The 65678-nt window shown below is 43.1% G+C and overlaps 1 long non-coding RNA gene, 6 other non-coding genes and 1 pseudogene across 7 annotated transcripts; 1 reads left to right on the top strand and 7 right to left on the bottom strand.

Moving 5' to 3' along the window:
* The first annotated feature begins 3745 nt into the window (after positions 1-3745).
* Positions 3746-4638, top strand: LOC142677691 (uncharacterized). Its single transcript, XR_012852624.1, has 3 exons — positions 3746-3831; positions 4276-4370; positions 4483-4638. It is a non-coding gene; the product is annotated as an uncharacterized LOC142677691 (long non-coding RNA).
* Positions 4639-30101: 25463 nt separating this feature from the next.
* On the bottom strand, positions 30102-30292 carry LOC142679586 (U2 spliceosomal RNA). Its single transcript, XR_012852812.1, has one exon. It is a non-coding gene; the product is annotated as a U2 spliceosomal RNA (small nuclear RNA).
* Positions 30293-31410: 1118 nt separating this feature from the next.
* LOC142679591 (U2 spliceosomal RNA) lies at positions 31411-31596 on the bottom strand. Its single transcript, XR_012852816.1, has one exon. It is a non-coding gene; the product is annotated as a U2 spliceosomal RNA (small nuclear RNA).
* A 6569-nt stretch (positions 31597-38165) lies between these two features.
* LOC142679629 (U2 spliceosomal RNA) lies at positions 38166-38351 on the bottom strand. Its single transcript, XR_012852839.1, has one exon. It is a non-coding gene; the product is annotated as a U2 spliceosomal RNA (small nuclear RNA).
* A 6839-nt stretch (positions 38352-45190) lies between these two features.
* On the bottom strand, positions 45191-45381 carry LOC142679703 (U2 spliceosomal RNA). The gene has a single exon (XR_012852876.1). It is a non-coding gene; the product is annotated as a U2 spliceosomal RNA (small nuclear RNA).
* A 6584-nt stretch (positions 45382-51965) lies between these two features.
* Positions 51966-52149, bottom strand: LOC142679686 (U2 spliceosomal RNA). The gene has a single exon (XR_012852867.1). It is a non-coding gene; the product is annotated as a U2 spliceosomal RNA (small nuclear RNA).
* Positions 52150-58360: 6211 nt separating this feature from the next.
* Positions 58361-58555, bottom strand: LOC142679684 (U2 spliceosomal RNA). The gene has a single exon (XR_012852866.1). It is a non-coding gene; the product is annotated as a U2 spliceosomal RNA (small nuclear RNA).
* A 6623-nt stretch (positions 58556-65178) lies between these two features.
* Positions 65179-65382, bottom strand: LOC142679701 (U2 spliceosomal RNA; annotated as a pseudogene).
* Between the last annotated feature and the right edge of the window lie 296 nt (positions 65383-65678).

Genomic DNA, 65678 nt, shown 5'->3' with positions numbered 1-65678 from the left:
AGTGATTGATAGAGACAAGTGGCTGCCGATTTGTATAATATTTTTGACCGGGTTCGGTCAAAACGGGTTCGGCCGAACCCGGTGAAGTTCGGATTCGCTGCGAACCGAACTTTTCCGGGAGTTCGGACCGAAACCGGGTTCGGTTGTCTCGGTTCGCTCATCTCTAGTCTCTAGAACAGTCTCATCTATCAGTCTCTTTATGAATATTGGATTCTTACATGTAATTCTAGTGTTTGTCGTGTTATTTTTGTTTTTTATTTGGAATACTTATACACTAGGAAATTGCTTAAATAGCAATATTGTGGCCTGTCACATCTGCTCCATAGACAGAATGCAGATTGCAGACAGAAATTGGTGTCTGTATTCTGCTGGTAGATTCATAAAGCAACCACAAAGCAAAGAATGTGAATCTCTGGGAACTTATTATCACACCCTCCAGTTTATAACACCAGTAATTCTCATAAAAAATGTTTATAAGGGAATTCATATTTATGAATTTTAGGTTTTCTGTCTGTAGACTATACTATTTACATATCAGGTCAATCCTGAATATTAGCTGGTATGGCTATGCAACCAACCTACATCAGGTGCCGCTATTGTGATGTCTTGAGATGAGTCTAGATAGCCGTGTTTCTTACTGCGTCTATGGTAGTATTAGTTTTATTACAATATTTAAACTATTTGATGTTTGAATCATGTACATAAATAAATGATTATAAGGAGTATTGCTTTTTTTTTATTTTTTTTAGTCATAAAATATTAGTAAAGTCCAGGAATAAACAGCCTAATAGCATTCGTCAGACTAAATTGTAGAAGGATAGTGCTAATCCCCTGGAAACGTGTCCTTATTAACAATTAAAATTAATAATTATGTATATAATCATAATAATAATAATAATAATAATAATAATAATAATAATAACAATAAAAAAGATAACAATAAAAAGTATTTATTACTAACTCCAATTACTTAGGTTCTAAATTCTGGTTATCAATTAATATAAAAAAAAATTCAACCCTTTAAAATGCCATATGGTCAATTTAACAACCAATACATTGTTTCAGCTTCCAAACCTAATACAATGTTATCAACAGGGGCTCCCAGGTCATGTGATCCTCTGACACTTATGATTGACAATATTCTGTTATAGGAATACCCTATTTAATAACTAATTTTTCCAGCTAGTTTCATCACAAGTAACGACTCCCTTATAGTTTTCTGGTCTTTCTAGGTCTTGCTGTTGGATTGACACTGTGTTACTTACTGTGTTGCTTATACGGTTAGCGATTTGTCCTATTTTCGGAGAACTAGAGGCGATTAGTCAAATTCTATCTTGACTGTCTCCTGGTTTTCTACCAAGAACATTGGTGCAGTTTTGCACCCGGGCATTAAATAACCATGCCCTTTTGGAAAAAATCTAAGAAATATCATGTCTCCCAAATTCCTGATAAAGGAAATCTGATGGGAGACATACCAACTATGGAGGAGCCTAAGGGTATGTTCACACGGCCTATTTACGGACGTAAATCGGGCGTTTTTGCCCCGAATTACGCCCGAAAATAGCGCCTCAATAGCGCTGACAAACATCTGCCCATTGAAAGCAATGGGCAGACGTTTGTCTGTTCACACGAGGCGTGTATTTACGCGCCGCTGTCAAATGACGGCGCGTAAATAGACGCCCGCGTCAAAGAAGTGACCTGTCACTTCTTTGGCCGTAATTGGAGCCGTTCTTCATTCACTACAATGAATAGCAGCGCCAATTACGGCCGTAATTGACGCGGCGTTCAAGCGCCTGCACATGCCGGTACGGCTGAAATTACGGGGATGTTTTCAGGCTGAAACATGACCGTAATTTCAGCCGTAACGGACGCCCTCGTGTGAACATACCCTAACATCTCGCTCCAGAAGTTTTCTGTCATCAAAGATATGGCAGATGAAAAATCCAGCGATCTTAGTCACAGCAAATATTGTGACATTACGTCAAAGAACACCAAGAAGAGCGCATTCAGCCTGCTGACCCGCCTGCGCTCCAAAAATATCCGTAAAAGGTATGTAACTAATAATTCTCATACATTGCTCAGATGTCCAGAACTGTGGTATAACAGTCACTAGATCTTTAATTCTCCCCATATCTTCACGGAAACTTTGGCAGCAGCGCTGTGATCGGCGCTAGAGAACTGGATCGCTATTTCCCAGATAGACGGTTGAGACTATATGTTGCCACCTGGAATATGGAGGGAAAGGTGAGAAGTAATGTACAATATTTATTGTGACCCATCAGTGTGCCCGAGCTCAAGTTGGATGAAATGGGCCAGTAACCATGTCTCTTTAGTTTGTAGTTGAATATCACATAGACAGTGTAACCACGGGGGTAGGGAAATGAACAAGTGAGCCCTAATCTACCCGCCACTCTGTCCCTGCCTACTTGCAACGACCCGCCCTAGGCGACGGGGTGCAACTGGGCGGCAGTCCCTACGCTCAGTAAGTGCACGAGACAAACATACAAGGGAATACAAAGCAAAGGGAAAGGGGCAGTTGCCCACGGAAACACCGTGAGCAACCAGAGTGGTGAACGAGCCAAGTCAAACCAGGAGAGCACGAGGTACCAAACGCAGAGCAGGAGAGTAGTCAGTAAGCCAGGGTCCGTATGGAGCAGGATCAAATAGTAGGAGCTGTAGCTGGGCCAGGAAACCACATGGAAAGAATCACAAGCAAGGAGGAACAGGAAAGGCAGGTATAAATAGACAGAGGGCGGGAGCTAGCTGAGTCTGGCCAGGCTGCGATAGGCTCTCCCACTCCTAAGCCTGCCAGCCTGAGTGGTGGAAGCTAGAGTCAGTCTCAGAGACATAGAATCAGGTGAAGACTGATTACCTATGGGCGTTAACCCCAAAGCTGTGCCTGGCAGATCCTTTACAGACAGGTTATATTCTACCCTATGTCAGTTGAGTTGGCGCTCTTTGTATACAATATTAATGCTTGTATATTTTGAACAGGATTACCCGCAAAATGTGGAGAATCTGCTGTTACCATCAGATGATACGAAAGACATTTATGTTATTGGCGTTCAGGAAGGATGTCCAAACAGGTAAGTCTTCTCAGGTTGTCTTACACCAGCCTATGACTGCAGATGGACAGCAGGGCGGCTGATACAAATTCTCTCTCAATGCTCTACTTATTATATTATCACTCCTTAATTTTCAAAATTTATCCCCAGAGGTTATTATATGGAGTGTTGATACAGATGAGTTGAGTATCTTAATCTTGTGTCATTTATTAATATGTAAATCTGAAATTGTGTCTTCTTGTAGACGGGAATGGGAGATAAAGTTACAGGAGACCCTTGGACCACACTATGTATTATACCACTCCTCCGGGCTCGGAGTCCTGTATCTCACCATCTTTGTTCGACGGGAACTAATCTGGTTCTGCTCAGGTAAGATTCACATTCCTACGTCTACATAAGAAGTCTTGAATGTAGTCATTAGCTGGAACATCTTATTTAGTTATTAGAATTAGATGCCTAAGAGCTTGGCTCTCAGATTCTTGACTTCTGAGTATTGGAGATCTAAAAGTTCACACCATAGTTACAAAGTATGAAATTATGTTCTAGTAATATTTCCATAGTTTAATTGGAAATCATTTCTATTCCATTGTTGCATGTAGTACTCTTAACCCCTGACCCGTCTTTTTGTGTTTAATTTCTTATACAGAGGTAGAGCACACCCATGTAACAACCAGGCTATTCCACCATGTGAAAACTAAAGGAGCCTTGGGTGTTGCCTTCACCGTCTTTGGAACATCTTTCCTTTTTATTAATTCACATCTGAGATGTAAGTATTTACAATATTAATATATGACCATGTACAGTTTTACTTTGTATAAAATTGCTGCTATTTGATAATTAACTGAAATATATGGGATGATATGAAGAGATCTGTACTAATAATGTTTTGGTAAAAATAAAAGGTTTGATCCTGTTTGATCAAACTTTTTCTAATCTATCAATCTCATTCTATGTTGTGAGTGGCCAGTAATACAGATACACGCAGGTACAATTAGTGCAGGAGGGGGTGGAGGCGGCTGGATTCAGTTGCACCGCCTCCCACTCAGAGAGGCAGCAGGGCGGACGGTGCGGCTGTATAATCCCTCACACCCACCCCTCCTCTCCATTAGCGGCGGTGGCACGCTGCAATGTGTTTTTTTGAAAATAATATGCGATTCGGGCCGCCCATATGATCATCCGCCACTGCTAATATGTATTTTTTTGTTGGCAGTTGGGCAGTCAAGAAGAGGATCCAGGACTATAAAACCATCACTGAGGGTCTCCGTCTGCCTCAAATTATTCCGGAAAGAATCAACTCCAATGCCTGTGAGTATTACTTATGTGGTTAAACCTATGGATCCTTTTATCTCTCTATTTGTCTCCGTTGAGTCTAATGCAGTCATGTGCTATAATTTTTTTATTTTTTTTTATTCTACAGAGGACGTCACCAGCCGCTTTGATCGGGTGTTTTGGTTTGGAGACCTCCATTTTCAACTTAAAGAGGACAGAAAAAATGTGGAATCTCTTCTGCAGAAGATCGAAGGAAAAGATATGTCCAGTCTCCTCAAACACGACCATCTGAATGAAGCCAAGAACAATGGTATATTTACTAGTAGACAGATCTCTATCACTCCTCAACCTTCATTAACCCCTTCCCGCTCCTTGACGTACTATTACGTCATGGCAGCTGTATCGTTCGCGCTCCATGACGTAATAGTACGTCACGGGAGTAACGGCCGTTTCGGCCGTCCTCCCGACACATACAGGAGCTGTGACGCTGCTGTCTTGTTCAGCAGCTGTCACAGCTCCTACAGCGGGGACCGATCGCTGTGTCCCCGCTGATTAACCCCTTAAAAGCCGCGTTCTATAGAGATCGCGGCTTTTTAGGGGTTAAGCTGCCATCGCCGGCCTGCTACGCGATAGCGGCCGGCGATGGTGACTATGGCAACCGGACACCAAACAATGGCGTCCGGCTATGCCATAGACGGAAGCCTAGTGGGTCCTGACAACGTCAGGACCCACTATGCTTGCTGTCAGTGAGTAGCTGACAGTTCTAATACACTGCACTACGCATGTAGTGCAGTGTATTAGAATAGCGATCAGGGCCTCCTGCCCTCAAGTCCCCTAGTGGGACAAAGTAATAAAGTAAAAAAAAAGTTAAAAAAAGATGTGTAAAAATAAGAAAATAAAAGTTTTAAAAGTAATAAAAGTAAAAGTCCCACTTTTTCCCTTATCAGTCCTTTATTATTAATAAAAATATATAAACAAACAAATAAACTATACATAATTAGTATCGCCGCGTCCGTAACGGCCTGAACTACAAAATTATTTTGTTATTTATCCCGCACGGTGAACGCCGTAAAAAAAAATATTAATAAACCGTACCACAATCACAATTGTTTGGTCACTTCACCTCCCAAAAAATGGAATAAAAAGAGATCAAAAAGTCGCATGTACCTAAAAATGGTCCTGATGGAAAAAACAGTTCGTTACGCAAAAAATAAGTCCTCGCACGGCTTTATTGATTGAAAAATAAAAACGTTCTGGCTCTTAGAATAAGGTAACACAAAAAGTGAATGATTGTTTACAAAACGTATTTTATTGTGCAAACGCCATAAGACATAAAAAAAACTATAAACATCTGGTATCGCCGTGATCGTATTGCCCCGCAGAATAAAGTTAATATATCATTTATAGCGCACGGTGAACGCTGTAAAAAAAAAAGTATACAAAAACAATAGTAGAATTGCTGTTTATTAGTCACCACGCCACCTAAAAATGGAATAAAAACTGATCAAAAAGCCGCATGCACCCCATGAAAACTACAATGGATTCCTCAAGGGGTCTAGTTTCCAAATTGGGGTCACTTTTGGGGGGTTTCCAAAGTTTTGGCACCACAAGACCTCTTCAAACCGGACATGGTGCCTAATAAAAAAGAGGGCTCAAAATCCGCTAGGTGCTCCTTTGCTTCGGAGGCCGGTGCTTCAGTCCATTACCGCACTAGGGCCACATGTGGGATATTTCTCAAAACTGCAGAATCTGGGTAATAAGTATTGAGTTGCGTTTCTCTGATAAATCCTTTTGTGTTATAAAAAAAATGGTATAAAAAGAGTAAATTTCACCTCTACTTTGCTCTAAATTTCTGTGAAACACCTAAAGGGTTCATAAACTTTCTAAATGCTGTTGTGAATACTTTGAGGGGTCTAGTTTCTAAAATGGGGTGTTTGATAGGGGTTTCTAATATATGGGCCCCTCAAAGCAACTTCAGAAATGAACTGGAACCTAAAAAAATAAATAAATGAGGCAATACTTCGCTTCTTACATTATACTGATAATGAGCCGTGCCCACTCCGAGATGACCCCAGTTTTGACCGTTTGTATAAACGGAGACCCCTATTAGACCGTTCCAGTGCCCGGTTTTCCCAAGCATACACCCCCGAGAAGTGTTTTTCTATTGATGAGTCCCTGGTACATTTTAAAGGGAGGGTTCAATTCCGCCAGTACCTGCCAGGTAAGAGGGCAAGGTATGGCGTGAAGATGTATAAGCTGTGCGAGAGTGCATCAGGGTATACCTACAGGTTTAGGATATATGAAGGAAAGGCCACCCCCAAACCAGACTGCATCCTGGACTACAATAGGTACATGGGAGGGATGGACTTGTCAAATCAAGTCCTGAAGCCCTACAGCGCCATGCGGTGTGGTATAAGAAGCTGGCCGGGCACATCATACAGATGGCTTTGTACAATGCGTATGTGCTACGTCGATGTGCAGGCCAGAGGGGAACTTTCCTGGAATTTCAAGATCTAATCTTTAGGGACCAGGAAGGGGGGGCACCCAGTACTTCTGGAAGCGAGGCCACACGCATCGTACCAGGGCAACACTTTCCAGGAGAAGGTCCCCAAACCGGTGGAAAGGGAAAGAGTCAAAAGAGGTGCAGAGTCTGCTATAAGAGGGGGATAAGGAAGAACACAATATACCAATGTGACACGTGTCCCGAAAAACCAGGGCTCTGTATAAAAGATTGTTTTAAAATGTATCATACATCCCTTGATTTTTAATTTACCCTGATGCACTCCGCACAGCTTACCCCCCTCATCTTTCCCTTCTGAGCCCTGCCGTATGCCCAGGCAGCTGATAACAGCCACATGTAGGGTATTGTCGTACCCAGGAGAACCCACATTACAATTTAAGGGGTGTATATCTCCGGTGGCGCATGCTGGGCACACTATATTGGACACTGAAATGGCATATACATATATAAAATTGCAAATCTCACACTGCACCATCTGCTGCGCATTATCTTTTACACAGTACCTGTGGGGTCAAAATGCTCACTACACCTCTAGATGAATGTCTTAAGGGGTGTAGTTTTTAAAATGGGGTCACTTCTCGGGGGTTTCAACTGTACTGGTACCTCAGGGGCTTCTGCACACATGACTTAGCACCAGAAAAGCTCCAGTAGGCCAAATGGTCCTTTCCTTCTGAGCCCTCCCATGGGCCCAAAGGGCAGTTTATCACCACAAATGGGGTATTGCCGCACTAAGGACAAATTGGGCAACAAAATGGGGTATGTTGTTCCTTGTGAAAATAAGAAATTTTGATCAAAAATGACATCTTATTGGAAAAAATATCATTTTTTTCATTTCACAGCCCAATTCAAATAGGTGCTGTGAAAAAACTGTGCGGTCAAAATGATAACAAAAACCATAAATGAATTCCTTGAGGGGTGTAGTTTCCAAAATGGGGTCACTTCTGGTGGGTTTCCATTGCTTTGATACCTCTGGGGCTCTGCAAATGCAACATGGCACCCGAAAACCAATCCAGCAAAATCTGGACTCCAACAAACACATAGCGCTCCTTTCCGTCTGAGCCCTCCCATGGGCCCAAACGGCAGTTTATCACCACAAATGGGGTATTGCCGCACTAAGGACAAATTGGGCAACAAAATGGGGTATGTTGTTCCCTGTGAAAATAAGAAATTTTGATCAAAAATGACATCTTATTGGAAAAAATATAATTTTTTTCATTTCACAGCCCAATTCAAATAGGTGCTGTGAAAAACCTGTGCGGTCAAAATGATAACAAAAACCATAAATGAATTCCTTGAGGGGTGTAGTTTCCAAAATGGGGTCACTTCTGGTGGGTTTCCATTGCTTTGATACCTCGGGGGCTCTGCAAATGCGACATGGCACCCAAAAACCAATCCAGCAAAATCTGGACTCCAACAAACACATAGCGCTCCTTTCCTTCTGAGCCCTCCCATGGGCCCAAACGGCAGTTTATCACCACAAATGGGGTATTGCCGCACTAAGGACAAATTGGGCAACAAAATGGGGTATGTTGTTCCCTGTGAAAATAAGAAAATTTGATCAAAAATGACATTTTATTGGAAAAAATATCATTTTTTTCATTTCACAGCCCAATTCAAATAGGTGCTGTGAAAAAACTGTGCGGTCAAAATGATAACAAAAACCATAAATGAATTCCTTGAGGGGTGTAATTTCCAAAATGGGGTCACTTCTGGTGGGTTTCCATTGTTTTGATACCTCAACGCCTCTTCAAACCTGGCATGCTGCCTAAAATATATTCTAAAAAAAAAGAGGCCTCAAAATGCACTAGGTGCTTCTTTGCTTCTAGGGCTTGTGTTTTAGTCCACGAGCGCAGTAGGGCCACATGTGGGACATTTCTAAAAACTGCAGAATCTGGACAATACATATTTAGTAGTGTTTCTCTGGTAAAACCTTCTCTGTTACTAAAAAAAAATTGAATAAAATTGAAATTCAGCAGAAAAAATGAAATTTGCAAATTTCATTTCCACTTTGCTTTAATTCCTGTGAAATGCCTGAAGGGTTAAAAAACTTTCTATATGCTGTTTTGAATACTTTGAGGAGTCTAGTTTTTAAAATGGGGTGTTTTATGGGGGTTTCTAATACATAGGCCCCTCAAATCCACTTCAGAACTGAACTGGCACCTTCAAAAAAAGGCTTTTGCAATTTTCTTAAGAATATGAGAAATTGCTGTTTATGTTCTAAGCCTTGTAACGTCCAAGAAAAATAAAATAATGTTCAAAAAACGATGCCAATCTAAAGTAGACATATGGGAAATGTGAACTAGTAACTATTTTGGGTGGTATAACCGTCTGTTTTACAAGCAGATGCATTTAAATTCTGAAAAATGCTATTTTTTGTAAATTTTCTCTAAATTTTGCAATTTTTCACAAATAAAGACTGAATATATCGACCAAATTTTACCACGAACATGAAGCCCAAAGTGTCACGAGAAAACAATCTCAGAATCGCTTGGATAGGTTTAAGCATTCCGACGTTATTACCACATAAAGTGAAATATGTCAGATTTGAAAAATGGGCTCTGAGCCTTAAGGCCCAAACTAGGCTGCGTCCTTAACCCCTTCCCGCTCCTTGACGTACTATTACGTCATGGCAGCTGTATCGTTCGCGCTCCATGCCGTAATAGTACGTCTCGGGAGTAACGGCCGTTTCGGCCGTCCTCCCGACACATACAGGAGCTGTGACGCTGCTGTCTTGTTCAGCAGCTGTCACAGCTCCTACAGCGGGGACCGATCGCTGTGTCCCCGCTGATTAACCCCTTAAAAGCCGCGTTCTATAGAGATCGCGGCTTTTTAGGGGTTAAGCTGCCATCGCCGGCCTGCTACGCGATAGCGGCCGGCGATGGTGACTATGGCAACCGGACACCAAACAATGGCGTCCGGCTATGCCATAGACGGAAGCCTAGTGGGTCCTGACAACGTCAGGACCCACTATGCTTGCTGTCAGTGAGTAGCTGACAGTTCTAATACACTGCACTACGCATGTAGTGCAGTGTATTAGAATAGCGATCAGGGCCTCCAGCCCTCAAGTCCCCTAGTGGGACAAAGTAATAAAGTAAAAAAAAAGTTAAAAAAAGATGTGTAAAAATAAGAAAATAAAAGTTTTAAAAGTAATAAAAGTAAAAGTCCCACTTTTTCCCTTATCAGTCCTTTATTATTAATAAAAATATATAAACAAACAAATAAACTATACATAATTGGTATCGCCGCGTCCGTAACGGCCTGAACTACAAAATTATTTTGTTATTTATCCCGCACGGTGAACGCCGTAAAAAAAAATATTAATAAACCGTACCACAATCACAATTCTTTGGTCACTTCACCTCCCAAAAAATGGAATAAAAAGAGATCAAAAAGTCGCATGTACCTAAAAATGGTACTGATGGAAAATACAGTTCGTTACGCAAAAAATAAGTCCTCGCACGGCTTTATTGATTGAAAAATAAAAACGTTCTGGCTCTTAGAATAAGGTAACACAAAAAGTGAATGATTGTTTACAAAACGTATTTTATTGTGCAAACGCCATAAGACATAAAAAAAAACTATAAACATCTGGTATCGCCGTAATCGTATCGCCCCGCAGAATAAAGTGAATATGTCATTTATAGCGCACGGTGAACGCTGTAAAAAAAAAAAGTATACAAAAACAATAGTAGAATTGCTGTTTATTAGTCACCACGCCACCTAAAAATGGAATAAAAACTGATCAAAAAGCCGCATGCACCCCAAGAAAACTACAATGGATTCCTCAAGGGGTCTAGTTTCCAAATTGGGGTCACTTTTGGGGGGTTTCCAATGTTTTGGCACCACAAGACCTCTTCAAACCGGACATGGTGCCTAATAAAAAAGAGGGCTCAAAATCCGCTAGGTGCTCCTTTGCTTCGGAGGCCGGTGCTTCAGTCCATTACCGCCCGAGGGCAACATGTGGGATATTTCTCAAAAATGCAGAATCTGGGCAATAAGTATTGAGTTGCGTTTCTCTGTTAAATCCTTTTGTGTTATAAAAAAAATGGTATAAAAAGAGTAAATTTCACCTCTACTTTGCTCTAAATTTCTGTGAAACACCTAAAGGGTTCATAAACTTTCTAAATGCTGTTGTGAATACTTTGAGGGGTCTAGTTTCTAAAATGGGGTGTTTGATAGGGGTTTCTAATATATGGGCCCCTCAAAGCAACTTCAGAAATGAACTGGAACCTAAAAAAATAAATAAATGAGGCAATACTTCGCTTCTTACATTATACTGATAATGAGCCGTGCCCACTCCGAGATGACCCCAGTTTTGACCGTTTGTATAAACGGAGACCCCTATTAGACCGTTCCAGTGCCCGGTTTTCACAAGCATACACCCCCGAGAAGTGTTTTTCTATTGATGAGTCCCTGGTACATTTTAAAGGGAGGGTTCAATTCCGCCAGTACCTGCCAGGTAAGAGGGCAAGGTATGGCGTGAAGATGTATAAGCTGTGCGAGAGTGCATCAGGGTATACCTACAGGTTTAGGATATATGAAGGAAAGGCCACCCCCAAACCAGACTGCATCCTGGACTACAATAGGTACATGGGAGGGATGGACTTGTCAAATCAAGTCCTGAAGCCCTACAGCGCCATGCGGTGTGGTAGAAGAAGCTGGCCGGGCACATCATACAGATGGCTTTGTACAATGCGTATGTGCTACGTCGATGTGCAGGCCAGAGGGGAACTTTCCTGGAATTTCAAGATCTAATCTTTAGGGACCAGGAAGGGGGGGCACCCAGTACTTCTGGAAGCGAGGCCACACTCATCGTACCAGGGCAACACTTTCCAGGAGAAGGTCCCCAAACCGGTGGAAAGGGAAAGAGTCAAAAGTGGTGCAGAGTCTGCTATAAGAGGGGGATAAGGAAGAACACAATATACCAATGTGACACGTGTCCCGAAAAACCAGGGCTCTGTATAAAAGATTGTTTTAAAATGTATCATACATCCCTTGATTTTTAATTTACCCTGATGCACTCCGCACAGCTTACCCCCCTCATCTTTCCCTTCTGAGCCCTGCCGTATGCCCAGGCAGCTGATAACAGCCACATGTAGGGTATTGTCGTACCCAGGAGAACCCACATTACAATTTAAGGGGTGTATATCTCCGGTGGCGCATGCTGGGCACAATATATTGGACACTGAAATGGCATATACATATATAAAATTGCAAATCTCACACTGCACCATCTGCTGCGCATTATCTTTTACACAGTACCTGTGGGGTCAAAATGCTCACTACACCTCTAGATGAATGTCTTAAGGGGTGTAGTTTTTAAAATGGGGTCACTTCTCGGGGGTTTCAACTGTACTGGTACCTCAGGGGCTTCTGCACACATGACTTAGCACCAGAAAAGCTCCAGTAGGCCAAATGGTGGTCCTTTCCTTCTGAGCCCTCCCATGGGCCCAAAGGGCAGTTTATCACCACAAATGGGGTATTGCCGCACTAAGGACAAATTGGGCAACAAAATGGGGTATGTTGTTCCTTGTGAAAATAAGAAATTTTGATCAAAAATGACATCTTATTGGAAAAAATATCATTTTTTTCATTTCACAGCCCAATTCAAATAGGTGCTGTGAAAAAACTGTGCGGTCAAAATGATAACAAAAACCATAAATGAATTCCTTGAGGGGTGTAGTTTCCAAAATGGGGTCACTTCTGGTGGGTTTCCATTGTTTTGATACCTCAACGCCTCTTCAAACCTGGCATGCTGCCTAAAATATATTCTAATAAAAAAGAGGCCTCAAAATGCACTAGGTGCTTCTTTGCTTCTAGGGCTTGTGTTTTAGTCCACGAGCGCAGTAGGGCCACATGTGGGACATTTCTAAAAACTGCAGAATCTGGACAATACATATTTAGTAGTGTTTCTCTGGTAAAACCTTCTCTGTTACTTAAAAAAAATTGAATAAAATTGAAATTCAGCAGAAAAAATGAAATTTGCAAATTTCATTTCCACTTTGCTTTAATTCCTGTGAAATGCCTGAAGGGTTAAAAAACTTTCTATATGCTGTTTTGAATACTTTGAGGGGTCTAGTTTTTAAAATGGGGTGTTTTATGGGGGTTTCTAATACATAGGCCCCTCAAATCCACTTCAGAACTGAACTGGCACCTTCAAAAAAAGGCTTTTGAAATTTTCTTAAGAATATGAGAAATTGCTGTTTATGTTCTAAACGTTGTAACGTCCAAGAAAAATAAAATAATGTTCAAAAAACGATGCCAATCTAAAGTAGACATATGGGAAATGTGAACTAGTGACTATTTTGGGTGGTATAACCGTCTGTTTTTCAAGCAGATGCATTTAAATTCTGAAAAATGCTATTTTTTGTAAATTTTCTCTAAATTTTGCAATTTTTCACAAATAAAGACTGAATATATCGACCAAATTTTACCACGAACATGAAGCCCAAAGTGTCACGAGAAAACAATCTCAGAATCGCTTGGATAGGTTTAAGCATTCCGACGTTATTACCACATAAAGTGAAATATGTCAGATTTGAAAAATGGGCTCTGAGCCTTAAGGCCCAAACTAGGCTGCGTCCTTAAGGGGTTAAGGGGTTAAAGGGGTTCTCCACCTTCTGACAACTGATGACCTATCCACCGGATAGGTCATCAGTATATCATCGGTGCGGGTCCGACACCTGGACGCTGCACCGTTAAGCTGTTCCAGTGGCCTGCGAAAACCGGATGTTATGGCACACAATGCTATGTACGGAGGCGGAAGCAGTTGGTTCCTTACATAGCATAGCTGCCATGATGCATAACTGCAGGTCTGCCTCCTATTCACTTGAATAGGAGCAGAGTTGCAGTACTGCAGCTCGGCTGCAATTCAGTGGCCGGCGCCAACTGCATCTGGCATGTACGTCCAGTACTCAAAGGCACCGGACCAGCTGATTAGTGCAGGGTCCGGGTGTTGGACCACCACAGATCATGTACTGATGACCTATCTGGTGAGTATGTCATCAGTTGTTAGAAATTGGAAAACCCCTTTAATACCACAACCACTTCCACAGATTAATACAAATCACTGACATGATGGTTGATATGTTCCCCAAATTCTTATATAGTGCTAAATTATCAATTGCTCCTTTTTTTTTTTAATACTGAAAACTTTTTTTTCTTTCAACTTTAGGGTCCATATTTCTAGGGTTCAAGGAGCACACCATTGATTTCCTTCCTACATATAAGTTTGACATTGGCACAGACACCTATGATACATCAGCAAAGCAGAGAATTCCATCATATACGGTAAGATATCTTATTTCCAGGTCTACAGAGCTTGAGAGACAATAGAATCCATGGGCCAGAGCACCCATTATATAATGAATCCCCTCCCCCAATGTAATGAATTGTTATTATTATAGCTGGAAGAGTAATTTCTTATGAACAAAGCTTTCAGTTAATTTTACTTTTATGTAGTGAGTTTGTCATCACAGTTTCCCAGTGTAATATGTCGTTGCCCAGCATGGGTCAAGGATACTTATTTAATGAAATCTGTGTGACCAAGTCAAACCTAAAATGCAATAAAGTCTCAATATTCTGCAATATAAATAAAGTAGGCCCAACGTTTAGGTCTGTGTTGTTTTGCAGTTTAATAATCTATTATAATATGATTTCACTAATGATATTTGTTATTTTCATGACCTCTACAGGACAGGGTGTTGTTTAAAAGCCAATGTGAGGGAGATGTGCGAGTCCTGAGATACGACTCTTGCCCTGTTTTGAAGACCTCAGACCACCGACCTGTTTTTGGCATCTTTGAAGTAAAGATCAGGTTCAGATGAGTAAGTCATGTTTTCCTCCATATTGTTGGTATGATACTTTCAGTAGCCGTCATTACTACATGGTCCTTATAGCCAGAGCTCACACTTTGGGGCAGGTGGCTGTACACCTTGGTAACAGTACTGAAGGATTATAGGATGTGAAACTAAGCAAAGTGTGGTTACCTGCTAACATTATCATATGTCTTACATAAATATATTTCTCATTCCAGCATCCCCTTGGCTGGTGGACGCTTTGATCGTAAAATCTATGTAACGGGCATTAGGAGGAAAGGACAAAAAAAGTAGCTGCATCTGTTCATGTCCTTACAGGTAAGAGCTTTGTAGTTGTCTATTATGTTTGCGGTGAAAATGTTCTTCCATCTCTTAGGTTTTCCTCTGTATCTGTAATTTATTTTATCAACTAATTTAACTAAAGTGTAAATAAATATTTTCAATCTTAAAATTCCAACTCCTTGTATTCAGACACGTTTTCATTTCTGAATGAAGGTTGTGGGCTTTGGGGAACAACTTCCCCAACTGTAAGCATGTATGTAGTATAGTACAATGAGTTTCCTAAAGGAACCTGTCATCTGAATGGATGGAACAACTGGATTTCATGATGCATTAGCTTCTAAGCAAAAATGATGGATACAAGGAACATTGCTATTGATGGAAGACATTACTTGGCATCTTGCAGGACTCCTAAGGAACAGTTACAATCTCCGGGGCATAAAACATCGGAACATTAGAAAGTTCCCGTAACATGCTGAAGAGCGCAGCTCTAGGTCAGACCCACTGCTTGCATCAACCATCTTCAAGGTTTGTAGTGTGACGCCAAGGATCAATTAAGAAATTTATTTACCTCAAATCACCTTAAAAAGTCTTCTAGATTTTGTGTCTGCTAAGAAACACACATTATAGAACATTAATAGCAAATATTTGTCTTGCAGCATAAACATCAATTCCGCAGTACATCTGGCGAGAATAGCGCTCCCTGTCACCGGAGGAGCCACCATCAATGCTGATAGAAAGGTAAGTTCCTCTGGATGTGTCCCCTCTCTATATTTATCAAGCAGCCTGAATGATCAATATTTAATAGGGTTGTGTGCTTCTCCCCCCAGAACAAGTCAGCAGATATCAACAGAACATCAACACCAATAACAACCAAGGGCAGAATCCGCCATCTTACAAGAATTCCAATGGTGAGACTTAACATTTCTACAACATCTGTCACAGAAGAGACATCAATGTGGTCACCAGGGCATCAATATCACCCAGAAGACCAGGTTCAGAACAGGACAATATGTCATCTCTACTTGTGTCTGTGGAATCCAGATTTTCCACCCCTTACTGATACTACGGTATATACTGTGACATATTCCATAGTTTTTGCTGAATCTTGTATTTCCATCATCTTTACCATTATATATTTTGATCCACAAAAACCTTAAATAAATCTTTAAAATCAATCCATAAGTGTGACTGGTAATTGTTATGTGCGTGGCTGCAACTTACCACAGTGTATACATTTCACCTAACCGACCTTTCACAGCGCTATTTGTGTGACATCGCGTTTAATCCAGTGGTAGGTGACAGGACATTGTATCATATGTACACAATACAGAGTGTATGGAACGTGCCGCCATATGTACTGGATTATATACTGTAGGACAAAGAGTGACAGGAGATGTAAAACATTGATATATTTGATAGTTGCTTAACCCCTTAAGGACGCAGCCTAGTTTGGGCCTTAGGGCTCAGAGCCCATTTTTCAAATCTCATTGGTGTGCAAGAGCACTAATGATCCCAATTTCCCAGCTGCTATTGAGTTGTTGAATTTATTAAAACGTAACTTTTATTATTTTAAATTAGAAATGAAGCGCAGCAGAGAGAAGAAAGACGTACAACATTGAGGTGAGTTAAAATGGTTCCAAGTCGGTTAGTGTAACGTTTGAGATCCAATGTGTATTAGGGTCTCATAAGAATAAAGTGGCAGGCGCAGTCAGCAGCTGCAGACTGCTAGAGAGCCTCTTTGTCACACAGGGTAAGATGTAGTAGCTTGTGCCGACTAGGATTATTAAAAGAACGCTAGCCCCCCCGACATGTTTCGCTGCTTCAGCAGCGTCCTCAGGGGATAAATTCGGGGCTAATGGTCTGAAGCAGCGAAACATGTCGGGGGGGCTAGCGCTCTTTTAATAATCCTAGTCGGCACAAGCTACTGCATCTTACCCTGTGTGACAAAGAGGCTCTCTAGCAGTCTGCAGCTGCTGACTGCGCCTGCCACTTTATTCTTATGAGACCCATTTAATACACATTGGATATCAAACGTTACGCTAACTGACTTGGAACCATTTTAACTCACCTCAATGTTGTACGTCTTTCTTCTCTCTGCTGCGCTTCATTTCTAAATTAAAATAATAAAAGTTATTAAATTCAACAACTCAATAGCAGCTGGGAAATTGGGATCATTAGTGGTCTTGCACACCAATTTGCTTTTGTATATAATCCATCCCTGCCAGCTACTAGGGTCTGCGCTATTTCTTTTGACATTTTTCAAATCTGACATATTTAACTTTATGTGGTAATAACGTCGGAATGCTTAAACCTATCCAAGCGATTCTGAGATTGTTTTGTTGTGAGACATTGGGCTTTATGTTAGCTGTAAAATTTTGTTGATATGTTCAGTGTTTATTAGTGAAAAATTGCAAAATTTAGAGAAAATTTAGAAAAAATAGAATTTTTCTAAAGTAAAAAAATGCATCTGCTTGTAAAACAGATGGTTATACCACCCAAAATAGTTACTAGTTCACATTTCCAATAATTCTACTTTAGATTGGCATAATTTTTTGAACATTCATTGATTTTTCTTGGACGTTACAAGGCTTAGAACATAAACAGCAATTTCTCATATTTTTAAGAAAATTTCAAAAGCCTTTTTTTTAAGGTACCTGTTCAGTTCTGAAGTGGGTTTGAGGCACCTATGTATTAGAAACACCCACAAAACTCCCCGTTTTAAAAACTAGACCCCTCAAAGTATTCAAAACAGCATTTAGAAAGTTTTTTTTTAACCCTTTAGGCATTTCACAGGAATTAAAGCAAAGTGGAGGTGAAATTTGCGCATTTCATTTTTCTTGCTGAATTTAATTTTATTCTATTTTTTTCTGTAACACAGAAGGTTTTACCAGAGAAACACTACTAAATATGTATTTTACGGATTCTGCCGTTTTTAGAAATGTCCCACATGTGGCTCTAGTGTGCTCTTGGACTAAAACACAAGCCCCAGAAGCAAAGAAGCACCTAGTGCATTTTGGGGCCTAATTTTTATTAGAATATATTTTAGGCAGCATGCCAGGTTTGAAGAGGTGCTGAGGTGCCAAAAAAGTAGGAATCCCTCAAACGTGACCCTATTTTGGAAACTGCACCCCTCAAGGAATTCATTTATGGTTGTTGTTACCATTTTGACTCCACAGTTTTTTCACAGAGCGTCTTTGAATTGGGCTGTGAAATTAAAAAGATGACATTTTTTCCAATAAGATGTCATTTTTGATCAAAATGTCTTATTTTCGCATGGAACAAAATGCCCCATTTTGTTGCCCAATTTGTCCTGAGTGCGGTAATATCCCATTTGTGGTGATAAACTGCCGCTTGGGCCCATGGGAGGTCTCAAAAGGAAAGAAGCGCTATGTGTTCTTTGGAGTCCAGATTTTGCTGGATTGGTTTTCGGGTGCCATGTCGACTTTGCAGAGCCCCAGAGGTATCAAAGCAATGGAAACCCACCAGAAGTGACCCCATTTTGGAAACTAAACCCCTCAAGGAATTCATTTATGGGTGTTGTGACCATTTAGACCCCACAGTTTATTCTCAGAATTTATTTGAAATGGGCTGTGAATTAAAAAAAATGTGTGATAAACTGGGCCAATGGGAGGGCTAAGAAGGAAAGGACCACCATTTGGCCTACTGGGGATTTTCTGGTACTAAGTCATGTATGCAGAAGCCCCTGAGGTACCAGTACAGTTGAAACCCCCGAGAAGTGACCCCGTTTTAAAAACTACACCCCTTAAGGCATTCATCTAGAGGTGTAGTGAGCATTTTGACCCCACAGGTATTGTGTAAAAGATAATGCGCAGCAGATAGTGCAGAGTGAGATTTGCAATTTTCTATACATATATGCCATTTCAGTGTCCGATATATTGTGCCCAGCATGCGCCACCGGAGACATACATCCCATAAACTGTAATGTGGGTTCTCACGGGTACAGCAATACCCTACATGTGGATGTTAACAGCTGCCTGGGCACACAGCATGGCCCAAAGTGTAAATATGAGCGGGTTTTGCTGTGCGGAGTGCATCATGGTAAGTAAAACTGGGGTAGATTGAAAATCAAGGGATGTATGATAAATTTTAATACACTTTCATACAGAGCCCTGGTTTTTTGGGACACGTGTCATATTGATATATTGTGTCTTACCTTATCCCCCTCTTATAGCAGACTTTGCACTTCTTTTGACTTTTTCCCTTCTTGCCAGTTTGGGGAACTCCTCCTGGAAAGTATTGCCCTGGTACGATGCGTGTTGCCTTGCTTCCAGAAGTACTTGGTGCCCCCCCTTCATGGTCCCTAAAGATTAGGTTCTTGATAACCACCTCTTGAAATTCCAGGAAAGTTCCCGCCTGGCCTTTACATTGATGTAGTACGTACGCATTGTACAATGCAATCTGAATGATGTGCACGGCCAGCTTCTTATACCACACCGCACGGCGCTGTAGGGCTTCAGGACTTGATCTGACAAATCCACCCCTCCTATGTACCTATTGTAGTCCAGGATGCAGTCTGGTTTGGGGTTCTCTGTACTGGTACCTCGTACAGGTACATGGGCACTGGTGTGGCCATGTATTGTTGTCAATACAACGACATCCCTCTTGTCCTTTTACTTAACACACAATATGTTGCTGCTAGAATGTGCCCTACATCCACCCCTTCTTGTTTGCCCAGGCAGTGTCTTAGGGAGTTTTAATGTCAGGATAGGGAGACAGACAGGTGAGCCATAATATACCCACCACTCAGACCCTGCCTACTTTCACAGCCCGTCCTAGGCGACGGCATACAAATGGGCGACGGTCCATATGCTCAATATGTGCACGACAGACAAACAAGACAAGGGTACACAAAAGCAAAGGGAAATGGGGAAGTTGCCCACGGCAAAACCGTGAGCAACAGAGTAGTGGATGAGCCGAGTCAAACCAGGAGTGTACATGGTAACAAATGCAGAGCAGGAGAATAGTCAGTCAAGCCAGGGTCAATGTGAAGCAGAGGTCAATGGTAACAGCAGGAACAGCAGAGCCAGGAAACAAGAGTATCACAGGCAAAGGACAAGCATCAAATGAAGTTATAAGTAGACCAAGGGCGGGAGCTAGAACCGTCTGGCCAGGCTGCGATAGGCTCTCCCACTCCTCAGCCTACCAGCCAGAGTTGTAGCAGATCGAGTCACTCTAGCAGACCTAGACACAGATGCAGGCTTATTAACCATGGGCGTCGACACAGAAGCTGTGTCAGGCAAATCCTTCACAGGAGGCCTCTCCGATTTCTTCTAGCAGTGCCGCATGCCGCAGTACTTCTGGAAGCGAGGCACTTGAAGAGTAGGATGCTGGTATAAAAATTATCCAGTTAGAGGTGGTAAACCTGGTCCAGCAGTGGGTGCACCAAATCCCACCCAATTTTTGCATTAACTCCCAGTAAGGGGGGGCATTCTAAGGGCTGAATACTGCTGTCCTTGTAAGTATACCCTGATGCACTCTCGCACAACTTATACATTTTCATGCCATACCTTGCCCTCTTACACGGCAGGTACTGGTGGAATTGAAGCCTCCCTTTAAAATGGACCAGGGACTCATCAATAGAAATACAATTCTCGGGGGTGTATGCTTTGGAAAACCGGGCACTAAAATGGTCTAATAGGGGTCCCCGTTTATACAAACGGTCAAATCTGGGGTCATCTCGGGGTGGGCGCTGCTAATTATCAGTATAATGTAAGAAGTGAAGTATTGCCTCATAACGCATCCTGGACACGGCCATACGGTACATCGGGGTGTGGTATAAGAAAAAGCCTCTTTTTTTAGTTACCAGTTTAGTTCTGAAGTGGCTTTGGGGGGCCTATATATTAGAAACCCCTATAAAACACCCCATTTTAGAAACTAGGCCCCTCAAAATATTCAAAACAGCATTCAGAAAGTTTATTAACCTTTTAGGTGTTTCACAGGAATTTAAAGCAAAGTAGAGGTGAAATGTACATATTTCAGTTTTTTTGTAAGAAAATTGTTTTTATTCCTTTTTTTTTCTGTAAAACAGAAGGTTTTACCCCGAGAAACACTACTCAATACTTATTGCCCAGATTCTCCAGTTTTGAGAAATATCCCAGATGTGGTCCTAGTGTGGTAATGGACTGAAGCACCGGCCTCCAAAGCAAAGAACCACCTAGGGTATTATGAGGCCTCCTTTTTATTAGGCACCATGTCGGGTTTGAAGAGGTCTTGTGGTGCCAAAACAGTGGAAACCCCCCAAAAGTGACACTATTTTGGAAACTAAACCCCTTGAGGAATTCATTGTAGTTTTCATGGGGAGCATGTGACTTTTTGATCAGTTTTTGTTCTATTTTTAAGAGGCGTGGTGACTAAAAAACAGCAATTCTTCTATTGTTTTTTATTCTATTTTTTTTACAGCGTTCACCGTGCGCTATAAACAACATATTCACTTTATTCAGCATGGCAATATGATTACGGCGATACCAAATGTTTATAGGTTTTTTTTATGTCTTATGGTGTTTGCACAATAAAATAATTTTTATTAAAAATCATTTACTTTTTGTGTTGCCTTATTCTAGGAGCCATACAGTTTTTGTCTTTATTTCCATCAGGAAAGCCATGTGAGAACTTGTTTTTGCGTAACGAACTGTAGTTTCGATCAGTACCATTTTTAGGTACATGCGACTTTTTGATCTCTTTTTATTAAGTGAAGTGACCAAAAAACTGTGATTCTGGTATGGTTTATTATTATTTTCTTTTACGGCGTTCACCGCGCGGGATAAATAACGAAATACTTTTGTAGTACAGGCCATTACGGATGCGGCGATTTTTACTTTTGTTACTTTTAAAACTTTTATTTTTTTATTTTTACACAACTTTTTTTTTACTTTTTTTAACTTTATTACTTTGTCCCACTAGTGTACTTGAGGGCAGGAGGCCCTGATCCCTATTGTAATACACTGCACTATATGCGTAGTTCAGTGTATTACAGCTGTCAGCTACTCACTGACAGCAAGGCTTCCATAAATGGCATAGCTGGATGCCATTGTTAGGCGTCCGGTTGCTATAGCCACCATCGCCGGCCGCTATTGTGTAGCGGGCCGATGATGGCAGCTTAACCCCTAAGAAGCCGCTATCGCTATTGAAAGCGGCTTTCAAGGGGTTAATCAGCGGGGACACAGCGATCAGTCTCCGCAGAAGGAGCTGCGGCGACTGCTGTACGAGAAAGCAGCTGTTACAGCTCCTGTATGTGTCGGGAAGACGGCCGAAATGGCCGTTCCTCCCGCGACATACTATTCCAGCGCTGAGCGCGAACGATGCACTTAGCACGAAGGAATAGTACGTCGCTGAGCGCGAAGGGGTTAAGCATCAGTTTCCTAAAATGTAATATTAGACTCCCTTTACAAGCGGAGACAATACAATTAAGCAAATATTTTCTTTACGTTTCCCAGTATATAATATGGTACAATAAATGGTGCCGTGAAAAAGTACAACTTGTCCTTCAAAAAACAATCCCTCATACGTTTTTTTTGGAACAAAAAATAAAAACTTATGGCTTCTGGAAGTTGGGGAGGAAAGAGCGAAAATGAAAAACCAAAAATAACTGTAAAAGTCAGGGGTTAAATATGAGGTTATAGGTAACATAAGTAATAATTCATGGCGTGATATATTTAGTAAAGTCCAGTTCATCTCATTCCACTATTGGACAGGAATAGTTGGTACACTGAAACTTGTAGAATTTCTAATTCTCTTGATGTAGGGATATGAATCTTGGACAATATGGGTGTAAGTATTAAAGGGGTTCTCTGCAAATAAACCTTGATCACTGTAAAATAAAAAATGTTATACAACTTTATAATATCCTTTGTGCTAAAATTTCTGTTTTAACCTTTGCTGTAATGGGATGAAAACACGGAGTGAAAACCCAAAGAAGCCAAATACTTCTCATGGATAGTAATATGCTACAATTGTATCCAGCCTAAGCAATAATCTGTAAACTAAACAGCATGGACTCTAAGGCCTCATGCACACGACTGTAATGGCTTTTATTCTACTCAAATACGGATCCCTAGTCATCCAAAGTCATCTGCGACTCATTCGCATATAGGCACGCTGTCCACAAATACGTACCGTCATGCATCCTTAGTTCAGGTCTAATACACTGCACTATGTATGTAGTGTAGTGCAGTGTATTAGAATAGCGATCAGGCTTTCAAGTCCCCTAGTAGAAAAAAATATTTGAAAAAGTTATTAAAAATGTTGAATAAAAAAAAATTGTTTCAAGTTACATAAACAAAAAAACGCCTTTTTCCCATAATAAAAGTTTTATTATAGGAAAAAATTGAAAACATTAAAAAAGTACACGTATTTGGTATCGCCGCTTCCTTAACGTTCCCAACTATAAAACGTTAACATTAATTTTCCTGCATGGTGAACGCCATAAGTTTTTTTTATAGAAAACAATGCCAGAATCACAGATCACCTTGCCACCCAATTCACTGATTGTGACTAAAGAGTAAAATTTGTAAACTTTATTAATATCTCGTTAAAATCAGGGGTACAATCACCACCGTGACAAAAGCCCAATGTGCTCAAAAATTTCTTTGAAAATTATTTTATATTTTATTCACTGATTCTATTGTAAACCCTGCAAAATGAATATTTTCGTATGATATATGGTGTTAGAACGTTTAAACATTGGTGTAACTGTAAAGGATCTGCCAGGCACAACTTCTGTGTATACGCCCATGGGTAATCAGTCTGCACCTCGTTCTATGTCTCTGAGACTGACTCCATCTTCCACCACTCAGGATGGCAGGCTTAGGAGTGGGAGAGCCTATCACAGCCTGGCCAGACGGAGCTAGCTCCCGTCCTCTGTCTATTTATACCTGCCTTTCCTGTTCCTCCTTTGCTTGTGATTCTTCTCGTGTGGTTTCCTGGCCTTGCTGCAGCTCCTAGCTATTTGACCTTGCTTCATACTGACCCCGGCTTACTGACTACTCTCCTGCTCTGCGTTTGGTACCTCGTACATTCCTGGTTTGACTCGGCTCGTTCACCTCTCTTGTTGCTCACGGTGTTGCTGTGGGCAACTGCCCCATTTCCCTTTGCTTGTGTCCCCTTGTCTGTTTGTCTGTCGTGCACCTACTGAGCGTAGGGACCGTCGCCCAGTTGTACCCCGTCGCCTGGGGCGGGTCGTTGCAAGTAGGCAGGGACTGAGTGGTGGGTAGATTAGGGCTCACTGTCTGTTTCCCTACCCCCCTGCCATTACATAATCACAAGCCCATATACCTAGGCTACCCTGGTCCCTCACTCTATTATGGACCCCCTTGAGACCCTGGCTCAGCAAATGCAGGGTCTCTCCCTACAGGTCCAGGCCCTGGCTCAGAGGGTCAACCAGCGTGACGCTACCATGGTAAAACCCTGTATTATAACGTAAATAAAACGACCAATAGTGCTCTTTAAAAAGGGAATTAAAACAGAAGCTAAAAAATTTTAGTAAAAGAAACCTATTAAAATCTGGAAAGTCTTTGCCACCCTTTGGTTTGGACTTCATCACGATTCCTCTCATTAATTTCTCCATTCTGGAACTCCAAAAGAAAGTAAAACAAGCTTTGGTTATTTTTCTCAGTAAAACCGTGGGAGGAGGGAAAACCATACTCAGATATAAAAGCAGGGGTAAAATGACCATTTTAATAATTAAAATTTTTCCCTCCATAGTAAGCTTCCTCATATTCCACATACATATCTTCTTGTTTACTTTCTGCGCCACCATGTCCCAACTGATAAAACCATTGTCGTACTCACTGAAGGAGACCCCTAAAATTTTAATATTATCCGACACAGGAACTGGTATGTCACTAAAAACCATGCTTCCTATGCTTAAAATACTACTCTTGCTAAAGTTTATCTTAAAACTGGAAGCACAGCAATAAAACTCTATCTGCTTGAGGGCTCTCTGAAGCGACCGGGTGTCCCTGCATAATACCGCTACATCATCCATGTACCCCACTGCTTTAGCCTCTATGCCGCCTCCCCCTGGTAGGGGGACTCCACGTATCAACTTGTCTCGGCGAATTGCGCATAATAGAGGCTCTAACGCACATATAAAAAGCAGTGGGGACAAGGGACACCCCTGCTTCACCCCAGAGTTTAAAAATACGTCCTGTGTCTTAAAACCATTTACTAAAATCTTACTTGTACAATTTTTATAAAAGGCTTTGATGGATAATAAAAATCCTTCAGGTATACCCATACGCTCTAAAACCTTAAACAAATAAAAGTGAGAGACACGGTCAAAAGCTTTTTCAAAGTCTATTGATAAAATTGCTAAATTATTCTTCTTAGACCTCGTGTCCTCAATCACATCTTTAATAAGGTTAAGATTGTCCCAGATGCTGCGGCCTGGCACCCCACATACTTGGTTGGAATGTATTATGTGGGGTATTATGGCTTTCATCCGGTTCGCACATAATTTAGCCATGATCTTGTAGTCGCTATTTAGAAGGGTTATTGGTCTCCAGTTCTTTAAAACTGCGATGTCACCCGTCTTGTATAATAGGGAGACCTCACCCTTCTGCCAGGACTTAGGCAGCATCTTGGATTTAAAAACTTCTGCGTATAGTAAAAACAAATCTTCTTTTAAAAGATCATAAAATTTTACATAAAACTCACTGGGTATACCGTCCGGACCAGGAACTTTACCTGCTTTAAAACTTTTAACTGTTTCTAAAATCTCCTGCTCCGTCAGGTCCTGCAATAAAAAATTCTGGGAGACAGGGTCTAAAACAGTGGTAATCTCCTTCAGTGAGTCACGCATAAAATCACGATCCACAGTCTTAACATTAAAAAGGTCAGTATAAAACTCATGAACTTTACTTAAAAGACCCTGTACATCCGACACACCTTCAATATTTTTGATGACAGCCCTTTTATTGTTGATTTTTTTTAAAAAGTACCTGGAGCAGGTCTCGTTCTCCTCTATGTTTTGAATTTTTGAACGAAAGATTATTTCTTTACCTTTCTGCTCCAGGCACTGGGCTATCTCCTTTTTAAGGTCGGTGATGTCGGCTTCCACTTCTATTTCATTGTCTCGCATTTTGTACAGGGTCTGCAGACGGGTGTTTAGTGTATTAAAAACAGCATATTTTATGTTGGCTTTTACCACACTCTTTTTAATAAAAAAATCTTTTATTTTACTTTTCATCTTCTCCCACCATGCACTGATGGGAGCTCTGGTATCTCTCACCCGCCTGCTTTTCTTGTAAAATTCAATAAAATCGGTTAAAACCTGTGGATCATCTAAAAGGGAAACATTCATCTTCCAGGACTTCTTACAAATAAGATTATTAAGATCACGCTTCACATAAAAAGATAAAAGCCTATGATCTGAAAACACGTTGGTTAAAACTTCACATTTAAAAGGCAGTAAGTTCTCATTACAAAATATAAAATCTATCCTGGAGCTACAGGTGGCGTTGCTCCAGGTAACGCCGGCTTCCTCTGGACTGCTCCTGTTACATTCTTTGTAAACATCTTTTAAATTAAAATCGCTCACCATATTTTTGAGCAGTCCAGAGGTCTTATCGTAATTTCTGCTTGTAGCACTTGTAAGCCGGCGTTCCCCTCTCAGGATACAGTTAAAATCACCTGCGAGGATAAAAGGCTCAGTTGTGTTAATAAAAAGAGATAAAACTTCTAGCATTTCTGCCCTCTCATTTTTATCAGGTGAGCCATAAAAATTTAAAAACTGCCATTTCACACCGTCAATAAAAGCCTTAACCAATAAAATACGTCCTGGTAAGATTTCTTGAATAAAATCAATTAAAACGTTTCCCTTAAAAAGAATGGCGACCCCTGCTGATCTGGACTCGTTTGATCCAGACCAGACGGATGGACCATATTTCCAATCTTCTTTATATTTGGTGTACTTCATCGTATGGGGAATACCGCACTCCTGCAGGAAAAAAACAGAGGCTGCCAGGCAAGATAAAAAATTGAAGAGAGCAACCCTTCTTACTTTAGACTTGGCGCCCCTCACGTTGAGGGATATTCCCTTTAGTTCAGACATTGTGGAGTTTTGAATGCGTATTTGATTTTAAAATAATAAATAGTAGCGGTATTTTAAAATCACACATTTTCTCCACCAGCAATACCAAATATCTCACTTGGGCTCAGATACCCGCCCCCGTCCGAATCATTTGTCAGGAGGGAGAACGAAGGAGAGGAACTACCTTCGCTGAGGGTAACGCCAGCAACCAAACTTCTGCGTACGGGGAGCCCAAACTCATTCGGATCTCCCTGGGTCTCAAACGGTTGACCGTCTAGGTCGGGTGGGTCCCCTAGGGGGCTCGCACCTCCCCCCTGGGACCGTGCAGGCCCTTCTGGAGGGGGAGGTTGCGCACAAGGTGGGGTGTCAGTTTCCACGGGGGGGGAACAGTGCCCGCCCTCCTCACCAGTCGCGGCGAGGAGGGGGTTCTAGGAGGAGCCGCATCGTTTTTCACCGTTGTGTCCATCTGCTCCTCCCCTGTCTCCCCCCTACTGACTCTGGCTTGCCTCCCTTTTTTACGGGGACCCACCGGCACCTCGTCCTCTTCATCCGACGAGGATGCCAGAGACCCAGGGCTTGGAGCAGGCCCGGCACCCCCTGAGCAACCAGCCTTCTGGGATGCCTCAGTTTTTCCGGCCTGCTCCTTTTCCGCCTTCCGCTTAGTCTGCCGCTTTTCCTTCGCACTGGGCTCCCCTTTATCCTCCAAGGTTGCTGGCTGCGAGGTACCTGTTTTGGCTCCAGTCCCTCGCACCTTTGAAGCCCAGGTACCTCTCTCCTCTTTCGTGTGGCTGGTCTGTTCCTCTCCCTGGGGACGGGTTTGGTCCGCTGGTGGAGCACGTGGGGGCGCTCCGGGTTGCTCATCTTCTTCGCCTCGGTACCTATAGGGGCAAGAAAAATACAGATGACCAGTTTTCTGACAAAAGTTACATTTTTTTTCTCCTATGCATTCTCTTATTGTGTGCTCTTTGCTTCCGCAGTTTCTGCAGGTGACATCGCAGTTGTAACTGGTATGCCCATAGGTACCGCAGGCCCTGCAGAAGTTTGGCATCCCCGAGAAGTAGAGGTCGCCATTCACTGTTCCAATTTTAAAACGAGCCGGTGGGAGTCTCGTATTTTGGGTGGAGGGGTCCTTTATCAAAGTCACTAAGTACTTCCACTTGACGGTCCACACACCGCACTCGTTCATAACTCTCCCCATAAGCTTGATGTTCTTGAAGTAGGCAGCTAAGAATGCTGCCACTTCCTGGTCCTTCACATATGGGGAATACATCTTAATCACCACGAGTTTGGTTACCTCAAAAGCATGCTCTATTACCTGGACTCCCAAAGACGTGAGTTGAACTTTTTCCCTCTCAGCTTTGTCCATAGCATCACGGAGGATACCTTCTCCAACAAAAGTTATGTCAAAAACTCCACGCCTTGGGTAATCCTGGATCGCCAAAATTTCATGCTTGCGGACCGCCAGCAACTTCTCGAGGATTTCGTATACGAGGAACTTGACACCTCGTGGACCGCCTCCACCCTCTGCCAAGATGACTCTAGCAGAGTTTCGCAGCCGGGCGTACACCGGCACCGCATCGGGTTCGCCTGCCATTAGCGTGGCCAGGTCGAACCGCGCAGCTTTCGCTGCGCCCCTTGACGTACAGAGACCAAGGGGCTGGGGGGATCGCAACTCGTTGCTCAGGACTAAGCCTCTCTCCCAAATAGCAGCACGGGGGTGAAGTCCAGGCGAACCTGGACGATCCCCCGAGGCCGAGAGAGAGGGTACCTGAGCACCTTCTGACTAAAAACCTCCTGTATAAATACACTTGGTCCTAGCCAAAAGGCCGAGAAGCGATAACCCAAACGGGCCGCGCGTTGACCGAGCCTGCCCAATACTGCTGTTCACCCCTTGCAGCGATTCAGCCTACTCCTAGGCAATTCCATGGGGCCCTGCAGGCTCACACACACTCACAGCTACTAAGCGGGAGGTGAATAAAGGCCGGAGAGGAAGCAAGACAGGATTTGCTTCTTTTGCTTGCACCACAATGCAGTGCTGAAAGAGGAGGAATCGACATAAAAACGCCTTCCTGGCAACGCCCAAATGCCCTCCTGCCGTGCAAACACTGGCAGCAGCAGCAGCAGTAAGTGCATGTCCACTGCCACCCCTTCTCCTTTCACACCTTGTATCAGCTTTAATCCAGTCCAGTGCTGCCTGCTGAGCAGCACTGACCAACACTGCCTGGGCCCAGGCTTTTATCTCTGAGGCCCCATTATGATGTCAGAAAGCTGGCTCTGGCTCCTGAGGTCTCCACTATGACACGTGCAAAGTTCCGTCTGAACTTTATATAAGACGGTGCGGCTCAGTCAGTCACTCAGTGTTGCCTGAGAGGGCAACACTGCAACAGCCGGCCCCCAGGCTGTCTTTTTTTTGCACAGCTAGTTGCCTCCAGGAGGCCACAAGAGGGAGACAAGGGACTGCAAAATGGAAAATAGGCATCCACCAACTTTACAGACAACTTGTTCTCCTTGCTCCTACAACCTCCATCCTTGCACAGTTTGTTATTCTTCCAGGTAACATAGTAACAAATCCAAATTGCTGCTCTCTTTGTAGGCAAGCAAGGGTTTGTTGCAACTGCAATTCTTACTTCTTCTTGAAATGTAGGGACCACAGTACATTCCATCACATCCATCTAGTGTACACAGGTAGGTCCATTGTGACGGGCGGGCGGGCGGGCTGGCTGCTTTAATGGCTGTTTGCTGTTCCCCTACTCCACTCCACTATTTGACTATGGTGCTGCATCAATCAGTGGCTGGCTCAGGTGCAGCTCTTTAACCTACCTAGGAGGGAGGGCGGAGAGAAGACAAGGAAGGTGAATGAGCTGTTCCAATGTGAAATGCCGGAAACACAGAAACACAGACGACACAAAACAAGAGGTGGCAATGTATTAATTAATTGCATTTAATAAATTAGCTCATTATCACACATGACTGTACAAATGCATTGTCCAACAGGTGTTGAAATAATGGGATTAAAAGGGGAGATCCCATCCGAAAGACAAAAACAATGGCAAACACAAAAAGCACTTTTGGAATCTGATTTTAGTAAAGACATAAGGAAAGGGTGCATCGGTCCTGTAAATACTGCAATACCAGGTCAATGCGTGGAGTGGACAGAGCAAGCTCTATTTCCATCTCCCTGTTCTAAAAATCCATTTAATATATGGTCCCCAGATAGGGGACGTATCAGATATTAAACTGCTAAGAACAGATACTACACTTGATCTTAGCCAAAAGGCCGAGAAGCGATAACCCGAACGTGCCGCGCGTTTTGCTTCTTTTGCTTGCACCACAATGCAGTGCTAAAAGAGGAGGAATCGACATAAAAACGCCTTCCTGGCAACGCCCAAATGCCCTCCTGCCGTGCAAACACTGGCAGCAGCAGCAGCAGCAGTAAGTGCATGCCCACTGCCACCCCTTCTCCTTTCACACCTTGTATCAGCTTTAATCCAGTCCAGTGCTGCCTGCTGAGCAGCACTGACCAACACTGCCTGGGCCCAGGCTTTTATCTCTGAGGCCCCATTATGATGTCAGAAAGCTGGCTCTGGCTCCTGAGGTCTCCACTATGACACGTGCAAAGTTCCGTCTGAACTTTATATAACACGGTGTGGCTCAGTCAGTCACTCAGTGTTGCCTGAGAGGGCAACACTGCAACATCCGGCCCCCAGGCTGTCTTTTTTTTGCACAGCTAGTTGCCTCCAGGAGGCCACAAGAGGGAGACAAGGGACTGCAAAATGGAAAATAGGCATCCACCAACTTTACAGACAACTTGTTCTCCTTGCTCCTACAACCTCCATCCTTGCACAGTTTGTTATTCTTCCAGGTAACATAGTAACAAATCCAAATTGCTGCTCTCTTTGTAGGCAAGCAAGGGTTTGTTGCAACTGCAATTCTTACTTCTTCTTGAAATGTAGGGACCACAGTACATTCCATCACATCCATCTAGTGTACACAGGTAGGTCCATTGTGACGGGCGGGCGGGCGGGCTGGCTGCTTTAATGTCTGTTTGCTGTTCCCCTACTCCACTCCACTATTTGACTATGGTGCTGCATCAATCAGTGGCTGGCTCAGGTGCAGCTCTTTAACCTACCTAGGAGGGAGGGCGGAGAGAAGACAAGGAAGGTGAATGAGCTGTTCCAATGTGAAATGCCGGAAACACAGAAACACAGACGACACAAAACAAGAGGTGGCAATGTATTAATTAATTGCATTTAATAAATTAGCTCATTATCACACATGACTGTACAAATGCATTGTCCAACAGGTGTTGAAATAATGGGATTAAAAGGGGAGATCCCATCCGAAAGACAAAAACAATGGCAAACACAAAAAGCACTTTTGGAATCTGATTTTAGTAAACACATAAGGAAAGGGTGCACCGGTCCTGGAAATACTGCAATACCAGGTCAATGCGTGGAGTGGACAGAGCAAGCTCTATTTCCATCTCCCTGTTCTAAAAATCCATTTAATATATGGTCCCCAGATAGGGGACGTATCAGATATTAAACTGATAAGAACAGATTTTTGAGTTGACTACCCCAACAAAGGAGGTAACCGTTTATTTAAAATTTTGAACAAATTTACAATAAATCAATACATTTCAACAAAAATTTACATAAATTTACAATCATGGTTTTTTTAATACAGATAAATACAAATTGTCAAATAAAAACAATTTATAAAAGGGCACTTGGTGGCATCATATTATGGAACTCCATTCACTTAAAAACCATTTTCTACATAAAACAGGAGAGAGTTTTTTATCTAAAAGAAAATATTTGTACATTTCATTAAGACAAATGGCTAAAACATCTTCCACAGCTAAAACTTCATGCTTAAATAATAAAATGTTTCTGGCCGCCCACAGAGCTGCTTTTACGCAGTTGGTGATCTTCCATGCCATCATTTTTCGAGTCTGTGTTGGGCATTCCAGGCATCCATATAAAACGCCATCACTTGTGTATCTCCGAAGTCCTGTAATCTTCTGTACCAAGGGGAGGATTCTTGTCCATATCAATTGCGCGTAAAAACATTCCCAGAATAGGTGGTAGACTGTCTCGTCATCTCTACATCCTCCCCTTGGACACGCAGCCGAGTTGGTCAGTCCCCTTCGATGCTGGAATGCCCGGCATGGAAGACACTCGTGGGCACAGCTCCAGGCCAGATCTTTCTGTGGGTTAAAAAGATATTTAGCGCTCACCATCTTCCATATTTCTTTACATTTTTGTTCATTAAAATTACTGATGGGAGCTACTAAAACATTTTCTTTTATCTTTTTTAAAATTCCTTTACTATTTTTTACTTCGTTAATATTTTTGTCTTTTAAGTTAAAAAGGTTTACAATTTTTTCTAAAATCTTATACTGGCCAGAAAGGTTAAAAGCATACGGGGAGCTTAAAACCGTGGAGAACCAACCGTTCCTCCTCATAAAATAACCTGTGTTAAAACGTATAAAATATGACCAGTAATGTTCCTTAAAAACTGCATTAAGACATAAAGTAAAAAATTTTATTAAAAGGAATGCTTTTATATCGGGGAAATCTTTCCCCCCCATTGGTTTGGGTAATATTACCTTCTCTCTCCTGAGCTTTTCCATCCTGGAGTTCCATAAAAATGTGAAACATGCTTTAATTATTTTTTTCAATAAAATCTCAGGGGGAGGGAATACCATACTTAAATATAATAAAATAGGTAAAATCACCATTTTTGTAATTAAAACCTTTCCCTCCATTGTTAACTTTCTCATGTTCCACATGCAAATTTTCTGATTAACTTTTTGTGCCACCAAGTCCCAACTGGTAAAACCATTATTTGACTCATTGAAGGAGACTCCTAAAATTTGTACAGACTCTGACACAGGGACTGGAATGTCCATTAAAACCATTTTGCCGATATTTAAGATGTTACTTTTATTAAAATTGACTAAAAAACCGGAGGAGCAACAGAATTGGTAAATCTGTTTAAAAGATTTCTGTAACGACAGGGTGTCCCTGCAAAGGACCGCGACATCGTCCATGTACCCCACCACTTTAGCCTCTAGTCCCCCCCCGCCCGGCAGGGGGACTCCGCTTATCTGCTTATCCTTTCTTAACCTGCAGAGTAGAGGCTCGATCGCACAAATAAAAAGTAGTGGGGACAAGGGACACCCCTGCTTCACTCCGGAATTTAAAAGGACATCCTGTGTCTTAAAACCCTTTACTAAAATTTTGCTAGTACAATTTTCATAAAAGGCCTTCAGAGACTGTAAAAAACCTTCCGGTATACCCATTTTTTCTAAAACCTTAAAAAGATAAAAATGTGACACTCTATCGAAGGCTTTCTCAAAATCTATAGATAAAATTGCCATTTTACCTCCTCTCTCTTTCGTGTCACTGATCACATCTTTTAAAAGGTTTAAATTATCCCATATACTCCTCCCGGGTATCCCACAGACCTGATTGGAGTGTATGATCTGGCCTATCACTGCTTTTAATCTGTTCGCACATATCTTCGCCATTACTTTGTAGTCAGAGTTTAGCAAAGTGATAGGCCTCCAATTTTTAATGTCTGTTTTGTCCCCCTTTTTGTAAAGCAGGGACACCTCGCCTTTCTTCCAGGACCCCGGGAGGGCTTTTGTTCTAAAAACTTGGGTAAAAAGAGGGTGGAGATCCTCTTTTAAAATACCATAAAATAAAACATAGAATTCTATAGGTATACCGTCAGGGCCAGGGACTTTACCTGTTTTAAAACTCTTTGTAGTTTCTAAAATCTCCTGTTCCGTAATATCCTGTAATAAAAACACTTGGGAAGCAGGATCTAAAACAGCATCCACCTCCTTCAATGAGTCGTTCATAAAATCAACATCAACATGTTTTGTATTAAAAAGATCCACATAAAAACCGTGCACCTTTTTTAAAATGTTTTGGGTATTTGTTTCCCCATCTATCTCATTTAACAGGGTATGCTTATCATTTATTTTCTTGAAGAAGTACCTGGAGCAGGTCTCATTTTCTTCAAGATGTTTTACCTTAGAGCGAAAGATTATCTCCTTTCCCCTCTGCTCCAGGCACTGGGAGATTTCTTTTTTAATTTCGGTGATCTCTTTCTCCACATGCATACCCTGTTCTCTGAACTTGTATTGGGTCTGCAGACGGGTATTTAAATTAACATAAAATTCAAATTTTTCTTTTGCTTTCTTCATCCCAGCTTTAATAAAAAAATCTCTTATCTTTATTTTCATTTTTTCCCACCAGGAAACAATTAGCATATTGGGATGTCTTACCCGTCTGCAGCCCTTATAAAAGGTGATAAAATCGGATAAAATTTGCGGATCCTCTAAAAGGGATACGTTTAATTTCCAGGCTTTCTTCGGAGTTCTCCTTTGATCGTTCAAATTAACTTTAAAATATAAAAGTTTATGGTCAGAAAACACGTTAGAATTAAGATCACATTTAAAAGGCAGTATTTGATAAGAGCAAAAAATAAAATCAATCCTGGAGCTGCAGTTTACATTGCTCCAGGTGACGCCGTCCTCTTCAGGTAGATCCCTATTGCATTTTTTAAAAACATCAGTAAGTTTAAAATCCACTGTAATATCTTTTAAAATAGACGGGGTTTTATCATAGTTTCGACTTACTGAATTCGAGAACCGGCGTTCCCCCTTTAAAATACAATTCAAATCACCAGCTAAAATAAGTGGTTCTGAATCATTGATAAAAAGGGGTAAAATTTCTAGCATTTTTGCTCTTTCCTTCTTGTCTGTAGAACCATAAAAGTTTAAAAACTGCCATCTAACACCGTTTATAAAAGCTTTGACCATTAAAATTCTGCCTGGTAAAATTTCATAAAAACGATCAATTAAAACGTTCCCTTTGAATAAAATGGCGACACCTGCGGCTTTTGATTCATTAGACCCGGACCACACTGAAGGTCCGAGTCTCCAGTCTTCCTCATATTTTTTATAATTCATGCGGTGAGGTATGCAGCATTCCTGTAGGAAAAACACTGAGGCGGTAAAAACAGAAAGGTAGTTAAAAAGGGCAGCTCTTCTTGTCTGTGAGTGCACGCTTCTTACATTAAAGGAAAGACCACATAACTCAGCCATGAGGAAAAGGGAGAGAGACAGTCTATTTTTATCTTACCCGAGGAGGCCTCAGCAGTCCTCCGCGTCGCCAGACACCCCACTCGAGCTCTCATCATCATCTTTCCTCGAGTCAAATGTGCGCATCGATGAGGTTTGAGAGGAAGTCCCGTCACTCAGCTGACCCCCCTCACCTAAGGCACTTCTTGAAAATGGGTCCCAGACGGACTCAACAGGTAAGATTTGGCAATCTTTGGCAGCGCCCTCCCCTTCTATAGGGGCAGGAATCGCGCTTCCGGACGTCTCAGGGACCACGCTTACCTCGGAGGCAGCTGTCCCTATATCCCCCAACTGTCTAGAAGGGGGGGGACCTTTAGCTGTCGCTTCCGGGGGCACGTCAACTGGTTTCCCTGCCTTCAACCTGGCAGGTACTCCCATCGGCACCCCCGCTGCCACCTCCGAGTACGCCCTACGTCTCTTAGTGAGCGCTGCCGCTCCGCCCGGGACCTCTGCCTCAGGTACAGGCTGACCCAGCATCTCTTGCAGGCCAGTAGGATCAGCTTCATCTGAACTACCCTGTGCCCCAGTCTCCTGGGGGGGCTCTTTCGTCCGCTGATCACTGGCTCTGCGTTTTTGTCGCCTCTGCTCTTTAGGGTCACCTGTTTGGGGGGGTCTGCTGGAGGTATCCATATCGTCTTGCTCGCCTCCTTGGGGTTCCTCTCCTTGTACAGGGGTGATCTGGCCTGCGGGCCGCTCGGGACGCCTTGGCCGGTCCTCGGGTTGTTCCAACTCTTTAGATCTGTGGGGACAAGTAGCATAGAGGTGACCAACTCGGCTGCAAAAACGGCACCTTTTCCCCAGAGGGCAAGTTTTGGTCTCGTGCTCAGAGCTGCCGCAGTTCCTACAGGTGCTGTCACAAGACTCCTTGGTGTGACCGTACTTTTGGCACTTCCTACAGAATGGAGGCATCCCTGAAAAATAAAAGTCTCCGGCCATATCACCTATTTTAAAACGTGCTGGCGGCAACATTATCCCTCCTGTAAAATTGGCATCTTTATAACATGTTACATTGAATCTCCACTTTGAGGTCCATACACCAACCTCATTCATTACTTTGCCAATACATTTCACAGTTTTAAAATAAGGGAATAAAAAGGACATCACTTCTTTTAAGTCGGCAAAAGGGCAGTACATCTTTATAACTATCATTTTAGTGATGTCCATAACGTGCTCATAAAAATCAACACCGTCCAGTCTCGGGTCATTTTTTACCGTATAAGCCGCCAGCAGATCTCGGAATACTCCATTCTGTATAAAAGTAACGTCGTATGTCCTCCTTCTTGGGTAATCCTGCACCGCCAAAATTTCTCGCTTCTGGATGTTGAAGATACCAACAAGTACGGTCTCCACCACGAATTTTAAGCCGCAGGTCGTCGCCTTCTCCTCCGATAGCACTACACGAATTGTGTTTTTAATCCGGGCATAAGCCGGTATCTCACATGGATCCTCGTCCATGGTGAGTAAGGTTTTTTTTTGGGATCGTTACGCTACTCCTTAGTAGGCGTAACTTTGGGCGCAACTCCCCTTTTCGGTCGAAACCTACACGGGGGTATATGGATCGCAACCCGTTGCTCAGGACTAAGCCTCTCTCCCAAATAGCAGCACGGGGGTGAAGTCCAGGCGAACCTGGACGATCCCCCGAGGCCGAGAGAGAGGGTACCTGAGCACCTCCTAACCAAGACCAGGCAGCACTGACTACAAGTAACCAGCACTACACTTGATCTCAGCCAGAAGGCCGAGAAGCGATAACCCGAACGGGCCGCGCGTTGACCGAGCCTGCCCAAAACTGCTGTTCACCCCTTGCAGCGATTCAGCCTACTCCTAGGCAATTCCATGGGGCCCTGCAGGCTCACACACACTCACAGCTACTAAGCGGGAGGTGAATAAAGGCCGGAGAGGAAGCAAGACAGGATTTGTTTCTTTTGCTTGCACCACAATGCAGTGCTGAAAGAGGAGGAATCGACATAAAAACGCCTTCCTGGCAACGCCCAAATGCCCTCCTGCCGTGCAAACACTGGCAGCAGCAGCAGCAGCCCACTGCCCACTGCCACCCCTTCTCCTTTCACACCTTGTATCAGCTTTAATCCAGTCCAGTGCTGCCTGCTGAGCAGCACTGACCAACACTGCCTGGGCCCAGGCTTTTATCTCTGAGGCCCCATTATGATGTCAGAAAGCTGGCTCTGGCTCCTGAGGTCTCCACTATGACACGTGCAAAGTTCCGTCTGAACTTTATATAAGACGGTGCGGCTCAGTCAGTCACTCAGTGTTGCCTGAGAGGGCAACACTGCAACAGCCGGCCCCCAGGCTGTCTTTTTTTTGCACAGCTAGTTGCCTCCAGGAGGCCACAAGAGGGAGACAAGGGACTGCAAAATGGAAAATAGGCATCCACCAACTTTACAGACAACTTGTTCTCCTTGCTCCTACAACCTCCATCCTTGCACAGTTTGTTATTCTTCCAGGTAACATAGTAACAAATCCAAATTGCTGCTCTCTTTGTAGGCAAGCAAGGGTTTGTTGCAACTGCAATTCTTACTTCTTCTTGAAATGTAGGGACCACAGTACATTCCATCACATCCATCTAGTGTACACAGGTAGGTCCATTGTGACGGGCGGGCGGGCGGGCTGGCTGCTTTAATGGCTGTTTGCTGTTCCCCTACTCCACTCCACTATTTGACTATGGTGCTGCATCAATCAGTGGCTGGCTCAGGTGCAGCTCTTTAACCTACCTAGGAGGGAGGGCGGAGAGAAGACAAGGAAGGTGAATGAGCTGTTCCAATGTGAAATGCCGGAAACACAGAAACACAGACGACACAAAACAAGAGGTGGCAATGTATTAATTAATTGCATTTAATAAATTAGCTCATTATCACACATGACTGTACAAATGCATTGTCCAACAGGTGTTGAAATAATGGGATTAAAAGGGGAGATCCCATCCGAAAGACAAAAACAATGGCAAACACAAAAAGCACTTTTGGAATCTGATTTTAGTAAACACATAAGGAAAGGGTGCACCGGTCCTGGAAATACTGCAATACCAGGTCAATGCGTGGAGTGGACAGAGCAAGCTCTATTTCCATCTCCCTGTTCTAAAAATCCATTTAATATATGGTCCCCAGATAGGGGACGTATCAGATATTAAACTGATAAGAACAGATAAAGGTTTCAACAAAATTTTATTGACACATATATATATATATACAGAGAATACATTTCATAGAATAAAATTCAGTAATAAAATGCTTGTTGTACATTTCATAAAATATTTTTGGTGTAATACAATTCTGTAATAAATTATTTGTTTGTACATTTTTCTTTAATAAAATTCAGTAACAAAAAGTTTTTATAATTCATTTCATTAAAACCTTTTTGTAAAATTAAATTCAGTAATAAAATGTTTATTTTTAATACATTTCATTAAAATGATAAAAGCAATAAATTTTTAACGAGAAGAAGGTTTCTTTAAAAATATGACAATGGCAGGATAAAACAAGCAGTAAAATCACAATTACAAATACATAAATTATTTACATGGTAATCGTGTTCCACAGAGACAGACACCACATGGATGCCGCTTCTTTTGCTCCTAGATTTTTTTTGTCTCTGAGGTAGTATACATACAGCTCACTTAGCGCAATCTTGACACAGTCTGTAATGTCAATAAAATCACGTTTAAAAAGAAGAATGTTCCTAACCTTCCAGATGGCATTTTTAAAACAATTAATAATCATCCAGCAGATCATCTGCTGTCTGAATGATGGGCAGGTAAAAAGGCCATAAAAAACGTATTCGTACTTAAAATCTTTAAGACCACAGATCCATTTTAGTAAAAGGCCGGCTTTTCTCCATACCTCCTGTGCATAGTGGCAGTTCCAGAACAAGTGCATTACTGTTTCGTCATTCCCGCACCTATCTCGTGGGCACTTGGCTCTCGCCACCAGTCCTCTCCTATGTTGGAATGCACGTGTAGGGAGGCACTGGTGGACGATTGCCCAGGCAAGGTCCTTATGCACATTTGCAAGATATTTTCCATACACATTTCGCCACACTTGCTTGGACCTTGCCTGCGAGAAATTGGACACTGCCACTGTCTCTTCTCCGTGTCTGCACGCCACTGACACCTTCCTCTGGTCCCCCAATATGTCAGGCTCCAATTCTTGGAGGCTCAGGAGCCTAACAGTCTTTTCTAGCACCACATAGTGTTTTGGGGGACACAGAAGCACAGGAGAATTTAAGGAGATACGAGCCCAACGTTTAAAAACCATGCCCGCTGCGTATTTTAAAAAGCAGCTAAAAATGCCATCGGATTTAAACATTTTAAAACAGAAGCAGAAATATTTGATATAAAAAAAAGTAAAAAGGTTAGGAACATTTCTCCAGCCATTGTCTTTACCTTTATACATAAAATCACGTTTTAATTTTTCCATCTTGGAGCCCCACAGAAACATAAAACAAATGCGTGTTAGCTTTTTAATATATAAAATGGATGGAGGGAAAACCATGGCCACATAGAGCATTATTGGGATTAAAATCATTTTTATGATTAAAATTTTCCCCTCCATCGTGAGGCTCCTAAGATCCCACATTAAAACCTTCTTCTCTATTTTTGCTATCACTGAGTCCCAGTTAGAGGTCCCATTGTTCGCCTGATTAAAAACAATCCCTAAAATTTTAATCTGGTCCTTCTGCATTCTGACTCCTGGGGTCAGGGAGGAATCCCAACCTCCTATATTAAAACAGTCACATTTATCAATGTTAAGTTTAAAACCAGAAGCCTCGCAGAAAAAGGTGGTGTTCCTCAGCGCCCTCCTCATGGATGATGAATCGGGGCACAGGATTGTCACATCATCCATGTAGCTTAATACCTTTACTTGGTTGCCCCTCCCACCAGGTATTGGGGCGCCTCTAATAACTTTATCGTTCCTGAGCATGGCTAAAAGGGGCTCCATTGCGCAAATAAATAGTAGGGGAGACAATGGGCACCCTTGCTTGACTCCAGATAAAAGAGGAACACCACTAGTTAAAAATCCATTTATAGAAATCTCACTAAAACAGGACCGATATAAAAGCATCACACGACTTATAATAAAATCAGGCACCGCCATTTTTTTAAGAACCATAAAAAGGAACTCATGGGACACTCTATCAAAGGCCTTTTCAAAGTCAAGGGATAAAATAGCAAGGTTTTGGCCTCGATCTTTAAAATACCAAATAACATCTCTTAAAATATTAAGGGACTCAGTGATAGATCTACCAGGTACCCCACAGACCTGATTTGGGTGGATTAATTTACTGATAAAAGGTTTAAAACGGACCGCTATCAGTTTGGCTAAAATTTTATAATCTACATTTAAAAGCGTAATCGGGCGCCAATTTTTGAGCTGGTCCTTTCCACCCTTCTTTTTAAAAATTAGGGACACAATCCCCCTTCTCCAAGAAGGGGGCAGCTCTTCTACAATAAAAGCCTCTTTATATAGTAAAATCATATCCTCTTTTAAAACATCCCAAAAAGTTAGATAAAATTCAATAGGCAACCCATCCTCCCCAGGGGCCTTTCCCGCTGAAAAACTTTTAAAAACAAATAAAAGTTCCTCTAAATTAAGATCCCGGGATAAAACCTCCTGGTCCAAAGTATCTAACTTAAAATCAAGGGAGTTAAGAGCATGATTTAAAAAGGATTCATCAATAGCTTTTTTGCTAAAAAGGAGTTGGTAAAAATTAAAAGCTGCATTTAACATTCCTCCCACGGAAGTCTCCCCTTCTAGGTTTAAAATAGCGTCTCTTTTGTCATTTACCTTTTTAAAAAAGAATCGGGAGCACTTCTCGTCTTCTTCTAGATGCTTCACGTGGGAGTTAAAAATTATTTGTTTACCTTTATCATCAAGACATTTTTTTATTTCAGCTTTTAAGTTTAAAATATCAGAATCCACCTCAAACCCAACATCCTTCAATTTAAAAAGCACATGTAGACGCTTATTAAGAACATAAAACCACTGTTTCTTTTCTCTAGCTTTCTTCCTACCTGCTCGGATAAAAAATAATTTAATTTTTGGTTTAATGCCCTCCCACCAGTGCAGCATGGTCTCGTGGGGTTTTCTCTGTAATTGCCAGCACTGGTAGGTCCGCACAAACTCATTTTTAATTTCGGGGTCCTCCAGGAGTGTGGCGTTCAACCTCCAGAGGCCCTTACTTACTTTTTGCTCTCCCTCGAGCTCCAGAGACACATTTAGGAGTTTGTGATCTGAAAATATATTATTTAAAAGCATGCATTTTTGAGGGGTAAAATCATGAGAGGCAAAGATAAAATCGATTCTGGAGCTCACTCTTCCATTCGACCATGTGGCGCCTGGGTCTCCTGGCAAGAGATCCTTCCAGCAATCGCGTAATTTAAAATCATCAATAAAATTTTTGAGCAGGTAGGTAGTTAGGTCTTTTCTATTTGCATCACCCCCCTGCCGGCACTCTCCTTCTCTTATGCAGTTAAAATCACCCCCTACCAGCAGGGGGGTAGACCCAACACAAAACAGTGGTAATATCTTAAAAAGTTCTGCCCGCTCCTGTTTGTCAGGAGGGGCATACACATTTAAAATACGAATTAAAAGTCCATTAATATGTAGGTGGGTTAAAACAGCTCTGCCGGGCATAATCTCAATCACATTTTGTATGGAAATAAAACGGCCACGGCAGAGTAATCCCACACCTGAAGAACGACAGTCATTGGCTCCAGACCACACCGAAGGGCCCAGCTTCCAGTCTTGTTTTAAATCCATATAGTCCATGCTGTTAGGGATTCCACACTCCTGCAGTAGGCAAAAATCAAAGTCCATTGTCTCAAGAAAAGAAAATAAAGCAGCCCTGCGAACAGGGCTCTTTAGGGACCTCACATTCAGTGAGGAGAATTTTAGGGTACTAGAAGGCATCACTTATGGAGAGTCAGTGTCCACCTCTGAGGAGCCCGACCCCGATATACTCTGGGAGTCAGGCTGCCCCGCATCCGGGGACGCGAACTCCAAGATGTTCACAGGGTCAGAGCCGGATAGATGTTTAGACCCGACTCTTCCCCTGAATTCGCTTTCATCCGAGCTGCGGCATAGTGTTTTCCTCTTAATTGTGGACACGTCCTCTTCTCTCGTCCTCTTCCCCGTACTGGATAAATCCATACGCGCTCCGTCCTCGTCCTCCTCACTCGATGTCTCTTCGGTCTCCTGGCTGATGTCATCTCCGTCACGATCTCCGGCCTCTGCTACCTCAGGTGCGGCTACAGGTCTCTCCGGATCGCTGGTCATCTCGGGTTGCTCAGGAGCCTGTGAGGTCCCTTCCTTCTTTCTCATCATTCCGCCTACTGCATCTAAAGCCGTCTGCATCCGACCCTCTATTGGCGTAACAAGAGGGACGGACTCTAGCTCCCCAGCCGATCGGTGGCGGCTGGTGCTTGGGGTATCCCGCAAGGAGCCCCTGCGTCTGGACTCCTTATTTGGCTCTTCACCAGCCACCATCTCTGCCCAGTCCCCTTTTGTGGGTATCGAGGACCGGCGAGACTTTTTTCCGACCGGTTCCGGGTTGGAGCTTGGGGCCTTCATTACAGAGCTAGAACAGCCCTGCTCGGCCCCCTTGGAATCCCTAGGACCACCCTCCACACGTGGAGTGGAGGGTATTGGCCCTGACCCTTCGGTAGGTCCCGGGGCATTACCAGCAGTGCCCACACCTGTTGCAGGCTGCTGCCCTGGCCCCGGTCGGGGTGGCCCAGGTTTGGGTTCACCCCTCAATGACTGCGTTCTCTTTGGACAATCTTTGTACATGTGTCCTGTCTCCCCGCACAGGTTACACATGGTGCTGGAACTGCACTTGGAGGCCACGTGCCCAAGGCCTCCACATTTGTTACAGCGTATGACATGACCTTCACTGCATGCGTCTTTTGTATGTCCATACGACTGGCAGTTCCAGCAGAACCGGGGCATCTGGGGGTAAAAGAGATAACCCCGGTTCCTCCCAATGGCAAAGTTGGCTGGCGGATGTACAAAGCCTCGTATGCCACTTGGGTCTTGGAAGAACTTCACGAAGTACTTCCGTTTGCCATTCCAGAAGCCCTCTGCATTTTTTACTTCATGGCTGAAGTGTATCTCTTTACAATATCGCCCTAGGAAAATCTCGATGTCCCTGGCAGGGACAAACGGGCTATGCATCACCACGACGAGTGGAATGGATTCCTCGCCGTAGAGGAACGAGAAATTGAGCCCGTCCAGGCGCTCATCTGTCTGGTCCGCACCAGACAGGGCTGCACAGATGGTGTCGCAGCAGGCCGCGGTACAGAAGGAGATGGTATATCGTCCGCGGCCTTCCTGGTCATTAAGACACAGGATATTCTCCCGTCTGAGGCCGAAGAAGCCAAGCAAGATTTCCCCTACTATGAACTTCAGGTTCCTCCGCTGGCGATGTTTCTCCTCGACCTCAATCCGGATAGATTGTCGCAACTGGGTCTCCCCAGTCACGAATCCGTATGTGAACGGCATCACAGCTTGTCCCAACACAGCTTGTCGCAACAAGGAATCGCCCTTCTAGGCCGTCCGGCGCAAGCCGTCCGCCTAGTGATCCCTTCTCGTTGCCTGAGGACTAGTCCGACTACCAAATAGCTGCAGGGGGGTGAAGTCAAGGCGATAAACCTGTGACGATCCCCCCAGGCCAAGTAGCCGGGTACCCCAGGCACCTTCTGACAAAACCTCCTGTATAAATACACTTGGTCTTAGCCAAAAGGCCGAGAAGCGATAACCCGAACGGGCCGCGCGTTGACCGAGCCTGCCCAATACTGCTGTTCACCCTTGCAGCGATTCAGCCTACTCCTAGGCAATTCCATGGGGCCCTGCAGGCTCACACACACTCACAGCTACTAAGCGGGAGGTGAATAAAGGCCGGAGAGGAAGCAAGACAGGATTTGCTTCTTTTGCTTGCACCACAATGCAGTGCTGAAAGAGGAGGAATCGACATAAAAACGCCTTCCTGGCAACGCCCAAATGCCCTCCTGCCGTGCAAACACTGGCAGCAGCAGCAGCAGCAGCAGTAAGTGCATGCCCACTGCCACCCCTTCTCCTTTCACACCTTGTATCAGCTTTAATCCAGTCCAGTGCTGCCTGCTGAGCAGCACTGACCAACACTGCCTGGGCCCAGGCTTTTATCTCTGAGGCCCCATTATGATGTCAGAAAGCTGGCTCTGGCTCCTGAGGTCTCCACTATGACACGTGCAAAGTTCCGTCTGAACTTTATATAAGACGGTGCGGCTCAGTCAGTCACTCAGTGTTGCCTGAGAGGGCAACACTGCAACAGCCGGCCCCCAGGCTGTCTTTTTTTTGCACAGCTAGTTGCCTCCAGGAGGCCACAAGAGGGAGACAAGGGACTGCAAAATGGAAAATAGGCATCCACCAACTTTACAGACAACTTGTTCTCCTTGCTCCTACAACCTCCATCCTTGCACAGTTTGTTATTCTTCCAGGTAACATAGTAACAAATCCAAATTGCTGCTCTCTTTGTAGGCAAGCAAGGGTTTGTTGCAACTGCAATTCTTACTTCTTCTTGAAATGTAGGGACCACAGTACATTCCATCACATCCATCTAGTGTACACAGGTAGGTCCATTGTGACGGGCGGGCGGGCGGGCTGGCTGCTTTAATGGCTGTTTGCTGTTCCCCTACTCCACTCCACTATTTGACTATGGTGCTGCATCAATCAGTGGCTGGCTCAGGTGCAGCTCTTTAACCTACCTAGGAGGGAGGGCGGAGAGAAGACAAGGAAGGTGAATGAGCTGTTCCAATGTGAAATGCCGGAAACACAGAAACACAGACGACACAAAACAAGAGGTGGCAATGTATTAATTAATTGCATTTAATAAATTAGCTCATTATCACACATGACTGTACAAATGCATTGTCCAACAGGTGTTGAAATAATGGGATTAAAAGGGGAGATCCCATCCGAAAGACAAAAACAATGGCAAACACAAAAAGCACTTTTGGAATCTGATTTTAGTAAACACATAAGGAAAGGGTGCACCGGTCCTGGAAATACTGCAATACCAGGTCAATGCGTGGAGTGGACAGAGCAAGCTCTATTTCCATCTCCCTGTTCTAAAAATCCATTTAATATATGGTCCCCAGATAGGGGACGTATGAGATATTAAACTGATAAGAACAGATTTTTTTTTTGAGTTGACTACCCCAACAAAGGAGGTAACCGTTTATTTAAAATTTTGACAAAAAGGGTTTACAATTTTTACATTTTTACAATAAATCAATAAATACACAGGGTTTACAACAATGGTATAATAATAAATACAAGTTATCAGATAAAATCACATAACTTATAAAAGGGCACTTGGTGGCATCAAATTATGGAACACCATTCACTAAAAAACCATTTTCTACATAAAACAGGAGAGAGTTTTTTATCTAAAAGAAAATACTTGTGCATCTCACTTAAACAAATGGCTAAAACATCATCCACAGTTAAAACGTCATGTTTAAATAAAAGAATGTTTCTGGCCGCCCACAGAGCTGCTTTGACGCAGTTAGTGATCTTCCATGCCATCATTTTTCGGGTCTGTGTTGGGCATTCCAGACATCCATAAAAAACGCCATCGCTAGTAAATCTCTGTAGTCCTGTAATCTTCTGTGCCAAGGGGAGGATTCTTGACCACACCAATTGCGCGTAGTAGCACTGCCAGAAAAGGTGGTAGACTGTCTCATCATCTCTGCAACCTCCCCTTGGACACGCAGCCGAGTTGGTCAGTCCCCTTCGATGCTGGAATGCCCGGCATGGAAGACACTCGTGGGCACAACTCCAGGCCAGATCTTTCTGAGGATTAAAAAGATAATTAATATTTACCATTCTCCATATTTGTTTGCACTTTTGTTCACTAAAATTACTAATGGGGGTTACTAAAACATTTTCTTTTATCTTTTTTAAAACACTTTTACTATTTTGCACGTCTTCAATTTTCTTGCCTTTCAAGTTAAAAAGGTTCACAATTTTCTCTAAAATCTTGTACTGGTCAGGGAGGTTAAAAGCATACGGGGAGCTTAAAACCGTGGAGAACCATCCGTTCCTCCTCATAAAATACCCGGTGTTAAAACGGATAAAATATGACCAGTAGTGATCCTTAAAAGCAGCGTTAAGACATGCAGTAAAAAATTTGATTAAAAGAAAGGTCTTTATGTCAGGGAAATCCTTACCACCCATTAGTTTTGGCATCATCACCTTCTCTCTCCTGAGTTTTTCCATTTTGGAGTTCCATAGAAATGTAAAACAAGCTTTATTTATTTTTTTTAATAAAATATCAGGGGGAGGGAAAACCATACTCAAATATAATAAAATCGGTAAAATCACCATTTTGGTAATTAAAACTTTTCCCTCCATGGTCAGCTTTCTCAAATTCCACATACAAATCTTTTTATTAACTTTTTGTGCCACCAAGTCCCAACTGTTAAAACCATTGTTTAACTCATTGAAGGAGACCCCTAAAATCTGCACAGTCTCTGACACAGGGACTGGAATGTCCTGTAAAATCATATTGCCAATGTTTAAAATGTTACTTTTATTAAAATTGACTTTAAAACCGGAGGAGCAACAAAACTTATAGATCTGTCTTAAAGTTGTTTGTAGTGATAGGGTGTCCCTACACAGTACCGCGACATCATCCATGTACCCCACTACCTTTGCCTCTAGTCCCCCCCCGCCCGGCAGGGGGACTCCACGTATCTGTTTGCTTTTCCTCAAGGTGCACAGTAGAGGCTCAATTGCACAAATAAAAAGTAGTGGGGACAAGGGACACCCCTGCTTCACTCCGGAATTTAAAAGGACATCCTGTGTTTTAAAACCTTTGACTAAAATCTTGCTAGTGCAGTTGTCATAAAAGGCCTTCAGAGACTGTATAAAACCTTCCGGTATACCCATTTTCTCTAAAACCTTAAAAAGATAAAAGTGTGACACTCTGTCAAAGGCTTTCTCAAAGTCGATTGTTAAAACTGCCATTTTGCCTTTCCTCTCCTTTGTGTCATTAATAACATCTTTTAAAAGGTTTAGGTTATCCCATATGCTCCTCCCGGGTATCCCACAGACCTGGTTGGAGTGAATTATCTTGTTTACGACTGCTTTTAATCTATTTGCACAAATTTTAGCCATTATCTTATAGTCGCAATTTAGCAGTGTAATTGGTCTCCAGTTTTTAATGTCGGTTTTGTCCCCCTTTTTGTACAGCAGGGACACCTCACCTTTCTTCCAGGACCCCGGGAGGGCTTTTGTTCTAAAAACTTGTGTAAAAAGAGAGTGGAGATCCTCCTTTAAAACACCGTAAAATAGAACATAAAACTCTATGGGTATACCATCAGGACCAGGGACTTTACCTGTTTTAAAACTCTTGGTAGTTTCTAAAATTTCTTGTTCTGAAATCTCCTGTAATAAAAAGTTTTGGGAGACAGGATCTAAAACAGCATCAACCTCCTTCAATGAGTCATTCATAAAAGCATTGTCAATGTTTTTAACATTAAAAAGATCCGCATAAAACCCATGTACCTTTTTTAAAATATTTTGGGTATTTGTTTCACCTTCAATATTATCCAACAGGGTATGCTTATCATTGATTTTCTTAAAAAAATACCTGGAGCAGGTCTCGTTCTCCTCAAGATGTTTTACCTTACAGCGAAATATTATTTCCTTTCCCCTCTGCTCCAGGCACTGGGAGATCTCTTTTTTAATCTCAATGATCTCCTTGTCCACCAGCATACCCTGTTCTCTGAATTTATATTGGGTCTGCAGACGGGTATTTAAATTTGCATAAAATTTGCATTTCTCTTTTGCCTTTCTCATCCCAATCTTAATAAAAAAATCTCTTATTTTAACTTTCATTTTTTCCCACCAGGTGACGATGGGCATATTGGGATGTCTTACCCGTCTGCAGCCTTTGTAAAAGGTAATAAAATCAGCTAAAATTTGCGGATCTTCTAAAAGGGATACGTTTAATTTCCAGGCTTTTTTCGGAGTTCTTCTTTGGTTATCACATTTCACTTTAAAATACAATAACTTATGGTCAGAAAAGACGTTTGGGTTAATATCACATTTAAAAGGCAGTATTTGGTAAGAGCAGAAGATAAAACCAATCCTGGAGCTGCAGGTCACGTTGCTCCAGGTAACGCCGGCCTCTTCAGATAGATCCCTGTTACATTTTTTAAAAACATCGGTAAGTTTAAAATCAGTAACAATATCTTTTAAAATTGATGAGGTCTTGTCGTAGTTCCTGCTTACTGAATGAGAGAACCGGCGTTCCCCCTTTAAAATACAATTAAAATCACCCGCTAAAACAAGTGGTTCTGAATCATTAATAAAAAGGGGTAAAATCTCTAGCATTCTAGCTCTTTCATTTTTTTCAGGAGAACCATAAAAGTTTAAAAACTGCCATTTAATACCGTCTATAAAAGCTTTGACCATTAAAATTCTGCCTGGTAAAATTTCGTAAAAACTGTCAATTAAAACGTTCCCTTTAAATAAAATGGCGACACCTGCGGCTTTAGATTCGTTAGACCCGGACCACACCGAAGGTCCGAGTCTCCAATCTCTTTCATATTTTTTATAGTCCATGCGATGTGGGATGCAGCATTCCTGTAGGAAAAAAACTGACGCGGTAAGAATAGAGAGGTAATCAAACAGGGCAGCTCTTCTTGTCTTAGAATGCACGCTTCTTACATTTAGGGAAAGACCACATAACTCAGCCATGAGGAAAAGGGAGAGAGACAGTCTTTATAATCTTACCCGAGGTGGCCTCAGCAGTCCTCCGCATCGCCAGAGACCCCACTGGGACTCTCATAACCTTCGATTCTGGAGTCCACGGAAAAAATAGAGAAGGTAGGAGAGGAACTCCCATCACTTAGCTGACCCCCCGCCAAACCTGAGGCACTAATCATGAAAGGATCCCATATGGACTCCACGGGCAATATTACATCTGCAGGAGCTTTTTTGGCAGCGACCTCCCCTTCGATAGGGGCAGGAATTGCGCTCCCTGACGTCTCTGGGACCTCCGTCACCTCGGAGGCAGCTGTCCGTGTATCCCCCAACTGGCTAGAAGGGGGTGGACCTTTAGTTGTCACTTTCGGGGGCACGTCCAGTGGTTTCCCTGCCTTCGCCAATGCAGGTACTTCCATCGGCACCCCCGCTGCCACCTCCGAGTACGCCCTACGTCGCTTATGTTTCGCTGCCGCTCCGCCCGGGTCCTCTGCCTCAGGTACAGGCTGACCCAGCATCTCTTGCGGACCAGTAGGATCAGCTTCATCCGAACTACCCGTCTCCCCAGTTTCCTGGGGGGGCTTTTTCGTCCGCTGATCACTGGATCGACGCTTGTTCCGTCTCTGCTCTTTTGGGTCACCTGTTTGGGGGGGTCTGCTAGAGGTATCCATCTCATCCTGGCCTTCTCCTTGGGGTTCCTCTCCTTCTGGGGGTACGATCTGGCCTGCCGGCTGCTCGGGACGCCTCGGCCGGACCTCGGGTTGTTCCGATCTGTGGGGACAAAATGCAAAAAGGTGACCAACTCGGCTGCAATATCGACACCTTTTCCCCAGAGGGCAAGTTTTGGCCTCGTGCTCAGAGCTGCCACAGTTCCTACAGGTGCTCTCGCAGGACTCATTGGTGTGACCGTACTTTTGGCATTTCCTACAGAATGGAGGCATCCCTGAAAAATAAAAATCTCCTGCCATATCTCCTAATTTAAAACGTGCTGGCGGCAGCATTATCCCTCCTGTAAAATTGGCATCTCTGTAGCATGTCACTAGAAATCTCCATTTAGAGGTCCAGACCCCAACCTCATTCATCACTTTGCCAATACACTTAACTGTTTTAAAATAGGGGGATAAAAAGGACATCACATCTTTTACGTCAGCAAATGGGCAGTACATTTTAATAACAATCATTTTTGTGATGTCCAAAACATGCTCGTAAAAATCCACTCCGTCCAGTCTCGGGTCCTTTTTTACTGCATATGCCGCCAGCAGATCTTGGAATACTCCATTCTGTATAAATGTGATATCATAGGTTCTTCTTCTTGGGTAGTCCTGCACTGCCAAAATCTCCCTCTTTTGGACATTGAAAATGCCAACAAGCACGGTCTCCACCACGAATTTCAAGCCGCAAGTCGTCGCCTTCTCCTCCGAAAGAATAACTCGCACAGTATTTTTAATCCGGGCATACGCCGGTATGTCACCTGGATTTTCATCCATAGTGAATCTTTTTTCTTGGAATAGTCACGCCACCCGTTGGTGACGTAACGTCTACGCAGCCTCCCCTTTTCGGCCGAAGCCTACACGGGGGTATGTGGATCGCAACTCGTTGCTCAGGACTAAGCCTCTCTCCCAAATAGCAGCACGGGGGTGAAGTCCAGGCGAACCTGGACGATCCCCCGAGGCCGAGAGAGAGGGTACCTGAGCACCTCCTAACCAAGACCAGGCAGCACTGACTACAAGTAATCAGAACTACACTTGATCTCAGCCAGAAGGCCGAGAAGCGATAACCCGAACGGGCCGCGCGTTGACCGAGCCTGCCCAATACTGCTGTTCACCCCTTGCAGCGATTCAGCCTACTCCTAGGCAATTCCATGGGGCCCTGCAGGCTCACACACACTCACAGCTACTAAGCGGGAGGTGAATAAAGGCCGGAGAGGAAGCAAGACAGGATTTGCTTCTTTTGCTTGCACCACAATGCAGTGCTGAAAGAGGAGGAATCGACATAAAAACGCCTTCCTGGCAACGCCCAAATGCCCTCCTGCCGTGCAAACACTGGCAGCAGCAGCAGCAGCAGCAGCAGTAAGTGCATGCCCACTGCCACCCCTTCTCCTTTCACACCTTGTATCAGCTTTAATCCAGTCCAGTGCTGCCTGCTGAGCAGCACTGACCAACACTGCCTGGGCCCAGGCTTTTATCTCTGAGGCCCCATTATGATGTCAGAAAGCTGGCTCTGGCTCCTGAGGTCTCCACTATGACACGTGCAAAGTTCCGTCTGAACTTTATATAAGACGGTGCGGCTCAGTCAGTCACTCAGTGTTGCCTGAGAGGGCAACACTGCAACAGCCGGCCCCCAGGCTGTCTTTTTTTTGCACAGCTAGTTGCCTCCAGGAGGCCACAAGAGGGAGACAAGGGACTGCAAAAAGGAAAATAGGCATCCACCAACTTTACAGACAACTTGTTCTCCTTGCTCCTACAACCTCCATCCTTGCACAGTTTGTTATTCTTCCAGGTAACATAGTAACAAATCCAAATTGCTGCTCTCTTTGTAGGCAAGCAAGGGTTTGTTGCAACTGCAATTCTTACTTCTTCTTGAAATGTAGGGACCACAGTACATTCCATCACATCCATCTAGTGTACACAGGTAGGTCCATTGTGACGGGCGGGCGGGCGGGCTGGCTGCTTTAATGGCTGTTTGCTGTTCCCCTACTCCACTCCACTATTTGACTATGGTGCTGCATCAATCAGTGGCTGGCTCAGGTGCAGCTCTTTAACCTACCTAGGAGGGAGGGCGGAGAGAAGACAAGGAAGGTGAATGAGCTGTTCCAATGTGAAATGCCGGAAACACAGAAACACAGACGACACAAAACAAGAGGTGGCAATGTATTAATTAATTGCATTTAATAAATTAGCTCATTATCACACATGACTGTACAAATGCATTGTCCAACAGGTGTTGAAATAATGGGATTAAAAGGGGAGATCCCATCCGAAAGACAAAAACAATGGCAAACACAAAAAGCACTTTTGGAATCTGATTTTAGTAAACACATAAGGAAAGGGTGCACCGGTCCTGGAAATACTGCAATACCAGGTCAATGCGTGGAGTGGACAGAGCAAGCTCTATTTCCATCTCCCTGTTCTAAAAATCCATTTAATATATGGTCCCCAGATAGGGGACGTATCAGATATTAAACTGACAAGAACAGATTTTTTTTTTTTTTTTTTTTTTTAAAACCATTTCAGTTAGTTATAAGCAACTTATAATGTTTCTCAAAACTTGAAAATCAAATCCACGTTGCTTCAAACTTATCATCATTCTGGTTTGTTCTTTATTTTTTCTTCAATTTACATAAACAATCACAAAGAAGAACAGAACAATATTACCTACATCGTATCAGGAATTTCCATTTTTTGAACTTCCATATCCCCTCTGAATCTAGGCCACCACCACGCTGTCTATCCCACAAATACATGACGTAAAGTCTAGACAAAATCATCCTAATACACTCATTTACAGGCACTAATTTCCTTTTAAACACTAACAAGTTTCTCACATCCCACAAACTTTCCATCACACATGCCATAATTAACCACATAATTCTATCTTTCATACGACTACTTGCACCCATTCCAAACATTGCTACTTTCCAATTAACAAATTTTACCCCCGCTAGTTCTTTACACAAGCCACCCACCCCTTTCCATACTTCATACGAATAGTCACAATCCCACAACATATGTCTCACACTCTCACTTGCTCCACATCCATCCCTCGGGCAAACCTCAGACCTAATAAGATCCCTTCTTTTCTGCACTTGCCTAACAGGTAGGATATTATGCAGCGACATCCATACAATATCACGCTGTCTGTTTGACATACCACTCACCTTCAATTTACTCCATACACTCTGCACTTCATTAGACCTCAAACCTGCAATTTCACATGGAATTTCATTTGCACGTATTCTCTTCATCACCGCATTCTTATTTTTAAACTCACTCATTGGCACAGCAAGCAAGTCATTTTTCCTCACAAAAACCTCAATCCTCATATACCACACTGGACACTTGAAAGCCACAGGCACACTTGCATCTCTCTTTACCCAATTCAGACCATACAACATCCAACCAGCCAAGTATCTAATCATGAAACCAGTCTTATTATTCCTCTGCACTAACACAGACACCACTTTGATATAATTCAAAGCCAAAAATACCTCAACATTTGGAAAATCCAAACCACCATTCACACACATCTTATACACATACTCTCTCTTCAATTTTTCCATTCTACTCCCCCAAAAAAATGTAAAAATCATCTTTTCCGTCTTCTTAATTTTGTGAGTAGCAAAAGGGAAAACAACTGCACAAAAAAGTAAAATTGGTAACACAACAGATTTAACTATCAAAATTTTTCCCGTCAGTGTCAAACTTCTCAGTCTCCAAAAGTTCAGCTTTCGTTCTATTCTCATACCACATTCATCCCAACTTTCATTCCCTCTCAAATCCTCATTAAATTGCACACCCAATATTTTAATAGCACCCATCTCACAATTAACCCCATCCATTCTCACACTCCTATCACCAAAACACTTAAAGCTACATTTACCCCAATTCACTTTAAACGCAGACGCACTACAAAACAACCTCAACAACAATCTCGCTCTATTTATCTCCGCCTCTCTTTCACTAACAATCACCACATCGTCCATATAACCCAACACTTTCAGAAACTTACCATTACTCCCAGGAATTAATAACCCCCTCATAAATTTTTCCCTTCTAACCATACACAACAACACTTCAATCACACTAATGAACAGGACAGGGGACATAGGACAACCCTGCCTGACACCTGACCTTATCCCCACTTTTCCACTCAGAAACCCATTTACGAGAAACTCACTTGTTACGTTCCCATACAAACCTTTCACTGTATACACAAACTTTCTCGGAAAACCCATTTTACACAGCACACTAAACATAAACTCATGCGACACCCTATCAAATGCCTTTTCAAAATCCACAGATAGGACCATACATTTCTGCTTTCTATCCATACAGTCCCCAATCATATCCCTTAGTAACAACAAATTATCAGTCATACTTCTACCAGGCACTGCACACACTTGATCTTCATTCACCACTTCAGCAACAACCTCACGCATCCTATTGGCCAATACTTTACTAAAACACTTATAGTCAGAATCCAACAAAGTAATTGGCCTCCAATTTGCCAAATTTTTCTTCTCACCTTTTTTATATATCAGCACAACCACACCTTCTTTCATAGATTTGCTCAACACACCATGCTTCCACATATACTGACATACCTCAAGCAAATCCCCACCAATTATATCCCACATCCTCACATATAATTCAATTGGGATCCCATCCTTCCCAGGTGTTTTATTTTTACTTGCACTCATCACCACATTTCTCACTTCATCCATGGTAATATCACCACACAGAGACTCACAATCTTCCTCTCCAAGTTTATTTTCCAACCCATTCAAAACCTCATTCATCAAATCCTTATCATACCACTTCTCTCCATACAACTGGGTATAAAAACCTTCAACTTCACTCATCACATCCTTTCCAGAAACACACTCACCCCTATCATTCAATAATTCATCCATATCATCCTTTTTACCACATATTTTTTTGAAAAAAAATCTTGTACATTTTTCATCTTTGTCTAAGTTCTCAACTTTTGATCTATATATAATTTTTTTCCCTTTTTCCTCTAATAAAAGCCTACTTTCATTCCTTGCGTCCCTCATCAAATCACTGACATCCACACCAAGCTCGCCAAGTTTTCTCAACCATTCTATTCTAACATTCAACTCATTATATTGGTTTCTTAGCATAGCTGCTTTTTTATAGCCCCATTTTTTAAAGAATCTTTTACATTCATTCTTCATCCAATCCCACCACTCCAACACATTCCCAAAAGATTCCTGCCGCGATTTCCATCCTTTATACGCATATATAAAAGCCTTCACAATTCTTTCATCCTCTAATAAACTTACATTTAACTTCCATACCCCTGCACCACGCACTAAACGAACATCCCCTTCAAAAGTTGCACACATACACACATGGTCAGAAAAGGTCACATCGCGCTGCCGTAAACTCATGCACCCCACATTTTTTGAGAAAAGCACCCGATCTATCCTTGATGTTACCCCTCCTCTATCAGACCTATAAGTGTCGGGTGGTGGCTTTCCCAAATGAACCTCAGCAGCATCTATAAAAGAAAAATCTTTGATTAATTGGTACAACTTTTTACCAGATACATCCATTTTTTCCCCTTCCGTCACACAGTTAAAGTCCCCAACCCAAATCGTAGGAATTCTCCCTGGCAAAAAAAAGGACAACTTCTCTAGGAGCTCTAACCTCTCTTCTTTTTTTGTTGCTCCATATATATTAATTACCCTTACCCTCCACCCTCTGACATTTATCTCTGCCAAAATACACCTCCCCACTTCCACCACAATATAACTTTCTAATTTTAAATTCCTATTCCCTAGCAATATTCCTACCCCATCATTTTTATTTATAGAAGAACCAGACCATATACATTGGCCATATGGCCATTCCTGTTCTGGCACAGGTTCCCTAATACCGCATTCTTGCAAACAATATACATCAGCTCCTAAATTTTTTAAAAAATCCAGAACTGCAGCCCTCCTGGGCTTAGATTGAATCAGTCGTACATTTAAGGATACGACATCAAATGTAGGTTTGGATGCCATATTTTAATTTTCATAGCCAGATAACCGCAGGTTGTCCATTTGCACTTCAGCCTTTGCCTTCTGGAGGCTGGCAACCTAATGTGAAGAAACTGGTCCCTTGATCTTCTAGAAAAGGCTCATCAAACGAAATCACTGATGAGGGGTATTCCTCCTCCCTTCCAGGGGTTACAGGGGGTGACGCGGCCAGCCTGGCTCTCTTAGCCCCCATATCCAGAATTTCGTCTGCAGGTCGGGTGCCTACAGTGGTAAAATCCCCTTGACCTCCAACTCCTTCCAGAAACACTTCATCCAGACTCCAAGAAACAGGAGGAGTCACGGGGACGTCGCCCTCAATTTCTCCCTCACCCTGTAGCCCAGTCTGGGCATCGGATGGGTGAGGAAGATCCTCCTCGACCAGGGCTACCTCCATGCCTGCCCCTTCCTCCACACGTACTTCTACTGGAGATGTGCTTAAAGAAGCCAGATAGTCAGCGGGTACCTCCTCGCCCAACCGTCCAGTTCTCGCTATCATCTCAGCCACTTGGCTCCTGGCTGCCTCTGCATATGACTTCTTCCGCAGAGGGCAGTCTTTGAATGTATGCCCTTCCACCTCGCAGAGATTACAAACAATGCGGTTGACACATTCTTTTGCTTTGTGACCCTCCTGGTTACATCTGGAACACTTCCCTGAATTTTGACATCCTTCCCTTGTGTGGCCAAAAACTTTACAATTCCTGCAGAAGGGAGGACACCTGGGAAAAAACAGATATCCCCTGTCTCTTCCAATGGAGAAGTTCGATGGAGGGAAATGGAAGCCTCCTGGTTCCTCAATATCTTGCCGAAACCGGACCCGAAATTTGTATTTCCCATTCCAGATCATTTCAGTGTTCAAGATTTTATTCTCAAACTTAACATATGCACAATGTCTAGACAGGAATGCCGTGATATCTTGCAAAGGTACATGTGCATTGTAGAGAAAAACAACCAGGAAGACTTCTCCTTCATCATACAGCAGGATAAAAGTAAGTCCTCCAAGCTCAGGATTGTTCACATTTTGCATCAAATTGTAATGGAAAGTATGGCAGGCAGGTAAATCCGTCAATATCAAGGTAAAATGACCAACCTTATGCTCCTGAAGACAAAGGATTTTCTTCCGCTCCACTTTCAGAATTCCAAACAAGATGTTGTTCACCAGGTGTCGTAGGTCCAGGGTCTTCTCTGATCCAACATCAACTTCGATCCGAATGCCGTACTTGACCCGGGTTTCCCCGGCCTTAGCGTGACGTACAATAACGCCCATGTCGATCGCCTTCCTGCCACTGGCTGTCTCCCTATAGCAACAAGCAGCTTAAGCCCAAAAGGGCGATGCTGCAGGGCCGAGAGTTCAGCACTGGACGCCTCTGGTTAGCCACTTGAGCTTAGCCAAAAGGCCGAGAAGCGATAACCCGAACGGGCCGCGCGTTGACCGAGCCTGCCCAATACTGCTGTTCACCCCTTGCAGCGATTCAGCCTACTCCTAGGCAATTCCATGGGGCCCTGCAGGCTCACACACACTCACAGCTACTAAGCAGGAGGTGAATAAAGGCCGGAGAGGAAGCAAGACAGGATTTGCTTCTTTTGCTTGCACCACAATGCAGTGCTGAAAGAGGAGGAATCGACATAAAAACGCCTTCCTGGCAACGCCCAAATGCCCTCCTGCCGTGCAAACACTGGCAGCAGCAGCAGCAGCAGCAGCAGCAGTAAGTGCATGCCCACTGCCACCCCTTCTCCTTTCACACCTTGTATCAGCTTTAATCCAGTGCTGCCTGCTGAGCAGCACTGACCAACACTGCCTGGGCCCAGGCTTTTATCTCTGAGGCCCCATTATGATGTCAGAAAGCTGGCTCTGGCTCCTGAGGTCTCCACTATGACACGTGCAAAGTTCCGTCTGAACTTTATATAAGACGGTGCGGCTCAGTCAGTCACTCAGTGTTGCCTGAGAGGGCAACACTGCAACAGCCGGCCCCCAGGCTGTCTTTTTTTTGCACAGCTAGTTGCCTCCAGGAGGCCACAAGAGGGAGACAAGGGACTGCAAAATGGAAAATAGGCATCCACCAACTTTACAGACAACTTGTTCTCCTTGCTCCTACAACCTCCATCCTTGCACAGTTTGTTATTCTTCCAGGTAACATAGTAACAAATCCAAATTGCTGCTCTCTTTGTAGGCAAGCAAGGATTTGTTGCAACTGCAATTCTTACTTCTTCTTGAAATGTAGGGACCACAGTACATTCCATCACATCCATCTAGTGTACACAGGTAGGTCCATTGTGACGGGCGGGCGGGCGGGCTGGCTGCTTTAATGGCTGTTTGCTGTTCCCCTACTCCACTCCACTATTTGACTATGGTGCTGCATCAATCAGTGGCTGGCTCAGGTGCAGCTCTTTAACCTACCTAGGAGGGAGGGCGGAGAGAAGACAAGGAAGGTGAATGAGCTGTTCCAATGTGAAATGCCGGAAACACAGAAACACAGACGACACAAAACAAGAGGTGGCAATGTATTAATTAATTGCATTTAATAAATTAGCTCATTATCACACATGACTGTACAAATGCATTGTCCAACAGGTGTTGAAATAATGGGATTAAAAGGGGAGATCCCATCCGAAAGACAAAAACAATGGCAAACACAAAAAGCACTTTTGGAATCTGATTTTAGTAAACACATAAGGAAAGGGTGCACCGGTCCTGGAAATACTGCAATACCAGGTCAATGCGTGGAGTGGACAGAGCAAGCTCTATTTCCATCTCCCTGTTCTAAAAATCCATTTAATATATGGTCCCCAGATAGGGGACGTATCAGATATTAAACTGATAAGAACAGATTTTTTTTCAGTTGGCTACCCCCTCGCGGGGGTGTCAATGATTTATTTATAAAAATTTCAATTTTACAATAAAACACATTTTAGTTACATAGATAAATACAAAGAATTTTTACATTGTAACAATAGTAAAATCAAATTTTCATAAAATTTATGTAGAGGGACATGGGGCAAATCTTTATTTATTTGGAGTTCCAGTCAGTCACAAACCATTTATTTAGAAGGGTGGCATTCCTTTTTTTGTCTAGTAAAAAATAAATATACATCTCACTAAAACAAAGACCTAAAACATCATCAACCGATAAAACGTCGTGCTTAAAAAGGAGGATGTTCCTGGCCTTCCATAGAGCTTCTTTGGCGCAATTCATCGTCTTCCATGCAATTATCTTCTGACTCGCGGTTGGGCATCCAAAAAGTCCATATAAAATATCTTCATAGTTTAAGTCCTTTAGGTCCGCCATCTTCACCAAAAGAGGGAATATTTTTTTCCAAAATTGTTTTGCAAAGTCACATGTCCAAAAAATATGTCTTATAGTTTCCTCGGCCTGGCAGCCTTCCCTCGGGCAGACGGCAGACCTCGCGAATCCTCTTCTGTACTGGAATGCCCGGCATGGAAGACATTGATGAACGCAGCTCCAGGCCAGGTCCATCTGTGCATTAAAAAGATAAAACACATTAATTATTTTGAAAATAAAAGCACATCGTTGCGTATTAAAATTCTCTACATTGCTGACCGTCTCGCTCTCTCTCAGGTCTTTAATTATTTTTTTGCTGTTTTTAAGCTCGTTCACGGTCTTCCCTTTTAAATTGAAGAGAGCCACTATTTTTTCTAAAATTACGTAATTCGCTGGTAATTTAAAAGCGTATGGTGAGGATAAAATTATGTTGAACCAACCAAACCTCCGCATAAAAAACCCAGTATTAAAACGTAAAAAGTAAGACCAATAGTGCTCTTTAAAAAGGGAATTAAAACAGAAACTAAAGAACTTAACTAAAAGAAACCTATTAAAATCAGGGAAATCTTTGCCACCCTTTGGTTTGGACTTTATTACCGTTTCTCGTTTCAATTTCTCCATCCTGGAACTCCAAAAGAAGGTAAAACATGCTTTTGTTATTTTTCGTAATAAAACTGTTGGGGGAGGGAACACCATGCTCGTGTATAAAAGAAGGGGTAAAATGACCATTTTTATGATTAAAATTTTTCCCTCCATAGTGAGTTTCCTCATATTCCACATACAAATTTTATTGTTTACCTTCTGCGCCACCATGTCCCAACTTATAAAACCATTGTCGTGCTCACTGAAGGAGATACCTAAAACTTTAATAGTATCTGACACAGGAACGGGTACGTCTCTAAAAACCATGCTTCCTATGCTTAAAACATTACTTTTGCTAAAGTTTATTCTAAAACCGGAAGCACAGCAATAAAACTCAATTTGTTTTAGGGCTTTCTGAAGCGAGAGGGTGTCCCTACAAAGTATCGCCACATCATCCATGTACCCCACTGCTTTAGCCTCTATGCCGCCACCCCCCGGCAGGGGGACTCCACGTATCTGTTTGTCCCGGCGTATTGCGCATAGCAGAGGCTCTAGTGCACATATGAAAAGCAGTGGGGACAAGGGACACCCCTGCTTCACCCCAGAGTTTAAAAGAACGTCCTGTGTCTTAAAACCATTTACTAAAATTTTGCTTGTGCAATCTTTATAAAAGGCTTTAATAGATAATAAAAAACCTTCAGGTATACCCATCCGCTCTAAAACCTTAAAAAGATAAAAGTGTGATACTCGGTCGAAAGCTTTTTGAAAATCTATGGATAAAATGGCTAATTTACCTTTTCTAGATTTTGTGTCTTCAATCGCATCTTTTATTAAATTAATATTATCCCAGATGCTGCGGCCTGGCACCCCACACACCTGGTTAGAGTGTATGATGTGGGGTACTATGGCTTTTAAACGGTTTGCGCATAGTTTTGCCATTATTTTGTAGTCACTATTCAGAAGGGTTATTGGTCTCCAATTCTCTAAAACTGCGATGTCACCTTTCTTGTATAGCAAGGAGACCTCACCCTTCCGCCAGGACTTAGGCAGCATCTTGGAATGAAAGACTTCGGTAAAAAGGTTTAAGAGATCATCTTTTAAAATATCATAAAATTTGACATAAAACTCGCTGGGTATACCGTCCGGGCCAGGAACTTTACCTGCTTTAAAACTCTTCACTGTCTCTAAAATCTCCTGCTCCGACAGTTCCTGCAATAAAAAATTCTGGGAGACAGGGTCTAAAACAGTGGTAATCTCCTTCAGCGAGTCACGCATAAAATCACGATCCACAGTTTTCACATTAAAAAGGTCAGTATAAAACTCATGAACTTTACTTAAAAGACCCTGTACATCCGACACCCCATCAATATTTTTAAGAATAGCTTTTTTATTGTTCATTTTCTTAAAAAAGTACCTGGAGCAGGTCTCGTTCTCTTCCACGTGCTGTACTTTAGAACGAAATATAATTTCTTTACCTTTCTGCTCCAGGCACTGAGCTATCTCTTTTTTTAAGTTGGTGATGTCGTCTTTTACATCTATCTCATGCTCTCTCATCTTGTACAGGGTCTGTAGGCGGGTGTTGAGGATTTTAAAAAAAGCTTTCTTCTCTCTGGCTTTTGCCACACTTTTTTTAATAAAAAATTCTTTTATTTTTCTTTTCATTTTCTCCCACCATTCAGTGATGGGAGCCCGTGTGTCTCTCACCCGCCTACTCTCTTTGTAAAATTCAATAAAATCTGTAAAAACCTGTGGATCATCTAAAAGGGAAACATTTAACTTCCAGGACTTTTTACTAATAATGTTATTAAAATCACGCTTTACATAAAATGATAAAAGCTTGTGATCGGAAAAAACATTGGTTAAAACTTCACATTTAAAAGGCAGTAGATTCTCGTTACAAAATATAAAATCTATCCTGGAGCTACAGGTGGCGTTGCTCCAGGTAACGCCGGCTTCCTCTGGACTGCTCCTGTTACATTCTTTATAAACGTCTTTTAACTTAAAATCACCCACCATATCTTTGAGCAGTCCAGAGGTCTTATCATAGTTCCTGCTTGTAGCACTGGTAAGCCGGCGTTCCCCTCTCAGGATACAATTAAAATCACCTGCGAGGATAAAAGGCTCAGTCGTGTTAATAAAAAGAGGTAAAATCGCTAACATTTCTGCTCTTTCATTTTTGTCAGGTGAGCCATAAAAATTTAAGAACTGCCATTTCACACCGTCAATAAAAGCCTTAACCAATAAAATACGTCCTGGAAGAATCTCTTGGATAAAATCGATTAAAACGTTTCCCTTAAAAAGAATGGCGACCCCTGCTGATCTGGACTCGTTAGATCCAGACCAGACTGATGGACCATACTTCCAATCCTCTTGGTATTTATGGTACTTCATCGTATGGGGAATGCCGCACTCCTGCAGGAAAAAAACAGAGGCTGCCAGGCCAGCTAAAAAGCTGAAGAGAGCAACCCTTCTAACTTTGGACTTGGCGCCCCTCACGTTGAGGGAGATTCCCTTTACTTCTGACATTGTGGAGATTTAAAATAACGTCTTGATTTTAAAATAATAAATATTCGTGGAACTTAAAATCAGACATTTCCTCCACCAGCATTACCAGAATTCTCGTTCGCGCTCATATCCCCACCCTCGTCCGAATCGCCTGCAAAGAGGGACGAAAAGGGAGAGGAACTTCCTTCACTGAGAGCCGTGCCAGCAACTCTTATCTCGTACAAGGGGAGCCCACTCTCGCTTAGCGTCACCTGGGTCTCAACTGGGTGACCACGTAGGTCCATTTCGGGTGGGTCCCCCAAGGGCCCCGCCTCTCCCCCCAGGCTCTGTTGACGCCGTCTTAGAGGGGGAGGTTGCGCACATGGCGGGGTGTCCGGTATCTGGGAGGGAACAGTGCCCACCCTCCTCACCAGGTCAGGCGAGGAGGTGGTCCTAGGAGGAGCCTCTCTTTTCTTCACGGATGTGTCCATCTGCTCCTCCCCTGATTCCCTCCTACCAGCACGCTCCTGTTTTCCCTTTTTCCGGGGACCCACCGCTACCCAGTTCTCCTGCTCGGAGTCAGACTCCTGAGACCCAGGTACAGGAGCAGGCCCGGCACCCACTGGACAACCAGCCCTCTGGGATGCCACAGTATCATTGGTGGCCTGCTCCTTTTCCGCCTTCCGCTTAGCTTGCCTTTTGTCATTGGCGCTGGGCTCCTTCCTTTCCTCAGAGGTTGCTGGCTGCGAGGCACCTGCTTTGGCTCCATTACTCCGCACCACTGAAGCCCAGGTGCCTCGCTGCTCCTTCGCGGCCCCGGCATGCTCCTCTCCCCGGGGGTGGGACTGGTCTGCTGGTGGAGCACGTGGGGGCGCCTCGGGTTGCTCATTTTCTTCGCCTCGGTACCTATGGGGACAAGAATAGTACAAATGACCAGTTTTTTGGCAAAAATTACATTTTTTCTCTTGTGAGCACTCTCTCATATTGTGCTCTTTGCTTCCACAGTTTCTACAGGTGACATCGCAGTTAAAACTGGTATGTCCATAAGTACCGCAGGCCCTGCAGAAGTTTGGCATCCCTGAAAAATAGAGGTCGCCATTCACATTTCCAATTTTAAAACGAGCCGGTGGTAATCTCGTTTCTTGGGTGGAGGGGTCCTTTATCAAAGTCACTAAAAACTTCCACTTGACGGTCCACACTCCACACTCGTTCATAACTCTCCCCAATAGTTTAACGTTCTTGAAGTAGGCAGCTAGAAATGCTGCCACTTCCATATCCTTCACATATGGGGAGTACATTTTAATCACAACGAGTTTGGTAATTTCAAAGGCATGTTCTACTACCTGGACTCCCGCTACCACGAGTTCACCTTTTCTCCTCTCAGCTCGGTCCATGGCATCACGGAGGATTCCTTCTCCCATAAAGGTGACATCAAATATTCCTCGTTTCGGGTAGTCCTGGATAGCCAAAATCTCGTTTTTGTGGACCGCCAGTAGTTCTTCCAAGATCGTGTTGACCAAAAATTTCACGCCACGTGGACCGCCTCCACCCTCTGCCACGATAAATCTGGCAGAGTTCTTTAGCCGGGCATACACCGGCACCGCATCTGGCTCGCCTGCCATTTCCGTGGCCAGGCCGAACCGCACAGCAAATGCTGCGCCCTATGGAGTCCTGAGACGTACCAAAGGGCTGGGGGGGGGATCGCAACTCGTTGCTCAGGACTAAGCCTCTCTCCCAAATAGCAGCACGGGGGTGAAGTCCAGGCGAACCTGGACGATCCCCCGAGGCCGAGAGAGAGGGTACCTGAGCACCTTCTGACTAAAAACCTCCTGTATAAATACACTTGGTCTTAGCCAAAAGGCCGAGAAGCGATAACCCGAACGGGCCGCGCGTTGACTGAGCCTGCCCAATACTGCTGTTCACCCCTTGCAGCGATTCAGCCTACTCCTAGGCAATTCCATGGGGCCCTGCAGGCTCACACACACTCACAGCTACTAAGCGGGAGGTGAATAAAGGCCGGAGAGGAAGCAAGACAGGATTTGCTTCTTTTGCTTGCACCACAATGCAGTGCTGAAAGAGGAGGAATCGACATAAAAACGCCTTCCTGGCAACGCCCAAATGCCCTCCTGCCGTGCAAACACTGGCAGCAGCAGCAGCAGCAGCAGCAGCAAGTGCATGCCCACTGCCACCCCTTCTCCTTTCACACCTTGTATCAGCTTTAATCCAGTCCAGTGCTGCCTGCTGAGCAGCACTGACCAACACTGCCTGGGCCCAGGCTTTTATCTCTGAGGCCCCATTATGATGTCAGAAAGCTGGCTCTGGCTCCTGAGGTCTCCACTATGACACGTGCAAAGTTCCGTCTGAACTTTATATAAGACGGTGCGCCTCAGTCAGTCACTCAGTGTTGCCTGAGAGGGCAACACTGCAACAGCCGGCCCCCAGGCTGTCTTTTTTTTTGCACAGCTAGTTGCCTCCAGGAGGCCACAAGAGGGAGACAAGGGACTGCAAAATGGAAAATAGGCATCCACCAACTTTACAGACAACTTGTTCTCCTTGCTCCTACAACCTCCATCCTTGCACAGTTTGTTATTCTTCCAGGTAACATAGTAACAAATCCAAATTGCTGCTCTCTTTGTAGGCAAGCAAGGGTTTGTTGCAACTGCGATTCTTACTTCTTCTTGAAATGTAGGGACCACAGTACATTCCATCACATCCATCTAGTGTACACAGGTAGGTCCATTGTGACGGGCGGGCGGGCGGGCGGGCTGGCTGCTTTAATGGCTGTTTGCTGTTCCCCTACTCCACTCCACTATTTGACTATGGTGCTGCATCAATCAGTGGCTGGCTCAGGTGCAGCTCTTTAACCTACCTAGGAGGGAGGGCGGAGAGAAGACAAGGAAGGTGAATGAGCTGTTCCAATGTGAAATGCCGGAAACACAGAAACACAGACGACACAAAACAAGAGGTGGCAATGTATTAATTAATTGCATTTAATAAATTAGCTCATTATCACACATGACTGTACAAATGCATTGTCCAACAGGTGTTGAAATAATGGGATTAAAAGGGGAGATCCCATCCGAAAGACAAAAACAATGGCAAACACAAAAAGCACTTTTGGAATCTGATTTTAGTAAACACATAAGGAAAGGGTGCACCGGTCCTGGAAATACTGCAATACCAGGTCAATGCGTGGAGTGGACAGAGCAAGCTCTATTTCCATCTCCCTGTTCTAAAAATCCATTTAATATATGGTCCCCAGATAGGGGACGTATCAGATATTAAACTGATAAGAACAGATTTTTTTTTTTTTTTCAGTTGGCTACCCCCTCGCGGGGGTGTCAATGATTTATTATAAAAAAGTACAATTTACAATAATTTCCACTTTTTACATTGAATAAAAACAACAAGAAAAATTCAATTTACATTAAAATCCATAAAAGGGACATGGTGGTGAAACATTAGATATTGGAGTTCCAGTCTCTCACAAACCATTTTCTTGAAAGGGTGGCATTCCTTTTTTTATCTAATAAATAGTACATATACATATCACTAAAACAAAGTCCTAAAACGTCATCAATTGCTAAAACATCATGCTTAAAAATCAGGATGTTCCTGGCCTTCCAAAGAGCTTCTTTTGCGCAGTT

Source organism: Rhinoderma darwinii (genome assembly GCF_050947455.1).
Source record: "Rhinoderma darwinii isolate aRhiDar2 chromosome 2 unlocalized genomic scaffold, aRhiDar2.hap1 SUPER_2_unloc_55, whole genome shotgun sequence".
NCBI classification, from domain to species: Eukaryota; Metazoa; Chordata; class Amphibia; order Anura; family Rhinodermatidae; genus Rhinoderma; species Rhinoderma darwinii.
The sequence above is the reverse complement of the archived record's forward strand: the minus strand, read 5'-3'. Positions and strand labels throughout refer to the sequence as shown.